The sequence below is a fragment of the Pteronotus mesoamericanus genome, unplaced genomic scaffold (genome assembly GCF_021234165.1).
Source record: "Pteronotus mesoamericanus isolate MK-2021 breed Mesoamerican mustached bat unplaced genomic scaffold, CSHL_Meso_final contig_1108, whole genome shotgun sequence".
In the NCBI taxonomy this organism is placed as follows: domain Eukaryota; kingdom Metazoa; phylum Chordata; class Mammalia; order Chiroptera; family Mormoopidae; genus Pteronotus; species Pteronotus mesoamericanus.
Window position 1 is genome coordinate 155630 of NW_026555016.1, and position 63490 is coordinate 219119.

A 63490-nucleotide genomic window follows, 5' to 3' on the forward strand; every position below is an offset into this window, starting at 1 on the left:
TAATGTGTTCTGGATCTAGTTTTAATTGTATATTTCTTAAAATACAATGTAAGGATGACTGATCCAGTGATCTTGAACCTATTGATTAAACTGATCTCAACAAATACTAGTCATTATTTTGGTGGAGATATTCACAAGCATTTATAGTCACTGATTTCTTGGAGTCGTTTCTTGTTATCTTCCTGATTTTACAATTCCCCTATTTAAAGGTACGGGAAAACTAACATCCTTTTCGAGAAATGGCGTGGAGAGAAGCCCTGTGGGGTATAAACACAAAAGCAGGCTTTTTGAAGTTGATGGCTTTAAGATTTATTTTGTTGCTAAGTTTTTGTCGTTTCTTTAATCAAAATTTGTGAGTTTTCCCTTAAAATCCCCACGCTACTTAGCTTTACCACCACCAGATACGTGCTCCCTACCCATTTCTGGCCCCGTTTACTGACTCCTCTGCAGTTTCAGCGTGGCAGGTCCCCCTCACCGACGCGAGTTGGAGCCCGTGGAGTCCAATGGCCCAGGGCGTTGAACCCGGGGTAGCTCGGGGTTCCGCTGAACCCGCGGGTTGCGGGTCCGAGCGGCCCACCCAAAGTCCAGGCCCTCCCGGGAGATCTGAGGCCTCTCCCAAAACATCCCGACAGAGCTTTCCCTTTGTGCATTCATTCAGCGAACATCTGTTCAATTTCAGGCGCTCTCAGTCCTCCGAACACCACTTCGGGCCTCACTTTGCAAAGGCACTGTACTCGCCTTGTTCATGACCCAGTGAAGCCGGGGAGAAGGAATCTCGGCCACTACTTAAGCAAGGACCACGTGGGATTTACCAAGTGCCGTCCCTCTGAGTTTCAAGCGGCTGGGAGCATCACGCCAGCTCCCTTTCCTCAATCCTTCACTGCCACCCAAGAAAGCGTTAATGGCAAAAGGGAACCACCGCCAAGCTCTGTTCTAGCCTCGGAGCCAGCCTTATGCCAAGTTCCTTCACCCCGCAGGAGAGGCTTCAGGCCGCAGGCGAGGAACTCCGGACCGAGGGCCGGGAGCGGTTTGGGAGCCAGGTCCCCGACACCCGCGAGCAGGAGGCTGCGGGACGACCCGACCTGGGCGGGGCGGCCCGGCGTCTCAGCGAGCTTTTCCAGCCTGTCGGGCGGCTCGGTCCGCCCGACCGCCCGGCTGAACTACAACTCCCAGCAGCGCTGCCGCCCGGACTTCCGGAAGCCAGAGCTGGGCGGGGAGGAAACCGCTGAGATCTGGCCAAGAAGCCGGGGGGTTCATTTAGCAAGAAAAAGGGGGGCGGGAAGGGCTGTGGGACTAACCTGTCAGTTCGCCACCATGAATGTGGTTTTTGCTGTGAAGCAATACGTTTCCAAAATGATAGAGGACAGCGGACCGGGTATGAAAGTACTTGTCATGGATAAAGAGACGGTGAGTTTGCTTTTGCTCAGCATTTGTGAGGGAACCCACTGTCCCTTACAATAGCTGGTCCCGTTCCACTGTAGGATTTAGTATTCAATTAAAGATTTTTAAGTGAGGGTCAGTTCTGTACGGGACTGAAAGGTTGTATGAAGCTTGGCCAGTAGATTTTCAGACTGAAGGGCTTTAACCACTGCCAGGGATTTTGTTCTCGTACCTGGGACAATTTCTTGGAATCAGACATCCTTTTCTAAGTGTTTCTGCCAAGAAATATGTGAGGCAGAGCACCTGGGAGACTTTGGGATGGTCCTGTTATTTCTACTCAGCATTGTGTTTTTAGAGTAAAGCTGTGGGGCTCAAGCTGAGATGACAGATTATTTATTATTAGTTGATCACAGAATTTTTAAAAAAACTCTTTAAGGAAATGGAAAAATTTGGCGGAGGGGGTGGGGTGGGGGATTATGGATTGTTCGCATTTAGAGAGAACATTCTGAGACATTACCTACATGTGTTGGATGCTCAGTAAATGTTATTACATGTTAGTATTTAAGATGCCCAGTTAAGTATTAATGAGTTGGGGTTTGTTTTTTTAAGTCTTAGGTATTGTTGCTTGTTTTTATTATTATGAACCATCATAATACTAGTAATCCTTTTTCTTTACAGACTGGTATAGTGAGTATGGTATACACACAATCGGAGATTCTTCAGAAGGAAGTGTACCTTTTTGAACGCATTGATTCTCCAAATCGGGAGATCATGAAACACCTGAAAGCAATTTGTTTTCTTCGACCAACGAAGGTACTACATAAACTGAACTGCCGCCTGTCCAGGCAAATACAGAACGCTATGATCTGAAAGCATTAAGAAGGCAAAATAAATTAATATTATCATCATTTGTGGCATCATAATTATCCTGGTTTATCAGAGTTATAACCTTCACTCTCCTCTTTCCCATATCTCAGTTCACTTCTTAGAGACCTTTTTTCCCTTCAAAATACCCTTTAGGTTCTCAACTATTTCCAAAGACACTAACTACCCTGACAGAAACCCACATCACTTTATTCCTGGATTAACCTCCTCACACTGAACACCATTGCCACTTAATCTTATGTACTTACATCAGTGTCTTTGAGTCTTTATCATTTCATTCACGTCTATGTTGTGAAACCTATAATGGCTCAATTTTACTTCCATGATTAAGCCTATGCTTAGCCTCGCCCTCAAAGCGCTCCCTTAGCCGGTCTGGTCTGACCTTCTGTATCCAGCCTCTGTGGTCCTGCCCCTGCTCCTCCACAGCAGCCAACAAGGCCTTTTCATCATTCCCCTGTATTCTCGTTCCTACCCTCTTATTTGTTTGTTCTTTTCCCCTAATTGAGATTCTTTAGCCTTCTGTCAGTTTTTGTCCAGCGTCTAAATCTTGCTTGAATCCTCCCTTAAAAATCCTTAAGTCCTTATTTCAGTCTTATTTTGTATACTCTCTTAATTTATATTCCTGTTCTTCAACTCCAATGCACTCTTTTACCACGCTTGTACATTATGTACTTTCCAAAATACAAATCTGATCATGTTACCCCTGCTTAGAATCCTTGAATGACTTCTTATTACTTTTATGATAAAGACAAAACTCTTTAATTGTGGCCTGCAAGGCTGTGTGTGATCTAGTCCCTATCATTTCAACAGCCTTATTTCAAACCATCCTCCCATTTTTGCTCTTAGCCATATTAATGTTTCATCCACTGTATTCCATCGTCCCACAGGACCTTTGCACAGGCTCTTTTCTCTGAAACTTTTTCACTGCAAGCAAATCCCTGACCTTGCTGACCAGGTCAAACCCTCCTATTACAAGCACTGATAGCACCATCTTCCTTCCCTATTGCTTATCATGGTTGAAATTTTATATGATTTGTGTGATTGATTAATATCTAACATACCAGCATCAAGTTCCATAAGAACAGAGATGGGTCTGTTTTTTCACAGTATTATGTCCCCAGTACCTGCCACATGGTGGACACTCAATAAACAGTTCCTGAATTAATGGATACATTAATTCTATTATAGTAGTTTCTGATTGTTTCACATTTGTAGCTCTTAGTCATGAAATTCTGGCCTGAGAGGGATCTCAGAGATCACATAGTGCATTTCCTAACTTGTTTATTAGAAAAGCTCTTTCACAGAAATATATGTGATTTATACATACACACACACATATATGTATACGTACATAAAAATGTTCTTAAAAACAATTTTTTCCTTAAGATACTATAAAATTAATTTTTAATCTATTTTAACCTAAATGACAATTTAAAAAATCTTTTCCCCATTTAACAAGCAATGTGCAATGCTTACATTATTTTTAATTCTGTAAGAAAATTATGTTTTTTAACGTTCAAAAATGATATATTGCGTAGTTTGGGGACCAACTTTACATTGAAATTTAACCCTGTGTTATAGTATCAAAAATAGATTAAGACCTGCGTTATGATCTTATATAACTGGAATTTATATGTTTTGACCATATATAAAAACCAACGGTTTTTACTTCTAAACTTCGTATTTGACTTTCAAATAATGTAATTATAGAAAGGTCTTAGCCTGTGTTTGCAAATACTTCACAAACATTGCAGTTGTGCAGGCTTAGGTTCCAATAAGTTAAAAACCAAAGTGGATATAATTAGCTATATTTTATCCTGACTATTGGGGTTTTTAATATTAAATTTATTGCAGTGTCATAGGGTCATATAGGTTTCAGGGGTACATTTTTATGATACAAGATCTGTATATTGTCTTGTGTGACTTGGTTTTTAAAAGGGCTAGACATATTTTGATATTCTATATAATAATTTTGATCAGATAATAAACATTTGTAGACAAGCAGCTTAAGGCAAATTGCAGAATTACCAATTTTATGTTGTATTTCAACACCTGTGTTCTTTATATATTTTTAATCTTTATTTAGATAACAGCACAGCTAGTTAATATTACATATGATTCTTGATCATTATATTTAATGTATTTCTTTTTCATCCCCAGACCTCACCCTCCCCAACAAACCCATACTTAAATCTAGACCTCAGCACATAGTAGTAGACTCTCAGTAAATATTTAAATAAACCAATGGATGATATTTATTACTTCTTCATTTAAGCAATTCTCATATTTTGTTTGTTTGTTCTTTTCTAGGAGAATGTGGACTACCTTATTCAGGAGCTCCGAAGACCCAAATACAGTATATATTTTATTTGTAAGTATGTTATTTTACTCATTCAATCATGTAATTATATGCTAACTAGTATGTTCTGTTGGGTACTTTGTATAATCAATAAGTTAGTTGAATCCTTCACTAGAAGAGTCCTTTCTTTTTAGTGTCCTTCCAAAGTTTTAAAAGTATTGCAGCCAACATTCTGTTTCAGAAAGCTAAATGTGGTTTCCATTCATCATTAATCACTTAGGTTAAAAAAAATTTATTTTAAAGATTTTATTTATTTATTTTTAGAGAGAAGGGAAGGTAGGAAGAAAGAAAGAAAGGGAGAGAAGCATCAATGTGTGGTTGTCTCTCACTCACCCCCAAACAGGGACCCAGCCCGCAACCCAGGCATGTGCCCTGACTGGGAATCAAACCAGCGATCCTTTGGTTTGCAGGCCAGCACTCAATCCACTGAGCCACACAAACCAGGGCAGTAAAAAATTTTTTTAACGATGCCTTTCAAAATTCTTTGTAAGGCAAAAGTTGTAAGTAGCCAAGTTTCACAAAGGGTATTCTTATTCCTGTTTTACACTTTTATGAACTGAAGCATAGAAGCTGATGTATTTACTTGGAGGGAAGATATACTTGAGTTTGTTGGAAAGGCAGAGATTTATGTTACCTACCAAGTAAAAACATTCCACTTTTCCACTTTATGTAGTACTTGAAAGTGCAAGTCATCAGACAGAAATCGTGCCTAACTTTGCTGGGGAGGGCGGGGTGGATAGGGGAGCAGAGGCCTGGAAATAAACTGGTTTTGTGGTTACTATACAATTACATGGTTTGTGTTTTTTTGTTTTGTTTTGTTTTTTAATGTAATGCATTCTGCTTTGGAAGTTACATCCGTTCTCCTCTAGGTGTCATTATTGATCTTTATAGGTTAGTATAGTTTATTTAGTACCATTTCCAAAACCAAGGACAAAACTTAATACTCAGTATGTACAGTATTTGAGAAGTTTTAAAGCTTATTTGAAGGCTTTGGAGTTTTAGAGTTTAGACTATAGTCTACAACATACATACTTTCTTCAGCATGTACTACAATTTAATAATGGTACCAAAAATTAACATTTGTAATGATTTTGTGTTTTATAAAGAACTTTCTTATATATTATTTCATTTGGCCTTTACAAGAACCCCTGAAGGTAAAATTAGACTATTTTATTAGTTTCAGTATTCCTAGTTTTGTTTTGGTTTGTTTGTTTATTTTGGCTAATAACCACAGGTTTTCTTTTTTCATTAAACATTTTATTTTGAAATAATTGTAGATTCACATATAGCTGTAAGAATAATACAGAGATCCCATATATCCTTTGCCCAGTTTCCCCCAGCGTAACATCTTATATAGCTATAGTACAGTTTCATATCCTGGATATTGACATTGATACAGTCAGGATACAAAACATTTCCATCTCCACAAGGATCCCTTGTATTGTCCATTTTTTTAGCCATATCCACTTCCCTTCATCCCAACCCTCTCATTAACCCCTGACAACTACAATCTCTTCTCCATTTCTGTAATTTTATCATTTCAAGAAAGTTATATAAATGGACTCATATACCATATGACCTTTTGGGATTTTTGGGGGGGTTTTTTTGTTTGTTTGTTTTTTTACTCAGCATAACTCTAGAGATTAATCCAAGTTGTTCCATCTATCAATAATTCACTCCTTTTTATTATTGAGTAGTATTCTGTGGTATAGATGTACCACACTTTGTTTAACTCTTTTAATTCTTGAAGGACATCTGAGTTGTTTCCAGTTTGGGCTACTACAGAAAAACTGTTAAAAACATTTGTGTGAACATAAGTTTTTGTTTCTCTCCAATACATATTGCCCAGGAGAGCAATTGCTGGATTATGTGGGAGTTGCATGTTTAATGCTTTAAGAAACTGCCAAATGTTTTCTAGAGTAACTATACCATTTTACGTTCCCACTAGCAATGTACAGGTGGTCCAGTTTCTTTGTAATCTCACAAACATTTGGTGTTGCCCCTATTTTTTATTTTAGCTATTCTGATAAGTGTGTAGTTAGTCCAGTATTTTTTAGTCTTATCACAAGCTAGGTATTTAGGAAAGTGTAGTTACTTATGTATTCAGTGGTTGGTAGGTAGGTGGGAAGAGAGAGAGAAAGAGAGGGAGACTGATTCAGTCTCTGTGATTGTATATAGTAATTTTATTTATTACAATACAAACTTTCAGCACAATTTATTTTAGCATTAAACTTGCCTTCCATTCGTAATCTTTTTTTTTTTTTATTCCTCACCCAAAGATATTTTGTTTTGTTATTGATTTGAGAGAGAGAAACATTGATCAGTTGCCACCCATATACACTCCAGCATCCCAGTGGGGGATCAAACCCACAACCTTAAGGGATGACACTCCAAAACACTGAGCCACCCAGCCAGGATTCATATCAATTTTTTATATTTTTTTAAAATATTTTTATTTCTGCTGAGTATCTTGTATTATAGGCTCCTTTCAAATAGTATATAAAAGTAGACAGAATAGTATAATAAAGTCCAATGTACCCATCACCCAAATTCAGCAATTACTGTACTATGGCCAATCTTGTTTTAGCCATACTCCCACCTACTTCCCCACCAATATTATTTTGAAGAACATCTAAGATATCATATGATTTTATCCATAGAACTTCAGTATGAATCTCTAAAAGATGAGGGCTCATTTTTATTTTATTTTTTTTAATGTTTTTGCTCATTTTTTTTGTTTCTGCTCTTATTTTAATTATTTCTTTTTTTTAATTTTAATTTATTTTTTCAAATACATTTGTCTCTGCCTACCCCCCACCACTTTCCCTTGCCCCCTCCCTCCTCCCCTCCCTCAGCTCTTCCCCTTTGGTTTTGTCCATGAGTCCTTGCTATATGTTCCTTGACTTTCCCCTTCCCTTCCTTTTCCCCGCCCCCACTTCCTTCTTGTCTCTGTTGATTTCTTTTCCTTTCAGTGTTGCTAGTCTTATTTTCCTTGCATCTTTGTATTGTTGGTTAGGTTCCACTTATAGGTGAGATCATATGGTATTTGTCTGGCTTATTTCGCTTAGCATAATGCTCTCCAGTTCCATCCATGCTGTCACGAAGTTTAGTAGTTCTTTTTTTCTTTCTGCTGCATAGTATTCCATTGTGCATATGTACCATAACTTTTTGATCCAATCATCTACTGATGGGCATTTAGGTTGCTTCCAACACTTGGCTATTGTAAATTGTGCTGCTATGAACATTGGGGTGCATAGGTTCTTTTGTATTGGCGTTTTGGTGTTCTTAGGGTATAGTCCCAGCAGGGGAATCACTGGATCAAAAGGCAGTTCCATTTTCAGCTTTTTGAGGAAATTCCACACTGCTTTCCACAGTGGCTGCACCAGTCTGCATTCCCACCAACAGCGTACTAGGGTTCCCTTTTCTCCACAGCCTCGCCAGCACCTGTTGTTTGTTGATCTGTTTATGATGGCCATTCTGACCGGTGTGAGGTGGTACCTCATGGTGGTTTTGATCTGCATTTCTCTGATGGCTAGTGATGCCAAGCATCCTTTCAAATGCCTCTGGGCCCTCTGTATTTCCTCCTTGGAAAAGCATCTGCCCAGGTCCTTTGCCCATTTTTTGATTGGCTCGTTTGTCTTCTTGGAGTGGAGTCGAGTGAGTTCTTTGTATATCTTGGAGATCAAACCTCTATCTGATGTATCATTAGCGAATATATTTTCCCATATGGTTGGCTCCCTTTTCATTTTGCTGATGTTTTCTTTTGCCGTGCAGAAGCTTCTTATTTTGATGAGGTCCCACTTGTTTATTCTTTCCTTTACGTTCCTTGCTTTAGGAGACATATCAGTGAAAAAATTGCTGCGTGGGATATCTGAGAGTTTCCTGCCAATGTTCTCCTCTAGGACTTTTATGGTGTTGCGACTTCTATTTAAGTCTTTTATCCATCTTGAGTTTATTTTTGTGTATGGTGTCAGCTGATGATCCAATTTCAATTTTTTGCATGTAGCCGTCCAGCTCTCCCAACACCATTTGTTGAAGAGGCTACTATTGCTCCATTTTATGTTCTGCCCCCTTTGTCAAATATTAGATGCCCATAGAGACCTGGGCTTATTTCTGGGCTTTCTGTTCTGTTCCACTGGTCTATGGGTCTGTTCTTGTGCCAGTACCAGATTGTTTTGAGTATAGTGGCTTTGTAGTAGAGTTTGATGTCCGGTATTGTGATCCCTCCTACTTTGTTTTTCTTTCTCAAAATTGCTGAGGCTATTCGGGGTCATTTATGGTTCCATATAAATTTATGAAATGTCTGTTCTATTTCTGTGAAATATGTCATTGGTATCTTAATAGGGATTGCGTTGAATCTATAAATTGCTTTGGGTAGTATGGACATTTTGATGATATTAATTCTTCCAATCCATGAGCACGGTATATGCTTCCATTTATTTGTGTCTTCCTTAATTTCTTTTTTCAATGTTGTATAGTTTTCTGCATACAGGTCTTTTACGTCTTTGGTTAAATTTATGCCTAGGTACTTTATTTTTCTTCATGCTATATCGAATGGTATTTTTTTTCTGATTTCTTCTTCTTCTGTTGCATTGCTGGTGTACAAAAACGCCTTTGATTTCTGAATGTTGACTTTGTATCCTGCTGTTTTGCCAAATTCACTTATTAGGTTGAGGAGTTTTTTGGTAGAGTCTACAGGGTTCTCTATGTACACTATCATGTGATCTGCAAATAATGATAGCTTTACTTCCTCCTTTCCTATTTGGATGCCTTTTATCTCTTCATTTTTAAAAATACTATTATTACACCCAAATCATAAAAAATAATTCCTATTTTAAAATACTCATTCAGTGTTCAAATTCTCTGTCTTCCCCCTCCCCCCACATGTTTTAATCAGGATCATAGTAAGGTCCACACATTGCTATTGGTTGATAGATTGTTTAAGTTTCTTTACTCTTCTCTTGGTTATCTCTTCTGTGCAATTTATTGAAGAAACCACAAAGTTCTGTTAAAGTTTCCTACAGCCTGGATCTTACTGATTGAATCCCCATGAAGTAGTTTAACATGTTCTTTGCAATTTAAAATGTTTTTCTGTCTTCCAGTTTCTATAAATTGGTCCCTGAATACAGAGGCTTAATTAGATTCAGATGTGATTTCTTTTTGGCAGAATACTTCATAGGCAGTGTTGTGTGCTTCTATTGATGATCTCTTATTGTGATACTGGCAGTGGTTGATGTTCAATGCCTAGGTCCTTCCATTGATTCATTAGGGGTTGAAAAAAGGTTTTAATTCTATCATTATCATTCCTTCTTTATTTTTTAGCTGGGATAGTTCTATAAAGAGAAATTTCCCTTCATCTACTATTTGGTTATCTGAAAGTACAGTTTGTGCATAAAAGGATAAAAGCTTAGTTCTTTCCCTTTGCTATTTTCAGTATAAGATTTGATTCCCTAGGATCCTCCAATGCCTACAGTTGTGGTCCTTTTTTAAAAAGTATTATTATGAATTTATGAATTTAACCGTATTTGTGCTACTCATTCCAGCTTGGAGGTGTTCAACTTTGATATACACTACAATGTATATTAAACTCCCCTGAGTCATTAGGCCTTAACTGCCAGGTCCACTAATGTCTAATTGCAGCAAAGATGATCTCCTTTAGTCAACAACAACTCATGTGTCTGTTTCAGATTTCAGTAATGTGATCAGCAAGAGTGATGTGAAGTCATTAGCTGAAGCTGATGAACAGGAAGCTGTGGCTGAGGTTCAGGTAAACATATTGGTCCTGTAACTTATTTCTTATATTGGCCCTTTTTAAAGATACGAGTCTAAAAACAGGGAAGGTGCTGCCTCGGAAGAATGGAAGCTATTCATCAGACATAATAAGTGCACATTGCACCGGACTATACTCATATCTAGAAAGTTTGGAAGAGACATCGACTGGATGGGGACAGAATTAAAGGAGTCCATGAGAATAAGGAAATTGGACTGGTACTGGATTCTACTAGATTGGTAGGAAGTTTCACAGGGTTGGGGACAGAGTCAGATATGTCCTGTGATAGTTTTATGAGCTACCCTATAAGAATGTGCATCTATAGAACTATGTCTGATTGGGAGAGAACAGGAAGCAAAGGGTGTGAATGAGGTTTGTTAAAGTTGTGTTTGTAGTTACCTTGCTTTGGGAATAACAAGCAGACATTGTCATTAGGTTAAAACTTGGAAACTCCTAAATAGTTATTCTGTATGCCATATAATACACCACTTTAGAATGTATCGTGTTACCCTTTACTTCTTAAACAGGTTAGTGTTCTCAAATTCATTCATCACAAACGTTTGAATATGCTTATCGCCTGATTGAAGAATGTTTTCTTCAGGACTGCAAATAAATAAATGCTGGCTATTCAGAAGGATGTTCTAGATGAAAAATGAATAAAAAGGAATTACCTATTTTGAATCATATTCTCCCTAATGAGAGTATGCTGAAAAACAAAGTTCTTTTTCATTTGAGTGTAACATTGTATAACCTGTAGCAGTGTTTTATTTTCCCTAATTGATAAGTGTACATAGAGGTCTCCAGAAACATAATACATATACTTCTACAACTTTTGTTTTATGTTTTTTTAAGATTTATTATTAGTCCTACTGTTTTATAATCATTTTATTCCCCCACATTAACTTTTGTTCATTGATCAGTTTTTTGTATCTTTTACACATGCGTATCCTCAAATTTGACTATTTCACACAGTATTATATCACGTATAAAAATACCACTGCATGATATGGTTGCAGTTTACCGAGTGACTAACTGATCTTGGTGCTTTGTTTGCAGGAATTTTATGGTGATTACATTGCTGTGAATCCACATTTGTTTTCCCTCAATATTTTGGGTTGCTGCCAGGTATGGAAGGAAAGGATATTTTTAAAGCTTATTTATCAGGTGAGAGTTAATTCAGCAAGCAAGAAAAAATTTAAATATTTTCTCTGAATATTTAAAAAGGGTCGAAATTGGGATCCAGCCCAGCTATCCAGAACAACTCAAGGACTGACAGCTGTCCTTTTATCCTTGAAGAAATGTCCCATGATTCGCTACCAGCTTTCATCAGAGGCAGCAAAGAGGCTTGCGGAATGTGTTAAGGTACAGCATTCCCTATCACTCAAAACATCAGGATCATTCACTTTCTTATCATATTTCAGAAACTAAAGGAATATTTAATCAACAACCAAGGAGATGATGTATGAGGGTTATTGGCAAAGAGGTAGGTCTTCGTAATTCAACACCAAAAGCAACAAATTAAAGTGAAAATCCTTAGGTTAGGTTTAACCCAAGAAACATTTCCAAGCTATATAACTTCTTTTGATTCAGTCAAATCACTTGTAAAACAGTTTCAAATCCTATCCTCTTAAACACAATGCTACTAAACTTTGTCGAGCTTTTGAATCCTTTTATGGAAGGTCTGTGAAGGGGCAAAGAAGTTTGGTTAAATGTGGGTTTTATGTATTAATTTCCTATTTGTATCATCTCTATTTGCAACTAATTGATTGACCAAACCACCTTTCTCTCTCACCCACAGCAAGTGATAACTAAAGAATATGAACTGTTTGAATTCCGGCGGACTGAGGTTCCTCCATTGCTACTTATTTTAGATCGCTGCGATGACGCCATCACCCCACTGCTAAACCAGGTGCAAAACCCTTTGTTAGAATAACAGAAGGATGATTTCCAGTGCTATTCATGAAAATGCAGATGTGGAAATGAACAGCGTGGTCCATTTATTTGCCTTCTTGTTTTTGGTTATTCTTCTTTTTGCCTTGTGTTTCCTGGTATTTTAGTATCACTATTCTTCCAGCCGCAGTAATCTTTGACTGTTTCCTCTGCTTCATCCTTCCTGTCCCTTTCTACTGCCATCCCCATCCCTAATCAGGGCAACTTCTAGGTTCTGTAGATTCTACTTTAAAAGTGTCTGTTCTTTTCCATTCTCCTGCCATTACCTCGGTGTAGACCCTAATCACCTGTGGAAATACTGTAATAGTCATCTACTTGATCCCCACTTTCCACTTCTTCTCACTCTAATGTATTTCACAAGGACAATGTTGTTACATTAATTTTCCCAAAGCACAGTTCTGATCCTGCTTACTCCTGGCTTAAAAATCTTCATTGGCTCTGGCCAGGTGGTTCAGTTGGTTGGAGCATTGTCCCATACACCCAAAGGTTGCAGGTTCAGTCCCCTGTCAAGGTGCGTTTGGGAGGCAACCGATCAATATTTTTCTCTAACATCTGTGTGTCTCTCTATTTCTCTCTCTCTCTCTCTCTCACCCACACACATATACTTTCTCTCTCTAAAAAACTAATAAACATATCCTCAGTTGAGGATTTAAAAAAAAAAGACCTTCATTGGTTGCCATTTGCCTACTGAGTTATAAATACAGACTCCTGACCTTGACGTCCAAGAGCCTTCACAATATGGGCCCAATCTTGTATAAACCTACAGCTCGTAAATGTGCACATACGGCACATGGTTTCCTGCAATCATTATATTCATGTTGTAGCCTCTGTCTAAACCCTGGAATGTTTGGAACACCTTCTCTTCCCAATTTCACCTACCAAAATTCTACTTTAAAATCACTCAAAACATCTTGAAGCCGTTTTTATTTGTGTTAGACATGTTCTTTTTGTCCCTAAAATTACCGGGGAACTTTGTGTCTTAATGTATTGTGCTGCATTTGCCATAGTAAACCTTTGTTTTCACACTTTCCTAGTTTACACATTCCTTCAAAGCAGACTGTGTCATACCAGTGTTTGTTCTTTTATTTATTTTCTTAAATATTTTATTTATTTATTTTTAGAGAGATGGGAATGGAGGGAGAAAGGGAGAGAGGGAGAGAAAATGTGTGGTTGCCTCTCGAGTGCCCCCTACTGGGAACCTGGTCCACAATCCAGGCATGTGCCCTGATTGGCAATCAAAACAGCAAACCCTTTGGTTTGCAAGCCAGCACTCAATCCACTGAGCCACACCAACCAGGGCTCTTTTATTATTTTTTTAAAAGCATTTAAAAGCATTTTTTTTAGATTTTATTTATTTATTTTTAGAGAGAGGGGAAGGGAGGGAGAAAGAGAGGGAGAGAAACATCAGTGGATGATTGCCTTTCACGCACCCCCAACTGGGGACCTGGCCTGCAACCCAGGCATGTGCCCTGACTGGAAATCGAACTAGCGACCCTTTGGTTCTCAGGCTGGCACTCAATCCACTGAGCCACACTAGCCAGGGCTGTTCTTTTATTTTTATTTTACTGATTTTTAGAGAAAGGGAGAAACATTGATTTGCTGTTTCACTTATTTATGCATTCATCAGTTGATTCTTGTATGTGCCCTGACTGGGGATCAAATCTGAAACCTTGACATATTGGGATGACACTCTAACCAACTGAGCTACCCAACCAGGGCTCCCAGTGTTTGTTCTTCTGCAAATAGAAGCACAGAGCATTGCTTTATTAACATTGACTTTAAATTGGTAGGGAAAGGCACAGTCTGTATTTCAGTTCCTTCCCAGCTTACAATAATATTAATGCTGGGAAAATCTGTGGCTGTGGAATGTAATTTCTCTATGGTACGATAGATTTCTATTCCTAAAATTCAAAGTAATATTTGTTCACTAAAGAAATTTTGATATGATTGCCTATAATTCTGTTTCCCAAAGAAAAGCAACCATTCATTCAACAAATTTCATGAAGGACCTTTTATGTGCCAGATATGGCATTAAACCCTGAAAAGGTTAAAAGATACAGTCTCTGCTCTCAAGGAACTGATGGTCCAATGGGGAGAGCAGCGAACAGATAATTTAATTATAGAATAAGTGCTGATGGCAGAAGCATGTGCAGCATGCCGTCTGTGGAAGCATAAAACATTTTGTTGTGCTTCTTTAAATTCCCCTAATGAAACTTGCTGTTTCAAGGATTCATTTGGAAAACATTTTAGGAAATAAAACATCTTTTATACTTCAAGTTATTTTTTAATAAATCTAGATTTTTTTTAAAAGATGAAGTATACATATATAAATACTGCTAGCACTAGATTCTAAGTACTTTGCTGGAAAATACTTAGTTTTGTCCAACGGGCCTATGATTAAAAGCAGTCATTCTCCATAAATGGTGAGAAAGCAATATTTGTGGTTTGTCCTTTCCAGTTTTACCAAATAAGTTCACATTAGTAAGACTGGACACCAATCCTTCTTCACAATTCATATTAAATAAAAATATAAAGCCTCTGAATATGTGTTTTCATCAACTCACAAGGCTTTTTCTGATAATATTAGTGTTCCCAGGTTAAATATAGCACGACTTAGATCTGCAAGAACACACTTCTCAGGCTGCAGAAAACCACAGAAGCGAACAGGAAATGGTACAGCTTGTAACTGCAGTACCAATATAGCCCTATCTGTGAAGCCAAAAATATACCCTTAATTCACAGACCAAAATTGGAGCTAATGATAGATCTAATTTGTTTTCTTTTTATCAGGAATATTAATCCTGCTGCCCCTCTTCCAAAAGTGTGAAATATAAAAGTATTTTGACTTGGATGTTTAACCAATTAAAATGACAACCTTATTGCTTAGTATAGTACAAAGTATTAATAAAAATTGAACTAATAGAGGATCTCTAAAGAAGACTAGTTACTAAGAATGTTATTTTTGTTTTTCTGAAAATTTACTATTTCCACATTTTGTCGGTTGCTAAAATTTTTGTCATAATTCTTTATTTAGTGGACGTATCAGGCCATGGTCCATGAACTTCTTGGCATAAACAACAATCGGATTGATCTCTCCAGAGTGCCAGGGATCAGTAAAGACTTAAGGGAGGTGGTCCTGTCTGCTGAAAACGACGAATTCTATGCTAATGTAAGTGGTTTTAAATTTTTTAAATTGATTTTAGCTGTCTATGTGTAAAAGGTCAATATTGACTTGTGAGGCTTAATGTGGAAGGATGACAGAGGTATCATGTGGATAAGATGCATCTCAAGGGAAGGCAGAAGACTTGGATTCTGACCTGATTTAACAATATTTTTGTCATAGAAATCACATACTTGGTTTTCTTCTTTTAAAATTAGAACCCAGTTTAGTTACTTCCCTCCCTTCTGTAGCCCCTTGTGAGAATAATAATGGTATTCATCGCCAGTATCCTGACCAATGTCCAGATTTGGTAATTATAATGGAATTTTCTTGCCCTTTAATTCTAACTGTATTCAGAATTCTTTTTCACTTCTTTTAAATTGTCTAAAAGTCAACTAGTTGATAGAACTGTGTTCCCAACTTCCGTTTTCACAGAATATGTACCTGAATTTTGCAGAAATTGGTAGCAATATAAAGAATCTCATGGAAGACTTTCAGAAGAAAAAACCAAAAGAACAGCAAAAACTAGAATCAATAGCAGACATGAAGGTAAATTGAACATGTACATGGATGACTAACATGCAAGTGTCGGTGCTATTTATATGTAAGCAATATTTCTGGAATATTCTGATTTCTACCTTAATTCCTTTTCTTTGGCTTGAGGTATTTTCCATAATATTTCTCCTTGGGAAAAATATAATAAAAAATTCATAATAAGCCATAAGCTTCTTTCCATTCTTCAGTCACATTTGGATTATTAAAGGACTCAATGTACCAGCTCCTCTCTTCCTAGGCATAACAAAATGCCATGGGATTGAAAGCTGTAGATGCCTTTTTCTGAGCAAAAGAACAATCCCTGCTTTTCTTTTCTCTTCACACATGCCTATCCTTGGTCAGGAAATAACAGAGCTCCCAATTGATGTTTTTCCCATGGCAGGCCTTTGTTGAGAATTACCCACAGTTCAAGAAAATGTCTGGGACTGTATCAAAGCATGTGACAGTGGTCGGAGAGCTGTCGCGGTTGGTCGGTGAGCGGAATCTGCTGGAAGTTTCGGAGGTTGAACAAGAACTAGCCTGTCAAAATGACCATTCTAGTGCTCTCCAGGTATCTATTCAGTCCAGTTTGATGCACACCTACTACATGTAAGGCACTATGCCAGGCAGAGCAAGAGCTACAAAGGCAAGTAATCCTTCTTCACCAGTCTGGAATTTACAGTCTAACAAGGAGTTGAGGCGAGAACACAATTTAATGTTAAGATGGATACATGATAAGAGCGACAGAAGAATAATGGGCAATCCCCAAGGGTTAAGGCAATTAATGGAGTATTTAGGAGGGCAGCCTGGCTTACTAGAAAGGATACTAGACTAAAATCAGGTGATAGGGAATTTTGTGTTTGGTTTGCCACCTCCTCCTGGCTTTGTGACCTGGAGCCATTGGCTTAAGCTCTGAGTTTGTTTCCTCATTTGAAAAATAGATATAGTGATATTTATCTCACAGGTTGTTAGGAAGATTTTAAAGGATATCATATATATTAAAACCCATTATCTAAGCTTTTTGCTACTGAACATCTGTTTTTCATTCCACAAACACGTGAATACCCACTGCATGTGCATGGTGCTATGAGGATCTAAACATAAAAAGACCAGTAAGATACCATGCTTTCTCTCAGAGAGCTCACATGATAGTGGGGGAGAAAGAAATTCAAACCAGGATTTATAATGCCATGTAATATGTGCTGTTCTAGAGGTATTTCCAAAGGGATATAGAAACACTTAGAAAGGACAACAGTTTTCCTTAAGGTTGAGGCTTCTTGGAGCTTCTTAGAGAAGATGACATTAGGTGTGGCTCTGGACAAATAAATGAGTAGAAGTGCACTAACCAGAGAAAAGGGGGGAAATTCTCAGCAGAGAGAATGCAAACATGGAGGTGTAAAAAATAAATAACTAAATAAGGAAACAGAGAATAATGCAGTGTAGCTAGTGCAGGGTACAAGATGAGAATTGATCTTAGACAAGCCAGAAAGACATATTGGGGCCAGGTTATGGCTTTGAAAGGAGGGTGGGCTTTAATCTTAAAATGAGGGGAATAGGCCTGGCCAGTGTGGCTTGGTTGTTTGGAGTGTCGTCCTATAAACCAAAAGGCCGTGGGTTCAATTCCTGGTCATGGCTCAAGCGTAGGTTGTAGGTTCGGTCCCCAGTTGGTGGCGTGCATGGGTGGCAATTGATCTATGCTTCACTCTCATATCAGTGTTTCTCTTCCCCTCCCCTCCCTTCCTCTGTCTCTAAAGTCAATAAGCATGTCCTTGCATGAGGATAAAAAAATGATGGGAGCCAGCAGAGAACTTTAGAAGGAAAGTGGCATAATCAGACCTGGCCTCAAGAAATTTACAGTATAGTTGAAGAGACAAGACTGAATCACAAGAAACTGTTAAACAGTGTTTTAACATAAAATTTAATTAAGTCAAAGTTGTGATACTGAGTATAAGATTTGAGGTTATTAGGAATAGTTTCTGACGGAAGATGCCATTAAGATAGACCATAAAGAATGAAGAGAGTCCAGAGGGGGGTTTCAGCCAGGGATAGCAGCAAAAGCAAAGACGCAGAAGGACGCAGAAAATAACAAACAGTTTGACCTGTTGAGAATGGGTGTGGAAGAGAATAAGGAGATAACATTGAACTGGTAAACAGGAACCAGTTTATGAAGACGCTTGTAAGAGGTATTTGTACTTGCTGAGAAAAGCAAAGAGATCCAGTGTAGGGTCTTATGTAAAAAGTTGATATGTTGAAAGCAGTATTTTAGGAAATTTAATCTAGTTGGGGTACTTTGGTCATGAAAAAACTGAAGTTAGAGAGACAGTAGATTCATAGCAATAGCAGTAAAAAATGTACAACAAAGGAGAAAATGAGAGGCATTTCAAAGGGAGCAAACAATGATTTAGTGACAGGTTGGATATAAGGATAATAGGACAGGACAAATCAGAGGTAATTCCAAGGTTCCTGGGAAATGACAACATGATATCACTGCCAACAGGGAGTAAGAGTTCTTTGGGAGATAGTCATTTCTAAGCCACTGAGTATAAGAAGCACATTTCCATGTTGATGAGGACCCAATATTCTACAACTTAGCTTTTTCTTTCCCTGCTGCAATTTTACTTTATAAAACACAGCCAGCATGGTAAAATGAAAACCACAGGCTTTGGAGCCAGACTATCCTGGTTTATAGCAGTCTCTACATACCAAAGTTTCTTTGGGAAAATGACTTACTTTGCCAGGCCTCAGGGATAATGATTTCAAACTTTTAGACTGAGGACTCAATAAAATATGTAAAATTATTCATATATGATAGGTACTTTGTAAATGTTGGTTCCCTTCCTCTAAGCATAAAATTTTAAACACATGGTACAATCAGAAGAAAGAAATGCACCCACTGGTGGTTGCTCTGGTTATGCCAAGGTCTTTACTGGTATCTATAGTTGTTGGTTTTTAATCTTTTTAAATGTTTATCAAAATCTCTGAAAACACCATGATTCTGAAAATCATAAAGATGCTATTAGCTTTATATTTATGGAAATTATCTTTGTCATCCCTTTTAATTTTATCCCTGTGCTCTTAAATCTTCACAAAAACCAGGCTGCCTTTACTATTTTTTATTTGTCTTAAATTCTGATTCTTAAATAGATTAGTTCTTGGTGAAAGAGATATATAGTTAAAGCTGAGTCTGTTACTAGTGTCACATGCATCCTTACAGTTCTTCTGCGTGTGTGCAAGGCTGTTTGAGTGTCTCTCTCTCTTTTTAAATTCAAATGATAGCATACTCTACACATATTTCTGCATTTACTTCCTGACGTAACCATGTATCCCAGAGATGGTTTCAGATCAAAACCCTAAAGACTCAGTCTTTTTAATCACTAAATAGTATTCCTTTGTAAAGATGTATCACAATCTATTTAACTTGACCAACTTACTTTAACAACACTACTAAAGACAGTTTATAGAAACAAACTAATAGAAATATTTGTATAAAACCTTTTTTTCTCAATAAAACAAGTTTTGTTCTCTTACTAAGTAAAAACAAAATTTTGTCTTATACATAAATTTAAATTTCCTTCTGTTTATCATTTTATTTTCCCTTTAAAACAATAGAATCAAACTTAATCACTAGCCAGTTTTAATATCTTTATTTGTATCTCTCTACCATGTGGTAAACGGTTGGAAAAAATTACTCTAATTCTTTGCCTGAAATCTTTTTTTTGGGGGGGGGAGGAGTTGGAATCTCTTTAAAAGAAAGATAGTATTTTTAAAATATGAATGAATTCCATTTGTGATCCACTTTATATTTTTAAATTATATTTTCAAGGTTTTCTTGCCCGTGATATTAGGGTTTTACAGTGAGCAGTTGATTTGTACTCCCTCATCATAGAGGATTTCTTTGGCAACATGATTTAAATAGTGTATAAAAGGAACTTTTGTTAGATAGTGAGTAGATGCCAGGCGCCTGACCCCCAGATGGGTTATAGCATTCCTTGGCTTGACCTTAGATGAGAATACGTCATGAAGCAATGAATTGAGGTTTTTTGAGTAGATGTGGGGTTTGCTTTATTGAATACTAACTATAACATGATGAGGGGAAAAAAAGGTCATATATTGACAAAAATTAACCTATAAATTGCTGCCACTTCTAATCAGTTATTCTAGAGACTAACAAAAATTTGATTTAGAAAGAATTTTACTAGAACTGAACTGCCACGTACTACCACTGAAACACATCCATAACCTCAGAAAAGACTCATTTGATTAGTAATGAAGGTTTTTTCCATACCATGGAGAAAAACATCTTCAGAAAGTAAACAGTTCCCTACCCCACCCCCGTATTGTCGTGCCACAACTTTTTATTTGGAAGTAGGAACTAGTTTATTTCATGTCCTTCTTTCCTGACTTTGGGTAAAAGATCTCAAGTCAATCTCTTAATGGAACAGTGGTTAAGAGCTTGGACCTTTGATGGCTTAGATTTGAAAATGATTCTTTTTTTTTTTTTTATCCTCACCCAAGGACACTTTTTCATTGCTTTTAGAGAGAGAGGAAAGGAGAGAGAGAAGCATCGATGCACATCAATGCGAGAGAGAAGCATCTGTTGGTTGCCTCCCATGTGAGGCTGGCCCCGGGACGGTAGCACCCGGACTGGACTAGGAAAGAGCCCTCAGCCCAGGCATGTGCCCTGACTGGGAATCAAACCTGCAACCCTTTGGTTTTGGGACAATGCTCCAACCAATGAGCCACACTGAAAATGATTCATAACCACTTAAACCTTATTCTTTTTGTCTGTAAAATGAGGGAAAATAACAGTACTTCAAAGATTTTTTGAGGGTACAATGAGCTAACACTTCTTATGGTGGCCGGTATAACATTCAACAAGTATTAACTATCACTATTATCAGTATTACTATTTGATGGTACATTCTATTTTTTTATGGCATCCAGGTACATTCTATTTTTAGTTCAGTCATAACCTCGGATGTCTCCCTGATTTCAGAAGGCTTTTTGTTGTAGTTTTGTTTTGCATTGCTTTTCATTAAAAGCATAAGGAAATTGTTTGGAACACATAAAACTGACAATTTTACTTTCATCAGTTAAGAGTAAAAACAATCCTTTTCTCTCTAAACCAATGTTTAACCAGTATTTCAGAAAGCGTGTTGACCAGAAAATCTACAGCAAAGCTCAATTTTATGTTGACCTGACTATTTGTCAGTCAGTGGAATTGGGTTCTGCCTACTTTCTATCATTTTTCCTAGATAAGCTCTGTATAGTCCCCAAATAGTGTTCTCTCAAACTGTTAGACTAGGTTCATTTTTTTTTTTATCATGTCAGCATGTTGAAGGCTTCCGCCAACTCCATCTTGCTGTTCTAATCTGTTCAATGAATAATGCGATTCACTGACTGTTTTACTACATTGATGTGATAGTAGAAAACAGTTCTTTAGCTGAAATTAAAGCAAAAAATGGAGCAATCCTTATTTGCTGACATCATCTGTAATTTGTACAATGGTTTCAAATGTGGTATGTTGTCATTTTTTCCTGTAGTGCTTCATTATAGTTTTGATAGAAGAAATCAGAAAAGTAGTCATCCTAAAACAATGGAAGAATCTCTAAATATCAGAAAGGAATTGTTTTTTGTCATTTAAGTGACTGTTAACTCTTTTCTGAAACTTGACCTTCAAAGATAGTGTTTTTGCTTTTCCTATTCCTTCACTTGGCCTACATCAATGTTAGAATTTGGTGAAAGATTTCTGACTCTTATCTCCTTAAGCAGACAATTGTTTTGTTTTGTTCTGTACTTTACCACTGTTAAGATAACAGTATGTCTCTTGATAGTCTCAAGGCATACGGAAATTTTAATAAGAGAAACCAACAAGTTTATTATAAAATTCAGTCATATTTCCAACGTATAAATGCCACCATGTAGCAAGTACATACCTGCTTGTGTAATTAGAAATCTCTCAGATTCTTTCTTTCCTCATCCCTCATTAGTACCCTGGAATCTCAATGTAATGCATGCCGCTGTGAGTAAAGGTAATGAGTCAAGTAGCCATGAGGGAAACACATAGTTCAAAAGTAAGTCAAAGAATAACATGGGATCCAGGCAGACAAAAATGCCTTACTTCTTCAAGGACTTGCATAGCTGAAAAAAAAGAAAGAACTCAGCTTGTACCTACAGGCTTCTTTCCATGATGAAATAGATAAGCCTAGTGAGAACATTACCTCGGCAATGGGTTGGGTTCTAAGGGCTCAAAAGTAAGCAAAGTAGTTTACTCAAAGTAATCTTAGATCAGCTCTGGGCCAGATCCTCGAGGGAGAGCTAAGAGTCCAGCCAGGGACTCTAAATACCACTATCAAATCTCAGGGAATAGAAGTGCATTCTTTAGTGGGAAACAGAGCCAAGTCAAGATCCAAGTGAGTGTAATTAGGAAGGAGGAAGGGTAAAAGCTAATTGCTGCAAATAGTCTGGACTATCCCCATACCAGTTTTGTGGGTATATGGTTACTTGAGTATCTCAGATTTGTTTAGAAGTACAGAGACAGGTCAGCCAGAAATTGAGTACATTTAAGGTAAAAAGAGTGACTGCAAGGGCAGAAAATGTAACATTGTGCCTATAAGAAAAGTGACAATAGATATCCTAGATAGCTGTTTCAAACTTAGGCCAGGGTAATTGAAATACATATGATATTGTGTATTTTACTTGATAATAATTTATACCCTGAAATTTCATATTATAATAAAAACTACTGAAACATTTCAACAGATGTTCTAAATAGGCTATATTCAATGACTGCTCTGTGGAAAAGGTACCACAAAATGAAAAAAAAAAGTAAGGAATTTCTTACTGCAGGGTTTAAATCTACAGAAGAGAAATTTCTTCCATTTTTTTGATCCCTTAAGAACCATGGTAGTGAAATGTTCACTCAGAGAAGCAACCATAGGAACGCTTCTCAGAGAACTTTCCACTTGAGAGTTGTCTGGGAGGTTCCTGGGGGAGGTCTTACACACTGGACCTGATTGTTGTGAAATATGAAGAGGGTAACATATGTGAAAGCATCTTGTAAGCACCATATAGATGCTAGTTGTTACATCCTCAGAACCCAGAGGCCTCCAAGGCTCTTGCCAGTCTTTCAACCGAACACATTTCTTTCTCTGATTTCCAAATTCCTATTAATAGTGTCTCCTCCTTGAGTCTTTCAGACCAATTCTAACATTCTTTAGAGCATTTTACAGATGTTATCTCTTTCATGAAGTTTTTCTTGATTCTTCAAGACATACTCCACTTTGTGTCCCCTTCCCCGCATTGCACTGATTTTCAGTTCTTTATTTTTGTTTTATTTCTTGCATACATGTCTCTGTTCTAATGCCACATATGTGTTCCTATAAACCTCACATTCTGCAAAACCATGCACTAAAAATAGCAAGGGTTATGGGAAAACTGGGTTATAAGCAGATCACTTGAAGTCTATATAACTAAAAAAAAGAAAAAAATATAACTTTGTAAGCAGAGCCCAATAAAAATAATAACAACCCTTATAAAAATACTAGCACTCTTAAATCTCCACTGACATTTGTACCTAGAAACATAGTCAGTCCATCCATTAGGGCCTTATTCACGGGGCTCATGTTTTCTTCAAAATACGTCTCAAAAACATTGTCTCTCATAGAGGCTATTTATTCCTTAACATATTGGTAAAACTTCCTCTTTAAAGAGGAAGCTTGTCCCCGGTTTCTTTGAAATATTAGCATGCTGGAAAAATTATGTATAAACCAATATGTGTTCTATGTTAAACTGACACCATTTCCATATTTACGAGTCTCATTGAGCTACAGACACATGCTTTGTAGCAGAATGGGCTATGCTTTTTTTTATCCCCTGCACCTCATTATCTATGAACTCACTGAGGACAGAAACTCTTTGTAACTCATCTCTGTCCCCTCTGGTGCCTGACATAGTGTCTTATGCTCAGAGGGGGCTCAAGAACTCTTTGTTGGCTTGAATTAATTTGTTCTACATAATAAATATAAATCCACATTTATCTCTAATGTGAGGATTGACAAGACCTAGCCATGATTTTGTCTAGCTTTCTCTGCTGTCAGTACCTGCCCTCTTGAGATCATAAGTATTCAATTTAAAGGTTACATACCATTTACGCATTCATATCCCTGTAAACGATGTTGAGACATATTGTTACAGTTGATGATTTTTGGAGATTAAACCCAGTTCTCCTTTGTAAAATGCTACCAATTTGTCTCCATTTCACTGATCAGTCACTAAGAGAAAACAGGATTTTGCAAGTCAACTGGTCAGTTCTGTTGTGTGCTGTTGTGATCGAAGTGGTAGAAACAGTATATGTTGTTCCTTGTTTCAGCAAGGAAATCGCAACCTTTCCGACATGAGACCTTGGACCATCTCATCAAAGGAAAGAAAAGAACTATTCACAATTAATTCCTGTTTGTCCTAAAGCAATTACCATGGGAATTTATTTCCTTATTTAATTCTTATCTTAGGCAAAAGGCATCCAGTTTTCTGTAGTTGAGTTGCTAAATCTATGCCCTGCACATTGGCAAAAGTAGTAATCTTAGTCATGAACTCAGATGTATCGCTGCCATTCAATAATGATCAGACCTGAGATGTTACACAGCACTGCTCAGGTGAAGGGGGGATAAATATCAGCTCTCACTCTCTTTCTTCAGAATGTAAAGAGGCTCCTGCAGAACCCCAGAGTGACGGAGTTTGACGCCGCCCGCCTGGTCATGCTCTATGCCCTGCATTATGAGCGGCACAGCAGCAACAGCCTCCCAGGACTAATGATGGACCTCAGGAATAAAGGCGTTTCTGAGAAATATCGAAAGGTAACCAAATTGATACGTTAATCCCACCACACAGGAACCAACTTTATTTTTATAGATTCACTCTGGCAAATGATGTCATACTGTTGTATTCACAAAAATGTTTAATTCTGCTCTCTCATGTGTCTTCATTTCCTTAATGAAGTTATTTTCTTATGAAATGAGTTTCCTGATCCCCAAGCAATAAGAGATTGTTTCCCTCTCTGTTTTTTATAGCTCGTGTCTGCAGTTGTTGAATATGGTGGTAAACGGGTCAGAGGAAGTGACCTCTTCAGCCCCAAAGATGCTGTGGCTATTACCAAGCAGTTCCTCAAAGGACTGAAGGTATGGCATCTCTGCTGTCCTGCATGAACAACAGTTGAAACCCCTGAGGCTGAGAGTGAATGATTATGATCAAAGTAACTCCCAGATTGCTGCTGATTTAGTGAAATTAAAGCAGATGTCCTCCTGAAAGCCTTTTAAAAATGCATCCTCTATTGGAGCAGCATCAGCGCTGGGCCAAATAGCTGAGCAGAGAATAGCGAGATGTTTCCAGGAAATGCCCAAGAGTAAAAAGACAGCTCTGTTAGCCATCACTATTTAACTCCATTTGTTTATAATTTAACATTTGTTAGGTAGTTTTTCTTTGAAGGAAAGTAAAAATGAAGCAGTTTTTAGATCTTTTAAAAATACTGACCTATTTTCTGAAAATTATGAAAATTAGTTCTAATCGGCTAGCCCTTCTTATGTTGCCTAAAATTTTTCCATTTTCCTGAATATGTCGAGTCTCCTTTTCTACATGATTCTTTCCTTTTATTTTTTCTACCTATCATATAACATTTTCACGAAAAGATGAGAGTCAGTGAATAGATGATAAAGGATTTAGCAATTCCATTTTTAAAATTCCTTTATATAGCGAGCCTTAAATTACAGAATGTTATTATGAGATTTCCAATTGATTAATATAATTTTTAAATTATTTAGCCATAAAATTCTCCTAAAATTCCTATTTGAACCTATCTCATGAAATCTCTATCGAGTACATGTCCTTTTCTGATAGAAGTATCAGAAACCGTTATATTGCCAGTTTCCTAAAAATGACATAAGACCTATTTTCCCTTGTCTTAGGGAATAGAAAATGTATATACTCAGCATCAACCTTTCCTACATGAGACCTTGGACCATCTCATCAAAGGAAAGCTTAAAGAAAACCTGTACCCTTATGTAGGCCCCAGCACACTCAGAGACAGGTAAGATATAAAGATATTAATAATAAAAACCAGAAACACTAAGAAAATAGAAAACTTAGAGTAATGTAAGGGACTACATTCCTGACTATGTTGTTCTACTCCTCCTTCCCCTGTTGTTTCAGTTCTAAGATTCTTTTGGTTTTACATGTGTCAAGCTTAGATATAATTCACCTGCTAAACCTGAAACATTACTTATTTTGGAACAAAGAAACAGGTGTTTGGAACAACCCAATTACTTACATTCTGTCCTTTAGTATCAGACCAGTTTGCTTATGCCATTTAAGGTTCAGTTAGTTCCATGGCATCTAACATTTGGAGTTTCAAACGTTAAAGCCAAAAATAGATTTGCTGCCTGATTGCCAGGCAGAGCAGGTTGTTACTATTTTAGGTAAGGGCTAGACTTTGCCAAATGTGGCCAGCATACAAACTGAGACCTAATTAACAAAGGCCATTTGTTACACAGAAGAAAAGGATGGCTTTCTTTTGGGGTATTAACTGAAGGAAGCAATTAATTTTCATTTTAATCCAGTGGTCCATTAGTTTTAATAAAAACAAAACTTGTCCAGAATAACTTACTTAGGCCACCCTGATATTTAAATATATACAAACTCTACCTAGTTTTAAATTATATTTTTGTGTAATTTTTTATTGGAATCACATGTTATAAAGAACCTAATATATGTAGCTGGATCCTATTGGATGAATTAATGTAAGAATTGTTAGTCTTGGTATAATACTTCTATAATTTCAGCTAATCATAATCTAAGAGCCTTGGAGAATAGTGTTTTATAAATAAAATTAATTTCTGAAAGGAGAAAAATGTTTTGAGATACCTAGATGACTATTTTATATATTTTTTTCACTTTATTCCTTCTTTAAAAAAAACTCTATAATTTGATAACAGAACAGAAAAAAAAAATCTTTTAAAAAATCCAGGGTTGCGAGGCAGAACATCTGGGGTTAAATTCAGAGAGTACACTCATTCAGATAAAGTGTTTAAGGACCTTGGCATCAAGGTTCAGAGTCAACTTAGTGGGAAGAATCAAAACCAGTCCAAAAAACTTCGTAACTCCATTAAATAACTTTCTGATTACTGTGATAAAAGAAAAACATTAATTTCATTATGAATTTTATATAACAATTACTGAACCAAAAAATAGCTATCAGTGCTAAAGGGACACCAGAGACCACTAGAAGAGTCCGTTGCGTGTGATTAATTCATAACAGGAACCTTTCTAGTCTGGGCGTTTCATTTTTCCAAACAAAGCTCAAATGCACATTTGTTGTCAGCATGTGTTAACATTTGTCACTATTACATAAATACATATATAGTTAATAATTCAATTGCTTCATCCTTTTATATAACAAATATTTATTGAGTGCCTTCAATATGGCAAGAATTGTTGCAGATGCTGGTGAAATAGCAGTGACAGGAAAGACCGGTACCTGCCTTCAAGGAACTTACATGACGGAGACAGACAATAAACTAGGAAGTAAATAAAGAATATAATTTGAATGAGATATTGAGGAAATAAATAGGGTAATAAGTTACAAAGTAACTTTGTAGAGGTGGGGAAGGCTATTTTAGATGGAGAGAACCTCTCTGAGGAAGTGATAGTTAAGATGAGTTTTGAATTATAAGAGAAAAACAAGTACATGACGCGGATGGTGAGAGGGAGCACAGAGCAAGGGCTTTCAAGAAGGAGAGAACCTGGCAAGTTCATGGAACAGGAAGAGCCCAGTGTGGTCAGAGCATAGTGAGTAAGGAGGAAATAAGAATTTGAAAATAGTAAGTATGGGCTGGGTCACATAGGCCTTAGTAAAGAAGTTTGTTTTAATGTCATAGGAAGCCATTGAAGAGCTTTAAGCATGTAAGTGACATGAACTGAATTATGTACTAAAAGATTACCTTGTGGGGAGAATGGATTATTGAAGGCAAAGATAGAAGCAGGGAGACTACTTAGGAGGCGGCTGCAATGGTCCAGGTAAGAAATGGAAGTGGTTTGGATAAGGAGGCTGGGAGAGAAGGTAGAATCAATAGACTCATTTAATGGAGTAGATTGAGGGGCAAAAGTTAAGAGAGAAGACATGAATAACTCTCAGGTTTTGGGGGGAAATCAAGAGTTCTGTTGTTAAGTTGCAGATGTCTATTAGATAACCAGGTGGAAATGTTAGATACTAAATTGGGAGTCAACAAGATTTGGGTGATATTTAAAGCCATGGCACTAGATAAGATCACTTAGGAAGAAAGCATAGAAGAGAAAAGGAGAGTGCTCAGGACCAAGCATTGAATAGATGATGTGGAGCCAGAAATGGAGACTGAGGAGGAGAGAGAGAGGTGGGAGGAAAGCCGGGAGAGTAAGGACCCAGGAGCAAGCAAGTGGTAACCTGAGTCCAGTCTTCTGACAGGTAAATAAGGTGACAACCAGGAAGAATCCCTCTGAGTTGGCAGCCTGAAGGTCTTATGTTGACCTGTTCTTCCCCAGTTTCAGTGCAGTTGGAAACCAAATTAGAGACAGTTAAAGGATACCAGATAAAATTGAGATACCAGATATGTGTGACACTTTTTAAGAAGTCTTTCATGAAGGGCTTAGAGAAATGGAATGATAGCTAGAAGAGATTGTGGGCTCAAAGGAAAGAGATTCAAGAGCATACATGTAATCTGAGAATTATCCTAAAGGAGGAACAGGTAATGTGGAAGAGAAGTGTTTAGAGCACCCAGAGCGCAGCAGAAGTTCCTTTGAGAGGAGCAGAGCTACCGCTTTTATTTTAAGTTTTGACGGTGAGCACATGGGGGCCACCTGATTGTTCTATATTTCCCAGTAAAATATGTCCAGTTAGCAGCTAAGGTGGTGGGGGAAAAGAGAAAACATGAAATTGTCATCTTATAGGCTAGAAATCAAATTTACCAGGGAAATGTAAGTAGGACTTAGAGGAAAGATTGAGGGCCCATTTCAAATTTGTGGTCATTAATTTAATGCACAACCCACAGCCTAGTTGCATGGTTTTCTCCAGCAACTTTTAGCTGTGCTAGATTCAATGAGGATACGGCTGATCAGTGGGATTCAACCGGGATTTGGGGAAATGAAACTGGAGGAGGGTATTTGGAAGTGAAAGGAGTACGGGGAGGGCTTGCTGAGGTCCAAGAATTTAGTGCAGTAGCAGCGTCAGTGTAAGTGAATCAGTTAAAGTAGTTACTGGAAAAGAGATCTTGAATTAAAGATTTCATAGTGCAGATTTACGTGTAATAAAAAAGTTTGTTATAATCACGGCAGTTATGAAGGATGGAAGAACAAACCAGTGTGGTTGAGGAGAGCAGGCTATGAGACGGGTAATCCACATCGACGGTAAAGTCGCTGAAAATCTTGGAAGGACGGGAGTGAGGAGAACAGTAAGCCAGAGCTGAAGCCTCCAGGGAGTGAGGTACTTGACCAGGAAAGGAGGCCAAGCGAAAACAGTGCAACTTCATCCTGAGCTTCTAAGGTCACGGAAATGCTGAAGAAGGCAGGGAAAGGCTGGCGAGCGAGGGCGGGGCCACGCCTCCCGGGCCTGCCCAGCGCGAGGAAGAGGCCTGCGGAGCAGTTCCGCCTCTAAAGCTTTGCTGCGTGGGTACACTTGTACAGGTACACGAGGAAACAAAGGTGTTTACTGGAACATCATTTGTAATAGTGAAAAATGGAAAGAAGCAATAAACCCATCAATAGAGGACCGGTTGCCTAAATTACAGTACAGTACTGTGCATTCTCGTTAAAAAAAGGCATGTAACTCTCGTGGGGTGATATCAAAATTTTGTAATATAAAACTTTGTAAGAAAAGCAAGATACGATAATATGCCTTTTGTGTAAAAAACTGTATATAATCATAAATATGACTTTGTGTATATAAATAAGTCTCTGCTTGACTATACATATATACCTAATATATGTATATAACATGTGCATGCATATGTATGCTTATGTATTCAGTAAATAGTTCTGAAGAAATAAACAAGAAATTGTTAATAGTGGTTACTTCTGGCTATTGAGATAGTAGTTGTATACACAACTATCCTTCCTATTAAGTATTGTAATCTTGAAGTAACAACTATGGTAATATTTGGATTTTTCACAAAATTCAGCTCAGTGCTTTACAAATAGTTACTCAGTAGATATTTGTCAAATGTATTATGTAGGCATCAATAACAGTTAATATGACAAGATTTACAGTCGGAAAATTTAAACTAGAGAACAACCTTGGTTGATGTTACCAGAAAGTTGAGATTGTTGCAGTTTGCCGGTAACCCTGCGCCGCACCTGGGCTCTGCCGCCGCTTGGCCCCACGGCGGGCTCCGGCCGCTGCCTTCGCTCCAGACGCCGCATTGAGAAGGGTCATTAATTTTAGTCATCTTTATGACAGTTTAAGGCTTGGTTTTATTACTGTTGTAATACTAGAAAGTATCAAAGGAGATAGGACAAGAACACAATTTAGCAAAACCGGAGCACTTCTAGAAATGTTTCAGCCCTTAGCCATTAAATTAGTGGTTAACCTGTTTGGCTGTGCATCTGTAGCCACAGACTGGGTTTGAGCTTTCCCCTGCAGATGGGGCTCCTACACGCCCTATTTATCAGGTTCGTGTTTTTTTTTCTCACTCCAGAATTGCTGCTTGACCCTGATAAAAACAAGCAACTTAAACATTTGGTAAGAAAATGGAACTATCTGGTCATACATTTCAGAATCAGTTAATTCAAATAGAAGTACTGTACTTTTTCACATTTACACAGGTTTAGTAGAATTGTGTTACAGCAGCTCATTTTGTTTCTGTAAAAGCAGCAGTGCTTTTTTATTGGCCCTTTTTCTATATTCAGTGCTCATAAAGTCTTTACGATCTGTAAATATATTCAAAAATTTGAATTCTAGTCCTAAGTGTGATAGGGGATAAATGGTGATGGAAGGAGATTTGACCTGGGATGGTGAACACACAATACAGATGATATGTTATAGAACTGTGTACCCAAAACCTATATAATTTCATTAACTAATGTCACCCCAATAAATTCAAATTTAAAAAGTTTAAATTTTTCTGTTTAACTTGTCCATGTATAGAAGAAATAGTTTCCAGAAAGATGAAAAAATTTTACTTTTTTAATAAAATAAGGTTGGCTGGGTTGTAAAGGTGTCCTTGCATATCTATATACAGCATGAACTGGCCGCTGTTTTCCAGTGTTGGCTATCTGCATTAATTAATGCTTCTGGTTGCTATGGTGAAGTACAGAGCACAGGAAAATGTGTACAAAGACTTCAACTTGCGCATTCCACTTAGCTTCACCCATCATAAAAATGTTTTGCTGTATATTTTGCCATTGACCTCATCAGAACATCTGCTTTTACAATTAATCGGGGAAAGGAAGGAAAAGAGTAAATGTCAGGGATTTTTAAAATATTTGTCATCGATGTTCTTCCTTAAGCCAGCTTGATTAAGTAGTAGGAGGCAGAGGAAAACATTTATTAATGTTTTCATAGCCACATGTGACATAGTTAATTTGTTAGGTACACAGTTGAGTCAAGCCCTAAGAGCCTATCCCTAAAGCCAAGTTTTGTCCTTACATTAAGATAATTTGCACGCAGTTACTGACTGTAACGATTTCTTCCCTCTCTAGTCATACAAAAATACTCTGGCACCCTGAAATTATCAGCCTAAAGGATAGTGTTCTCTAGCTCTGCCAGAAACCCACTTGAGTTTATTCCTTCCCAGTTCTCGCCTTTTCCATAAGAGCCAGATGTACTCCCAAGGCAGGTGACAGCAGCTATGGAGAAGCAACGTCATTTTCCAGGATGATCCTTAGTAGTCTGTTCATCTGCTTTTTAAATAATTGACTTATCAGATCAAGAGCTCAAAATAAAAGTGTTAGTGTCTGCTTCCTCTCATCAGTCACTGCCTCCCTGGCAGGGAAGAATCTTCCCTCCCTCCTTCTTAATGAACTAATCTGTGCAGTTCAGGAGTAACTACTCGAGATAAACTTCATAACAGGTCTCAGGCCACAGTTGTCCTTTGACGTAAAGAACATTGCATATGGAGTCTTTCTGTAAAAAAATACTCATTTTCTGAAAATATAATTTCATTTCAGTTTTGAGGATTTTATTATTTCTGAGCACTGTAACTGCTTTTTCTCCCCTGTTTCCACCTAGGCTGATCCCCGAGTAGTAACAACATAAACCAAAGTATTGGTAGAATGTCCTCTATCTCCTTGATGACACATTCTTATAAAATTGGATTTTTTTCCCCCACAGAACTCATTCTTTACATCCTTTAATGAATTTCAAACCAATTAAGACTGTTTTTGAGAAGCCATTAATTATCTCAGATCATTGGTACATCTAAAACCAATATAGTGAAAAGAATTAAAAATTTACTTCCTTAGAAATGTAGTGTTAAAAGGAAATTGTGTATATCAATGAGGGTAATACTATAATAAAAGTTACAGGATCTTGTTAGTTTTTAAAATTACAGTCAACTCTAGCTTATTCAATCCCCTTTCTTATGAAATATGTCCCTCTACATCTTTACAAGAACTAAACTAGAGTATTAGCTGTTCATATTTCTCTCTGTCTTCTCTAGAAATATTAGTAAGAATTGAGACAATTCATATCAATTGGAGAAAAAGAAGAGAGTGTGTATTTTGCCTGAATATTCAGTTCCGGAATAACTGAGAGTTCATCATATTTGGTAGAAAAATATTACTATCATAATCATACAACTCTTCCTAAGCAGATGACCTTTCACAGGAAGAAAAAAGTTGACCAGTAACTGGAGGCAAAGACTTGAAGGGAAAAGCCGTGATAGTGTAGAAAATTTTAGTTATTCTTGGACAGTAGTGGTAATGCTTTCCTGTAAGTTTATGAAGAACCTTGAGTGTGTAAAGCACCAGATTAATATTGGATTAGTAACTTAGATTTAAAGCTCATATCTACCTCTTTGTGCTACTAAAGGAAATCACACTAACTATAGACCAGAAAAATATAATTGTGATAGATAGATAGATAGATAGATAGATAGATAGATAGATAATATCTCTGAAAGGAAACTGGGGTACAAGAAGACTGAGGTGAGAGGGAAACTTACTTTTTTGGGCAGTATACTCTTTTGTATTTTATACCATGTGCAAACATTTATTTAGTCAAAAACAGTATATTTTAAAATAAAAAATAATTGTAGCATATAAAATATTGTGTAATTCTTAAAGCATTGTGGTGCTAAATACCATATTTTCCTGGGTATAATGCGCACCTTTTTGCCCCTATTTTTGAGGGGAAAATAAGGGTGCACATTATACATGGGTAGTACCTAAAATACCTTGTATCTTTTCATGTGCTTTGTAATTATTTCTTACATAAAATTTCTTGTACCATAATATGTTCAAAAATAAATGCTAAAATTCCTTTATAATACAAAAAAGCACCTAAATATAAATAAATAATTGGATTAAAAATGAAAACAAAAGATTTTTTTTCCCCAAAGTTTGAGCTAAAAATGTGGGTGCGCATTATTCATGGGAGCACATTACGCGCGATAAAATACTGTACATTGTTTCAGGTGGGTAGTCTTGAATGAAGCTTATTTTGTCTTTAGGGAAAAAAAGTGAATTTAGTGTTTCAGAGGCATGATTTTAAGTTCCAGGTTCACATAGAAATGTCATAATTGACTCTGATTAATTGCAAAATACCATCTCTTCTGCCCTGAGAGCCTTTCATTGGATATATGCAATTCAGAGATCATCTGAACATTTTTAAGACAGAATATCTGATTCTGTTTCCAAGAAGTCCAAAAAGAACAAATACTCTTTCAGTTAATTCCTTCAAGGTTTTTAAAAAAGAGACAGAGAGACAAACAGAAAAGAAATGTAAACAAACATGATTTATACATAAGCATGTATATCCTCTAATTAAAGCTATTTCTATTTAGTTTTGTGCTATAACCTCCAAAATGGATACCTCTGCTTGATGTAGTTTTAAATAATGTCCAGTAAGTGATTTAACAAAATTAATTGCCTGTTAAGGTTACATAAGTATATCTTCTTTTGATGGCATGAAAGAAGAAAAACAAAACAAGACAAACTAACAGTTTTGAAAATAATATGATCGCCTTCTTGTTGATGCCTACAGAAGGAGCTAATAGGAGGACCTGTCATTTTTGTTATGAAACCATTTTGATAAAGACTGAAACACAGTGGAACTACACAATACTACCCAAATGAGGCTGGTGACTGAGCTGATGTGTCAGCATGGCGGGTATCAAAATGACACTCATGGGTTTTTTTGTTTCTTTGTTGCCATGGTTTCTTTTTCCCGGTTTATCAAAGAATTCAGGAACAAAGATTTTAAAAAGAGGTAGTGTTCCTAGAGACATCATTAATTTCTGTGTCCTGTTCTTTTTTTACACTCAAAATACTAAGTGTTTCCAGTTCCCATGTTATGGGACATCCAAATATACCAGTACTTTCCAAAAAATGTTTAAGTCCTTGGACAGAGGCCATTGTAATGACACTGTACTAAATATTTGACAAAGGTCTTACACATGAAAAGAGATGTGTAGTACAAGCATAAATCACTGCTATATTGATATGTCACAGTGAAGTACTCTGCAGCCTCTTGAATATAAAAGAAGATTTCTACATTTGGTTCCAGCAAACACTATTATGCTATTCTGAAATCCACAGCACAGAAATTATAAGACATCCGCTCATAAACTGAAAGCAAATCACTATTCAGCATTTCTTGCTCTGTTTCCTGCCAATTTCAGATCATTAAAACTTTTTTAAACCTTTTATTCTATTTTGCTTTAATTTTGCTTCCTCCTCCAAAAAAGGATTCAGAAATTAAAACCGTGTTTATAATAACAACAACAAATGTTTGCCTTTTTCTGCCTTGTCCTATGATATTAAATGTCTTCATTATTGCAGACCCCAGGATATCATTGTGTTTGTAATTGGAGGAGCCACCTATGAAGAAGCTCTAACGGTGTACAACCTGAACCGCACCACTCCTGGGGTGAGGGTTGTCCTGGGAGGAACCACAGTGCACAACACGAGAAGGTAAGGGAAAGCATTCCGTCCCACAGCTCTGCCCCCTCTCCCAGGCAGTAAAGTGCAAATTCCTTTTCTGCAGGAAAAGTAAGGGCCATGCTGACCACGCTGCTGAAGACCAAAATATATCAGTCCGTAGAACAACTTTGAATTTCTTTGAGATGAAAGATCTATACTCCATGAGGTTCATAAATTACTTGATTAGGTCAAAAACCTGAAGAGTAAGAACCTGCCTGCACTTGTGAACAAGTCACATTTCCTTCCTCTGTTCAGAGAAGGAGAAATCTAATTGCCGTATACTGGCACTTTGATAATACCCAAACATAATGGCGTTAAATTCTGTGAGTTTTTCCTATTTTGTTGATTAATTACATCATCCAATAAGTATTTAGAAAGAAGAACACAAAGGTGAATAAGCTCAATATCCCATCTCAATTAAGTCATTGTCTATTAAGAAAGAAAGAACATTAAAAAATAAGTACCTAGAGAGACAGGTAAAAGAGCACAGACTCTCAGAGTGGCTAAAAGAAACGAGCAACATTTCATGGAGAAGATGGGTTAGAAGGTGAGCCTTGGGTAGAACACAGAGAGCATATTCTAGGCAGAGGTGAGCACGTGAACAAGTCACAGAGAGCTGTGGGCAGCATCCACAGACAAAGGACCCCAGACAGTCGCGTCTGTTACTCATTCTGCTTCTGTAGTTGGTTGTGAGGTGACTATGTCCTATTCTGTTGGAAGAATGACCTTTCAGTTGTAAAGCCAAAGACATTTAGTATCTTCTGGTTTCTTAAGGTATTATTGTACCATTTTTATAAGAGGAGTATTTTTTTTTTAATTGTGTGGTAAAAATTTTGACAAATTACCTTCTGAAGCAGCCACAACTTAGATAGATAATGCAAAATTGAAGGTGATATTTTTGTTTTTTAAAAAGATCCAAAATAAGGTATGAATTTGTCATGCTGTTAAATTGAAATTGGTAACAAATGTATGTATCCCTTTCCAGTTTACCTTTTTGAATTTTAGAAAAATAGAAAATGTTATATTATTATACAGGGCCTGGCACAAATAACACCCCTTTTATACAAAATCTTTTATTACAAAATCACAAGCATGAAATTCTGTAACATAACAATATCACACTCAAGCATATCATATGACATTTTAGGTGAAATGTTCAAATTAAAACTATAAATTATTACACCCCATGTTATTACCTTACCAACCACATTCAAGCAGGCCTTACTTCTGCCGGACCCTGTATTTTAAAATGATTTCTAAATATGAGCAGCAAGGCTGACTATAATTTCAGTTTTTAATTTTCTTTTGTTTTTAATGTTTTTTCAATTGATTTTCTTTAGAGAATGACAGGGAGAGAGAGAGAAAGAAACATTGATTTGTTGTTCCACTTATTTATGCATTTATTGGTTGTTTTTTGTATGTACCCTGACTAGAAATCAAACCCGCAACCTGGGAATATTGGGATGACGCTCTAACCAATTGACCTACCCGGCCTGGGCCAGTTTTTAATTTTCTAAGGACAGACTTGATCAACTGGAGACCCTGCAACAGGATTTCCCAAATTGTAGTGTTAGGATTTGAACTGTACCAGAGGCCTTTATGTGCTACACATAATTTGTATAAGGTTTTATATGTGCAAATTGGGTACATAAACAGTCCTCCATTTTTCTAGGGGAATGCAATAAATGTAGCATTGTGAATAAATATAACTTTTACAATAATAAAAAAAGACAGCAAGCAGTCAACTAGTTGGAATGTGCTCAATAAGTGAAAAGGTCGATTGTGACAACAGTGTGGCAGTTACCAGAGGGACAAGGAGGTAGGGGAAGGTAGAACAGGGTAAAGGGGTTCAACTATGTGCCAATGGAGGGAGACTTGACTGGGTCGTGAACACATAATGCAGTATACAGATGATACATTATAGAATTGTACACTTGAAATCTATATAATCTTATTATCCAGTGTCACCCCAATGAAATTAATTTTTTAAAAATTTAAGGTTAAATTGAATGTCATAATTGTGGGAGACCTTGAATTCCAGGCTGAGGAATTTCTACTGTTTTCTGTAGAAAATGAGGAATTGTTGAAAGTTTAAGCAGTAAAATTAAAAGAGGATCACAGGCTCCTGTAATCTAACTACCATTACATTTTGATCCTTTCGGCCTTTTCCTAAGCCTGTGTAAACATCTACGTGAGTGCATGAGCAGAAAGGGATCTCACTGCACCTTCTGTTTGATAACATGCATTTTATAGTCTATGATGCAAACATCTTTTAGTATTAAATATGTAATCTTCATTCTTTAAATATTAATTGAAGGGTAAGATTGCCTGGGTTTGAATCCTGACTTCCCCCTCTTACTATTTTTGTGAACTTAGGCGAATTACTTAACCTCTTTTTTTTTTAAACATGCAACTATTACTTGCTTATATTACTATGCTTAAGTTACATGGAAAGAACAACCAAGCAGCTCTGTCAGAATCTGCACCAACTGCTTGGTGACAAATGGCTAGGAAAGGTGACGTCTTTGGGTCAAGGCTGACAAGGAAGATGGGCTCTGGTGCTATGGTTCATCTCCAACAGTGACCTGGCACAACAGCCAGCACAGGTCATACTAACACTGAGCCTTTACGGCTGGTCACAAATTGGGATGGCTTCTGGAACTAGCAAATCAAGTAGAATAACTGGGTTTAAAACAAAGTTATTTAAAATGAAGCCCAAAGAAGTTTAAAGTATGTTTTTCTCTATACACTATTGGATGGAAAATAAAAAAATTCAGGAAGAAACGTATATAAAGGATAAGCAGACATTTCGATGAAATATCACAAAGTCAATATCTCTATATAACCATCACCCAAATCAAGTAATATTGTACAACATTACCAGCAGGCCCAGAAGTCTCCCTTATGACTCATGCCCCTTTCTTGTCACAAGTGACTGCAATTATTTCTGTCACCATAGATTCACCTGTCCTTAGAATTTACTTGTTGAATGAATGAAGAAATAGAAGTTAAAATTAACTTCTACCTTTCTCACAAATAATACAAAAATCTTAGAATGACCCTTAAAGGATTTCTAATCACCTTCCTCCCAACTTCCAAGCTATCATTATTCAGCATTTTGGGTCCACCTTGTTTTATAATTCCCAAATTAATCATTATTATTTTCAATAGTCAATTTGCTCTTTCTCTCCTTCTTTTTCATGTGACCCTTTTTTATGATCCAATTTTCTTCTTACTAATGAACATTCTTTGGTAGTTCTTTAAATGACTGGTCAACTTGTTTTTTTGTCTAAAATATCTTAGTTCAGCTAAGTATAGAATTCCAGGTTGATAGCTTTTTCTTAGCACTTAAAAATCAGAAGACAATGGAATACTATTTTCAATTAATGCTTTTAAGAAGTCTATTCTCAATATAATTGTTTTTCATTTGTAGTCAATATTATCTTCTCTGATTCTTACTAAGATTTTGTGTTTACATGTATTTATTCCAATGTATCTTTTTTATTTACTTTTATTTGTTTTTTTAATTTATAAATCGTGTTTATTCTACTACAGTTGTCTCAATTTTTCCCCCTTTACCCCCTCTACCCATCCAACCCCCACCTCCTGCTCCCACAGTTAGTTCCCACTCTGTTGTCCATGTCCGTGGGTCATTCATACAAGTTCTTTGTCTAGCCCCTTCCCCTTCTTTCCACCATTGTCCTCTTTCCCCATATAAATGTGGATTTATTTTTATTTATGCTACTTGGTAGGAAAATTCATATCTGGCATAATTTCTAGAAATTTTCCAGTCATTATTTCTTTGAATATTGATTTCCATTTCCCCTGTCTTCTCCTTCTGGACTTCCTATAAGTTATATGTTAGACCTTCCTTCATCTATTGTTTGTGTATCTTAACCTCTCATTTATATTATCCATCAGTTATCTGTCTATGCTGCCTTCTATGTAATTTTTTCAGATCAATATTCCAGTCCAACAATTCTCTCTTCAGCTATGTCTAATATGTGTTTAATTTGTCCATTCAGTTTTTAATTTTAAAGATTATATTTACATGTGTTCTATAATTTTGGATTATGGGTTATCTTAAACAAGGTTTTATCTATGGGACTCATTAGGGACCTAAGTTGAAGATGTCTCTCTCTTGCATAGTCTTCCTTTCATTTAGGCCAGGTACCCAGAAAGTATCATTAGTTTGGAATTATTTTTTAATATTAATTTTTATCCTAAAGGGATCAAGTTTCCTTGTTATTTCCCTGTTCAGATAGAAGATTTTTGGCTTTCTAGTCTACCTTTTCAAGGAGGGCCTTTACCTTATGTAGGAGTCTCAATTCTAATTCCGTTTCTTGCTGAGGCCTAAGCCTCCTGACCCTCTCAGGCTGGTAAATATAGTGCCCTTGTTTATGAACATCGGCACATACCTACTGGGTAGTCACATGCTTATGCATATCATGCTTATGCTTATCAACCTGAGTTTTGGTTCCCTTTTTGATGCCTCTTGGAGATTTCTCTTACTTTCTTAAGAGGTTAGCTATTCATTTAAAAGGATGTTTGTCATTTTTTTATCCAGCATTCCATGTGTTTTATTGCAAGAGAATTTTGGCCTACTGTAGTCTGCCTTTTCTCCAGAAATGGAAGTGTCCGTGTGGTTATCAGATTGGGAGAGGAAAAAATGGTACTGACATTCTGTGAGCTTTACTCTCATTTGAAAACTATTAGCTGATATTATTTTGAAGGGTAGCCCTGTATCCCAAAATGTCAAACTGAGGTTTTTGTACCTAACTCAGTAGTCAGTGGGGTGCCATTGAATATTTTTGGGCACAGGAGTAACATAACACTATCACAACCATTTTATTCAGGTTTCTCCCTTTGCTCTCGCTGCTGCTAATAAAAAGTATTTTCACAGTTGATACTTATTGAGTATCTACTATGTGCTAAGCACTCACTGTACTAAGTACTCTACATATGTTAAATAACTTTAATTCTCATTTACGGTATGTGCTACTCTATATGGAAACTGAGGCACAGAGACGTTAAATAATTTGCCCAAGTAAACATGGCTGATAAGAGATAGAGCCAAAACTTGAAGCCAGAGTCCGTGCTTTCAATCACAGGCATTTCCCTCATAAGTTTTACTTAAATGCCCGACGGTGTAGTGCTCTCTAAATAATGTTTAATAATTTAGGGTTCAAAAGGTTTTCTTTATTACTTTATTATATTCCTTATTATATAGAATTTTATTTTCTTAATCTTAATGAATTCTCTCACAGATGTATGTATAATTACATATATGTTTTTAAATAGGCTTTAATATCAGAATTCAAAAAGACTAGTGGCCCTTAAATAATCCTTCTGAGAGTTAATGATTCCCACTGAGTATTTGCAGCCGCATGGCCAGTGCCTAAGAACTGTAGCATCTTCTCTTTAACTTGAGATATTGGAAGTTTCAACATTTGAATCTCAATTTTAAAAATATGGTGAAGCCCTGGCAGGGTAGCTCAGTTGGTTGGAGCATTGTCCCATACACCAAGAAGTTGCAGGGTTTATTCTTGGTCAGGGCACATACCTAGGTTGAGGGTTCAGTTCCTGGCCAGGATGCATTTGGGAGGCAGCTGATCAATGTTCCTCACTTCAATTTTTCTCTCTCTCTCCCCCACCTTCCCCTCTGCCCCTCTCTCTCTAAAATACAATAAACGTATCCTCAGGTGAGGATTAGTAAAACATTTTTAAATATGTTGGATTTAGGTGGAAAAATAGCAAAGATTTTTATATATTTCTTTGTAATGTAGTCACCTTACAAACAAAAAATGCATACATTTTTAGATGTGTTTGGCTTATTTATAGTACTGTGAATAAAACAGCATCTTGCTATTTAGAAAATGAAAATAAACCTAAACATCTAGGTTTTTCCTTAAACTAATGTACCAGTTCCTGAGAAAAGTCTTTTATGTAAAATTCAGAAAGTACAGCTGTTTTACAAAATCATTAGACTAGATTCTTCTAACTAGCCAACTTTGGTATTTCTTTGTCTTTTATTGTCAATAAGATCTTGAATGAATTGTTCACTGGCCCCTGACCAATGAAACTTTTAGGAAGAAGGAGTTGCCTTCTTGGAAAATTTGATGTTTGCAATATATAAATGATTCAACACAAGGTTTTTGTAATTTACTTTCATAAATATATTGTCTACAGCCAATAAGTAAGTAATGAAATTAATCACTGTCAGTAAAAATATTGTGGAATTTGCATTTCAGAGATCATTTATTTTAAAGGCTTAAGTATAATTAGAAACAACATAGTTTCAGCTTTTAGTGGAAATGCTCAGTTGGGCTACCTTGGGTATGAGTATATTGAATAAGTTCACGACTCTTAATACGTATTGAAATCCTAGATTCTCGGTAAGTAGAAAAATTAAAAATTTTTACAAATCAGTTTTATACCTGGATAAAATAGGGCTGCTGTGAGCTAGCAGTAAAAACCTCCTATCGGGGAGAAAAAGTGGAGTGATTTGTTTCTGTGAATTGTAAGTATTTATTTTTTTTTTGGGAGGAATTTATTTGCACAATTTCCTATGTAACGCATGGGTTGTTTCTTAAGGGACAGTCCCAAAGAATAAATGACAGAAACTCAGCCTCGACCTCAAGAGCTCTGCCTCACAGAAGTGTTATTATTTTGAGAAACTGTGGCCAGCAGGAAACAGAGTATACTTCTAGATGTGCTAGGATGAGCTTCCTCTCTTAATGCTTGCAGTCGTGTAAATATGGTATGGGATTTGGATTAGTGTATATTCCAGTAAGCAGAAAAGAAAGAAAATCTGGTAGCTGGGGAAGTAATGCACTGATGTAGAAGCTACTATCCTTCCAGAGGGGGAAATGCCTATTTGCAGGATATTTCTGGGATACAGGTCACTTGATTTCCCTGTACTCTTAAATAAAAACTGGGATCACCATAGATTTATTCTGCAGTCAAATCTCAGCACCACCACTTACTAGTTTATGAATTGAGGCAAATACTTGATGGTCAAATTAGTCTCCTGCATACTAGAAAATTACAGGAACTCTTACCTCTCAGGTAGCAGTTTTAACCACCTTCATCCTGGGATATCTTTTATTTCTAAGGTCTAGTACATTGACATGGCCTTTTCTGTAAACTGAAACAGAATTGTAGCTGTAGACAAAACCAAAAAGTAAAGAATACAAAATTCTCCCTGGCCGGTGTGGCTCAGTGGATTGAGTGCTGGCCTGCGAACCAAAAGGTCGCCGGTTTGATTCCCAGTCTAGGGCACGTGCCTGGGTTGTGGGCCAGGTCCCCAGTAGGGGGTGTGCAAAAGGCAACCACACATTGATGTTTCTCTTCCTCTCTTTCTCCCTCCCTTCCCCTCTGTCTAAAAATAAATAAAATCTTTTAAAAAATTATCTCCTTCCTCCCTGGTGTATTTCCAAAAATGAACGTTATTTTTGGTGAGAGAATAGGGCCTGCGTATAAGGTTCATCTTAAGCCAGAACATACCTGAAGACATATATTCCTTAAATTTTTAAAAGGAAATATATACAGGTGATTATGAAATTCAACTTACCATTCAGTTATAATTTAAGCCGCTCTTTTTTAATGCCTTTGTTCTTTAAAATAGGTCTTTTATGAAGCTCTTTCTCAGTGATTCTAGCACCGGTCACAGTGAAGCCGAGTTCTATAGGCCTTCTGCAGTTAGATGGTTTGTGCCTACAGGGGGGGCCTGCTCTGATTAGGTGTCATTGTGATCATCCTCGTTTAGATGTAAACACTATTTAAAATGAAAGGTAGGGGGGTAGAGGCGGAAGAGGGTATGGGGGTGATAAATGGTAATGTAAAAGATACAGTAAAAAATAAAAATGAAAAATAAAATGGAAGGTGCATAGTTGCTACTAAGACACCAAGGAATATTGCAGAAGCTATGATACTATCTCCTTAGCAACATTCTCAATAAAATTGCCTTCTGAGTAAAGACAGGCAGTCAATATTTTTGTCTCTCTCCATAGCCATATAAAGTTTAATATGAATTTTTTATTGCTTTCCCTTCTCCTTTTGTACATAATACAAAGAAATAAAAGATAGTGATTACAGGGACCTCTTTAAGGCATAACTTCCGTGCTTTTCTGAAGGCAGAGAAATTGTCCTGAAAAAGGATCTGGGTAATGGCTTGATTCCATAGCGCCTGCCCTGAGCAGTCAGTCCATTTGTCTCTGGGGTCCCTGCAGGGTTGCCGTGTGCGAACTGTCCTCTCCGGTCTCAGTGTTTGCACTTCTTATGGAGTCACTTTCCTCACCACTTACTGCTTTCCTCGTCACTTGTCTCCTTAGTCACACTGGCCTAATATATCCTAAATGAAGGAGAAATAAGTCAGACTTCAATTTCTAGGAATTACATATGACATGAGTTCTGTAGCACCACAACTATTTTCACCAACATCTGTGTGGAAGAGTCGGAAGTCATATTGCCTAGTTATGAGTTCTAGAATAGATAACTAAATACTTACTGAACAAGGGAAAGCATCATAAAGTCAATCGTTCACTCATTCATTCCTCAAATATTTACTGAGTATTGGGATACCTCTGAATAAAACAAAGATCCAAACCCTTGCGAAGCTTACAAAATATCTATAGAGGGAGACAGAAATAAACAATAAACTTAATAAATAAGTAAATGTGATATTAAATAAGAAGGTAATAACACCATGGGAGAAAAAAGCAGAGCAGGGTAATGGGAAATGGGTACTGCATGGAGCCAGTGAAGGTGAGTCACACCACCCACTATCGTGCTGGGAACGGCCACATTAAAAAGAGATTGGAGCCCTGGCTGGAGTGGCTCAGTGGATCAAGCGCTGGCCTGAGAAACAAAGGAGCGCCGGTTCAATTCCCAGTCAGGGCACATGCCTGGGTTGTGGGCCACGTCCCCAGTACGGGGCACGCAAGAGGCACCCACACATTGATGTTTCTCTCCCTCCTTTCCCCTCTCTAAAAATAAAATAAAAATAATATCTTTTTAAAAAATGTTTTAAAAAGAGAGATTTCCGCAAACAACTGAAGGAAATGAGGGAGTGGGCCAAACCAATGGGGGAAAGAACATCCCAGGCACAGCAGAGCTGTGTCCTAAGGCAGGTTCATGCAGTGTGTCCAAGGAGCCTGGAGAGCTGGGGGGGTGAGCCAGAGGACACGTCAGGGGAGACCCAGTCAGAGGTACCTGCGGCCTGGGCATGGAGGGCCTGAGAGACTTTGTGAGGACAGAGTTTTCACAGTGAGTTAGAAAGCATTGTAGGATTTGGGTCTTTTTTAAATAGCTTTATTGAGATATAATTCATATATCATACAATTTGCCTCTTGAAAGTATACAATTCAGTGGTTTTTAGTGTATCCACAGAAGTGTGCACCCATCACCACCATCAATTTTAGAACATTTTCATCACCTCAGAAAGAATCCTCCTCCCCCAACCCAGCCCTAAGCAACCACTAATCTACTCTACTTTCTGCCTCTGTAGATTTCCCCGTTCTAAACATTTCATGTAAATGGAATCAAATAACGTATAGTCTTCTGTGAGTATCTTCTTTAACTTAGTAAAATGCTTTCATGGTTCATCCATGTTGTAGCCTATATTAATACTTAATTGTTTTTTTGTATGCCTATACCATCTGTCAGTGATGGACATTTGAGTTTTTCCACATTTTGGCTGTTATGAATAATGCTGCTGTAAACATTTGTGTACAAGTTTTTGTGTGTATTGTAGAGTTTTGAGAAGAACCATGACAACTGACTTATATTTTAGCAGGATCACCCTGGCTATCAAAGCTAATATGAATTATTATTATTTACAATGACAAAATGAACCTGTGCCATTGTGGAAAAAGCAAGAGTCTAGATGTATTTAAATAAACCCCACCCATTATTATTCACCTACTGGAGACTGAGCAGCTCCTCCGATTGTGTTTCTGATGCATATGATCCTACCTTGCAAATAAATGAGCATCTTGGTTTGGGTTTTGAGCTAGCTTGCCTATCACTTCACAAGTTAATCAATATTAAAGAGTCCCAGTCCCTGCTGGCACCAATTGACATGTTAAGTTAGCCGTGTGAGCCGAGAGGCCAAGCAACAGAGCCACAGGGATGGCATTGCCCCGCCAGCGGGAGAAACCCCTCCGCCGTCTCGGACTTCAGGATCGAAGCGGAGAGGAGAAGGGAGGCGGGGAGGGTGTCAGCCGGCCGCGGCAGCGGCGCTGTCGCTGCCCGAGCCCCGCCTGCTACAGGGACCACAGCAGTCAGGTCTTCGGTGCTGTCAGTGCAGCGCTTCCTTAGACTTTTGTCAAGGAGGGTGCATCCTGCTAGAAGGTGGCTCCACATAACAGTCCTTAATCATTAATCTAAGCCTGTGCATTCATTAATGGTTCCATTTTTCAGTTATTTTCTTAGTAGCCGAGGCAAATGAAGGAAAAGAAGCTTCCCCTCAGGTAATTCATGCTTATTTAATGAAAAAATCAAATATGAAAGTAAAAATCATTCATAGTATCACAACTCAAAGTTAACCACTGTTACTATTTTGGCGTATTTCCTCCTAATATTTTTTCTTTACCTAAAGGTTTTGGAGTTTTTTCCATTTGTTTTGACGTAATTAGAATCACATTATCTATACGGTTTTGTACCTTGTTTTTCTCACTTTTAATTATATTGAGAACATTTTCCCATACAGTTAATAATTATTTAAAACAATCTTAACATCGATATAATTTCAATTTTAAGGATGTGCCTTTAACCATTACTATTGGACACATTATTTACAATTTTTGTTTGATATAAATAATGCTGCAGCAGATATCTTGTATATTGATAAACCCTTGTCCAATCTGATTATTCCCTTCAGATAAAATGTGCAGTGAGGCAGTCTCAAATATTGCTAGTAGAAGTATAAATTGGTGTAATAACTCTTCTGAAAAGCAATTTGACACTATGTATTCAAAGATATGGGTTGGCTTCATGGCTCATATTGCTGTTGAGGTTTTCTTAGTGTCCTGATTTTTAAGAAGTCCTGGCTCAGGTGATAAGGTGAAAACATCTTATATCTTGATTGAGGAAGTGGTTAAATGACTGTAAACATTTGTCAAAATCATCAAGCACTATACTTAAAATTGGTAAATTTTATTGTCTACTCTATCTCAATAAAAATTTTCAAAAAGTACTATAGTACCAAACTGATACTTTTTCCTTAACATAGTCAGAAAGATAAAAAGACAGTTTAAGAGTCATTTCTCACTGTGTAATTCAGTGTTGTTTAATGCCATGCCCTAGAACCACCTGCTATTAGCTGGCATTACAAGTTGCGTGCTTTGAGAAACACTGACCCATAGCATTTCCTAAGAGGGGGGTTATGGTGATAACTAAGAACTAAAATTTATGTAGCACATACTGTGTGCTAGACACTTTTTTAATACTGTATACTTGTGCTATCCAGTTAGGTAGCCACTGCCCACATGTAGCTATTCAGCACCTGAAACGTGGCTAGCCTAATTTGAAGTGTGCTACAAGTATAAATGTGTGCTGGATTTCAAAGACATAGTACCCCCAAAAGTGTAAAATATCTCATTATTAATTTTTAAGTTGACATTTTTTGGATCTATGGGGTAGTTAATATACTATTAAAATTAACTTTATATATTTTTATCTTTTTTAATGATTATTAAAATAATTAAAATTATATAGCAGCTCATGTATGTGGCTTGTTTTACATTTTTATTGGGTAGTGCTGCTTTCCCCATTCAATTTGTTTAATTTTCATAACAAGGTAGATATTTTTATTATTATCATCAACCTCATTTTTCAGGTGAGGAAATTGAGGTATAGAGAAGTACCTTGCCCAAAGTTATAGAGGTTATAGAGCTAAAAAATGGTAAAGCTGAAGTTGAACTCTGACAATTAATCTCCAGTCTCTGGGCACCTAAGCATTCAGTTGAAATAATATTTTAGGAAGATTTATCTAGCTCTGATTTTTTTTTTGTAAATGTCAATTTATTAAGGTAGGCAAAATATGTTTTCTTCAAATGGCCAGTATGTGAAGCTTCCTGTCTGCTGTAAATCAAAGCAGCAGGGAAAAAATGGTACAAAAGTGAGGAATCATTTAGTTTTAAGATTTTTGCCAAACATAGTTAAGAATGAGATTTACAACAGTATTGCTATTTGAATAAAAATTAACTTGATTAAACTGGTGGCAACTATTAGTCTCATCACTACCTGAGGTGATGCCTAAACGTTGACAATAATAGAATTCAGACAAAACCAGTCAGTAACATTAATGCTTTTTTAAAAAGTACAGTTTAGAACTTAGAGAACAGTTGGTATTTTGAATTTCTCTAAATACACTTGAAGCTGCGAAGGGGCTGAATGATACTATCAACAGGTACTTACAGATTTCTACCTAAACAGGTAACACTAGAAACTTGGACCTTCTCCTGTAACCACGAGTTGGTACGATCTCTGAATTATTTACAGAAAAATTAGGATCCTGTGACAGAATTTGCATTTCTAAGGGAGAGGAATCCAGAGGAGGCTCTTCTTCACTTCTGGGTATTTCAGGATCAGCCTTGAAACTGTTGGAACCGTCACCATCTTTGTAGAGATTTTGGGGGCGTTTACTTTCCTCCTGTCACGGAGTGTACCGCCTATCGCTGGCAGGCACGTCCTGAGTGCTGATTATGTGTAAGGCTCTGTGCAAGGTGCTAGAAGGAGACGTGGTCTATAGCTTTAAGGATCTTGATGTCTAATGGGGAAATTGGCATATAAGTGAATAACTCTAATAAGAGGCTTTTTAAAAATTTTGAATTTAATCCACAATTCAAATATCATGTCCCCTGATTCTAATTTATTTGTGCACAGACATATATTTTTTAACTAAAAATAGTTTTTCATTACAAAATCAATGCATAATCCTTGCAGGAAGTACAGCTAAGGAAAAAAGAAGATAAAAATATCCATGCTGTTGTCATCCTGCAATAGGAAATGTCAACATCTTGATATATTATAGCCTCTTAGACCTTTTTCTATTAATGTATACACTTTTTATATTAATGTAAAAAAAGTATTTATTTACTTTTAGAGAAAGGGGAAGGGAGGAAGAAAAAGAGGGAGAGAAACATCAATGTGTGAGAGATACATCAGTCCGGTTGCCTCTCACACGCCCCCAAATGGAGACCTGGCCTGCAGCCCAGGCAAGCGCCCTGACTGGGGGTTGAAGTATTCAGTTCGAAGGCCGGCACTCAATCCGCTGGGCCACACCACCTAGGGCCACATATATGTTTAAATAAAAGGGAATATACTATCCATGTTCTTTCAGTGAAAATACTTATATATGTCATTTTTTTAAAGATTTTTATTTATTTATTTTTAGAGAAGGGAAAGGAGGGAGAAAGAGAGGAAGAGAAACATCAATGTGTGGTTGCATCTCACGGGCCCCTCACTGGGGACCTGGCCTGCAACCCAGGCATGTTCCCTACACTGGGAATCGAACTGGCATTATATATGTCATTTTTAATAACTGAATAGCATTCTATTGTCTGATTGTGCCATAGTTTATTTAACCAATCCTCAGTTTTCACTCAACAAATACTTACTGAGCACCTACTGTATTCCAGGAGCCATCTTGAGATTAGATATACAGTGGTAAACAAAACAAAAACTGTTTGATATTCATTGTTTATAATTTTTCACTCTTATAAACAGTGCTGTAAGAAACATCATTTTATATACATGCACTTTATACACTCGTTCAATTGTTCAGTTGTTTTCCTGTCCCATTGTTTACTTGGGATAATAATAATTGAGCATATATTGTAGTCCAAACAATGTGTTGACTTCATTACATATATTACCTCATTTAATCTCCATGATCCCAGAGGTGACATTGTTGTGATCTCAATTTTTAAATGAGAAACTGGAACTAAGTAATTTGCCTTAAGTCATATAGCAAGGAATTCAAGCTCCAGTTTGGATGATCCCAGATTCCAGGCACCACCCACAGTGTTGAGATGAAATGCCTGCGATATTAAGATGCTAAATGACCAATTTGCTAGCCAGAAAAGTTTAACCATTTTATCCCTTCACACCATGACCTTGAATACTTACATGTAAGGGGGGGGCGGGGGAGGGAGGCTGGGTGGGGATGGGGAAAGGGAGAGAAAGTGGGAACAACTGTAACAGCATAAACAATTTTTTTTAAAAAAAGCAGATTGAAGACTAAAAGAAAGCCCTAAATTTAAATATCAATTTATATGGAAAAAGTTGGTTTAAAAAGTTCACTTTAACTCAAATTCAGAGGAAAAAAAGAAAATATAAACAGTGTGCACCCAAAAGAGACTGATCAATGAGAGAGACAGAAATGAAGAGAGTCAGAGAGGTGGATGCCGTCTGGCTTCAAAGCAGCCTCAGCGCCCGGCTCTCCCTAGGCGCTTATCTCCCTAGTTCAGTTCGGGGACAGACCCCCAGCCCAGCCGGCACGGCATCCAAACGCTTTTTTGTTTTGCTTAAGCCAGTTCCAATGGGCTTCTCTTTCCTGCAGCTGGAACATTGTTTTAGGAAAATGGTCTCATCTCTTACAATTTGTAGGATATGCTTTTTTTGTGTAGTATGTGAGACCCAGTAGAGCATTTGCGTATTTGTTTAAGGATTTGTCGGGTTAAACAATGAAACTTTTTAAATGGAAGGAAAAGCTCAAAAATGCTGTTCAGTGACACATAAGTGACTCATTCACATCATTTCCTACGTTATCTACATTCCTATTTTTTTATGACTACAAAAAATGTTCTACAGATTTTTAATAGTTGTCAACGTGATGCCACTGGGATTATTAAGTAGCGAAGTATCGAGTTGAGGAGCGTCAGCACAGCCCTGAGTCGCCCTTCCTCCGCCAGAATGGCGTCACCTCCCCCTGCGGAGCGGCGCGTCCGCCAGGACCCAGGTTCTTACACTCGGGTTAGCGTTAGCGCTTCTGGCCTAGATTGGGCTCTGTTATCTATAAATCCCCCCTGGTACCCTTTGGTCTTTTAAGGGGCGGTGTCGTATAGCAGTTAAAAGCATGGACTCCAGTGCTTTTAACTGGGATTTTTTAAATCCCAGTTTTGCCACGTATCCACTTGCGTGACCGTAGACAAGTGACAGTCATACCTCGGTACTCGTGGACCTCAGGAACCATCAAACCTGGTATTCACATTTTGAGGAGAGGAAATGCTTCATTAATTGTCGCTTGCTCTCCGAGGTGCCACTGTATTAACTTTTCTGTGCCTCAGTTTTCTCAACTGTAAAATGGAGGTAATGATAGCTTCTTCATATCATTATTGTGATGATTGGATGACTCAATATATATAAAGTGCTTAGAGGAGAACCAGGCACAGGGTAAGCACCCAGTGTTGCTGCCGCCACCATTACTATTACACTTGGGGGAAATAAAGTAAAAAAAGACTGGATATTCCTTATCGCCTCCTGTGTCATCACAAATACTTCTAAATCACTTACTTTGAAAACTCACTTTCACATAATTCAAGAGCAGAATATATCAGTATCTCAAGTAAGAATGTGTTGGGGCAGTGATAAAATTTACTGTGAAGGTAGCCAGTTGCCAGATGACTTTTGTGGTCTATGAGGGGAAAAAATTTTAGTAGCTCAATTTTCATTTGTGCTCCCTTAAAATTTCCCCTTTGAGGTCCCCAGAGTCAGGGCCTCTATAATTCACAGACTTGCATAGAGTCATCAGCATCCAGGCCTCTACAGTTAGGTTATTTGAGGCTTGCTTGCTTGTATTTTTTTTTTACGGTCATCACCATTTCTATTTCTCTTGATACGGTTGCTCTGACAAATTGACATAGTCTCAAATGCTCCCGTTGGGGAGAAAGTACTTCTGTAGCTCTTTTTATTGTCAGACGATAACCTCTTTCAGACCTCTGTGTAACCAATAGTACCTGCACTTCTATACCTGAGGAACAAATCTTTTGCCCTGTGGACCATGAAGGTAATCCTTTCCGCTCACGTGATGCTCCGGTGACTGATATATGCACGGTGCTGGATACATTGCAGAATCCCACTGGTTGCTTTTTTTGTCCTGTTTCTTCTCAGTGGGAGAAGAAATAGGGCAAAGGGCTGTATTTATTTGCTTTGTTTTGCTTTGTTTTTTGTTTTTTCATGAACCAGGCACCCAGTACTAAGGTGGGAACTGGGAAGGAGCAGCTGTATTTTGTAATAGGCAGTTAAAGTTCATTGTAAGAAAGTGTCATAGGATAAAATAACCTCAGTGAAATTGGTTATAATCAAGGAACTATTTCGTATCTTAATTTAGTGTTTCCCAAGGCCTGTTCCACAGAAAATTTGTTAGGAAAACACTACATCCTTCTTCTGTAATGGGAAAAATCACAATTCCCATTAGCATAATAAAGATTCCAAGAAACTCCAGAGTAAAGAAACCCATTCAGCTTTTTTTCTGTATTGTATTTTAATATATTTATAAAAGAATATATGTAACATATGTTAGACAGCATAATAATATAAGCAACAGTCTAGAATCCTTCACCTAACCCAAGAACTAGAATATTGCCAACAACATGGATCTACTTGTGGGTTTCTCTCTTATTAACATCAGTTATCTCCCTACAACAGGCAACCACTATCCTAAATTTTGTGCTTAGTTTCCTTGCCTTAATGGGGGAGGGGCGGTGCATATTTTTATCACTTATTTATGTATTTCTAGACAGTGTATTGTTTAGTTTTGCCTATTTTTGAGCTTCATAAAAATAGTGTCCTTTTTCTCACTCAACACCACTTCTAAGTTTCACCCATATCGTTCATGTAACCTTGTTCATTCATTTTCAGGGCCGTGTAACATTTCCATTTTGTGAACATACTACAGCTTACTTCCCTATTCACCTGTCTATAGACATTTGAGTTGCTGGGTTTTTGTTTTGTTTCCTATTACTATTGCTTCTATCGAAGAGCAGCAAGAAGAAATGTGAGCGAAGGATATTGACAAAATGTTATGATTCTATTGTTTGGGAGCAAGAGGGAAGATATTTATTGAGTAGCTGCTTTATACAAGTTATAATTCAAGGGAGTGATGAAATACAAAGAGAATAAGATGTCCCTCTCTTTGATGATCTAATGGTCCAGTTGGAGAATCAAACCAATGTGTACTTCTCAAATTAGGATATCGTTAGTCCCAGATACTCACAAAAGCACAAAATGAACATGATACATCTTTTGGAGTGTCAGTTTTCATATAATTGGGGGGTATTATCAGGGGTAGAATGAAATAGTTTAACTGATAAATACCTTAAAATACAAGGTCCAGGAGAAGTAAGGCCTGCTTGAGTGTGATTGGTAGGGTAATAGTACGGATGTACTGATTTATAGTTTTAATTTGAACATTTCACCTAAAATGTCATATGGTGTGCTTGAGTGTGCTGTTGTTATGTTACAGAATTACATGCTTATGATTTTGTAATAAAAAGGTGTTATTTGTGCTGGACCATGTATGTTTATCTCAAAATGTAAAAGATTCCTTTATGAAAAATAAAATCATGCATCTTTAAAACAAAATACCAGACTGCAAAGAATGATGTAAGCTGTAAACCAACTTGGACTATACCCTCAAGACTAATGAATTCTCTCTCTTTTGTTGTTAGGGGGTTTTAGGTGCAAAAATTTGAGAAGTGTTACTGTATGTAAGTTAAATAAAATGTGTCCTAAATAGAAACAATTAATTCTGGCCGAGTAATCAGGAAATTCTTCACAGAGGAGATAGCATCTGAGCCAGACCTTAAAGAAGAATAAGTTAGATTTCCATTGAAAGAAACAGCTGTCAGGACTGAGGAAACAACATAGTTAAGGACAGGAGGGAAAAATAGTGCAGCATATTTGAGAAATAATAAGTCTTTTATGGGTACAGTAGACATCACTGAGGAGCAGGATGATCCCTGGGTATGAGATTCCTACTGTTGTCAGACATAGATGTTGAATGCCAGCCTTTTTCCTTGTTCCTGATAAAATTGCTGTTGGATATTTAAGGAAAGCTTAGCATGATAGGTGACACTTAAGCTGGGGTCTTAACTTCTTTACAAAATATGAACCTGATTCATGTATTTATTTGGCAAATACTTAATTAACACCTAGTCTATACTAAGGATATATAGGCCAAGAAGATATTACTCAAGATATACACTAACTGGAAAGAGAAGCCGTTAGGACAACAGCTCCCACTTCCGCTACCGCCCTCTGGCTCCGTCCTGCCACAGTGGGTGGTGGCTCCCAGCTAAGCCAGCCCTTCCCCTCGGACACCACATCCCACCCCCTCCCCTTCCAGTGTGTCGCTCCAAACCTCTACTCCTCCTTGCTCCTGAACTGGTTTTTCCCTCTCTGTCGGATTATTCACACAAGCACAGAAACATGCTGTTTCTCCCCCATCTTTAAAAACCCTGTATCAACTTCCTCTTTCAGGTTCTGTGCCATTTCTCGGTTCTCTTTTATAACAAAATTCTTCAAGAATTGTGATACTCCTTGTCTTTAATTCCTCTCCTTACTAGTCTCTTAAACCTGCATTCCTCTCAAACCTCACCTCTTGTCTTATTAAGCCACTCTCTTCAGGCTTTCACCCGCACCGGTCCCCAGAATTGTTCTTGATGTGGTTCCCCAGGGCTCCATGTGGCTAAGCCCAGAGTCAGCTTTTAGCTTGCATTCTATTTGGCCTCTCAAGCATTTGACACAGTTGATCAGTCCCTTCGTTTTGATTGTTTTTTTTAAAGATTTTTTTAAATTTATTTTTAGAGGGGAAGAGAGGGAGAAACAGAGGGAGAGGAACATCAGTGTATGAGAGAAACACTGATCAGTTGCCTCTTGTACACCCTCAAGTGGGGACCTGGCCCACAACCCAGGCACGTGCCCTGACTGGGAATCGAACCAGCAATCTTTCAGTTCACAGGCCAGTACTCAATCCACTGAGCCACACTGAGCCAGCCAGGGCATAGTCCCTTCATTCTGAAACACTTTTATCACTTAGCTTCCAGAAACTATACTTTGCTGGTCCTCCAACCTCATGGCCATTCCTTTTCTGTCTCTTGCTCATTTCTCCTATTTTTAGAATCCTGGGCTATTCTCTTCACACTCCCCTCCATCTCTTTCCTTAACATCTCTAATTTCATCTCTGACTACCCAGTACCTTACTCACTTCACTGCCTTCTTTCCGTCCCTGAACACACCAGGCCTTGCCTTTGCTCTTCGCCCAGACTGTGCTCTGTGGCGTCACTCAGCTCTTGACTCAGGTGGCAGTTCCTCTGTGAGGCCTTCCCTGACCACTAGACTTTAAAATCTCACACCACCACCACTTTCAAACCTCCTTCAAACCTCCCTTATTTGTTTCCATAGCATTGCCTTCATCTAACGTACTCCGGGCAGCCAGTGTAGCATGGTGGAGAGGAGAACAAACCAATGTTACAGAATTGTACGCTTGAAACGTAGGTAATCTTACTAACCAATGTCACCCCAATCAATTTAATAATTTTTTTCCTTTTTGTGAAATTTATTGGGGTGGCACTGGTTACCAAAATTATACAGGTTTTAGGTGCACAATTCCACAACACATCCTCTGTACACTGTAGTGTGTGTTTGCCACCCCAAATCAAGTCTTTATCCATCACCATTTACCCTCTCTATACCCTGTTCCACCGCCCCCAACACCTGCCTAGTAAATTTTTTTTGAAAAAGAACTAAGTCTGAGGCCAGATTGTCTGGGTTAGTATCCCAACTCTCACTTTCAAGATGTAAGACCTTGATTTCTCTGTGCCTCAGTTTCTTCATAAAGTGGAGTAGTTTCTATCTCATTAGAACCGTACCTCATATATAATAAGTGATATGTGTTCACCATTATTATTGTTATGTTATTATTGTATTTTAATTATTTTGTTTATTTTCCTTCCTCCCCCATTGGAATATAAATTACATGAGGACAGATTTTTTTTTTTTTTTACTTATTAGTATATTCTCAGCTTCTAGAACACTGGCACATAGTAGGCACTTAATAAACAATTGTTGATCAACTTGTTATCTCTGGAAAAAGAATGGGGAGAGGAGGAATTAAGATTTGATCTCTAAGGGTACTATTTTAAAGTTGTTACAAAAAGAATGTATCCCGGTAGTGCTGTGCCCTGGAAAAACTCTCAGGCTTATGTGAAAAATGGATGTGCAGACGAATGAATTCCTTCGGGCAGCGATAAGGTAGAGTTGAGTTTTAAAAGATGCAGAGTTTCGCTACATAAAGTGCAAGAGGTGGCAGCCTTCTAGGCAGAGAGAGTAGTTTCATGCAAAAGCAGAGGGCACGAAACACAGTAGTGGCTCGGAAAACCGGAAGCCGTGGTAATTGGGAGTGTCCGGTATGAAAAGTTTTATCCGGCCCGTCTCTCACCATTACCATATCCCAGCATCTCTAGCTCAGTATTTGGCTGTAATTAGAAGCCTTACTACTCCATTAAAGGAACTATCTTGGAGGGTTTTTCTCATTATTTTCTCTAAAATCCTTTTCTATTTTCCTGCCCCCCTAGAAATTCCACTCTTTTTTTTTACTTTGTAACCCTCTTCACATTTGAGTCTAGATTCCTTTGGTATCTTTGGTATAAGAAGAAGATCACATGTGATTTCTATCTGTGGAGTATAGTGAAAAAAGAGGAAGAGACAGACAGATGAGCTGTTTCCTGCTGTTACAGCTTTGTTTAGGAACACAGTTGTTCTGCTCAATTACTTTAGTAATTAAAATTTTAAATCCTGTGTCGGTCTCTACTCCCTTACAAAGACTTCAAAGTGTTGTTTTTCCGTGTGGGATGCAAGACTTTTTTGAGGTTGACTTTTAAAAATCAGGGCTTCTGTCTGCCCACCTTCCTCCTTTGCTCCGCGTGGGGAAGCGCCCTCCATGGCAGTGCAAACCAGGGCGCGCCGTGGCGTCAGCCCCTGCGTTAGCGCCTGGCGCCGCTCCATTCTGCCAGGTCTCATCGAGCTGTGACTGTGTGTCTGCCTCTGGGTGAGAGTCCCTTAAAGGAACGCAGCACAAGTGTCCATTCGACCATCTAGCTCCAGTGCCTACTTCGTAGCAGATGCTCAGTAAACACTTGTTATGAACTGAATTGAATTGGATTATAGCGCCAACAGAGAAGGGGATTTTTGAGTTTCCTTTTTAAGTGAGACTGATTTAAAGCAACCCTAGAAAAGAAAAATCATTTTTTATTGTTGTTTTTAAACATGGTCTAAATCTGGGGTACAGAAGCCAATATGTTCATCGCCCGTAATTGTTAAGCATTCTGCCATGAGTCATCAAAGGCCCCAAATAGATACCTTTTTAAAAGCCACAATGGCCCTAGGAAACAAAATTAGGCTTGGAAAATATAAATAGTGTTTTCCCTGCAGTCAAGGATGTGGGGTCTTGCTGATACACAGAGGATAATTATTAAGTATAATTTCAGGGAAGTTACTCTTTTCCTTCACCATGTAGCAGAGCCTGAAGTGAAGCAAAGGTCACCTAATAGATTTCTAGTGTTTCCCAACACATATGTTTCATTCTTCCTAAAAGTCATTTTCTGACCTCCAAGAGGCCAGGCTAGATTTGCTGCTATTCCTTTCCCTCTACCTCACCATTTTCTCTTCTTTTGCAAAGGAGTTTAAACTTTAAATCCTCTAAGTTCAGAATCTTCTAGATCTAAAACTACGAAACAGTGGTAATAACAAGGTACCTGCTCATTCCTCCAACCTCTGTCTGCTGTAGATCTGTCTCCTGAGAGCAAGTCCAACATACTTAAACACACTGCCCAAAACTCCTACCACAGAGATGGTTCTTTCACCAGTGGGTAGCTATGCTAGTTAATTCATTTAGTCAGCATTCCTTTATTGAGCACCCACTAGGTGTCAGCCTCTGTGCTAAGCCCTGGAGATCCAAGCAGAACAAGCCTTAGTTCCACCCTAAAGGGCAACAGTCCCACTGTGTTTTGGCAACAGTAACACGTAGAGCACCTGGTCCATAGTAATACAATGTCGAAGTAGTACTAGGGCCAAGTGATAGTCATCGTGATGGGCATGACTAGTTCAACGTGAAGGAGTCTAGGAGAGCTTCACAGAAAAGGTGACTTTTAATCCTCCGCTTTAAAGAATAAAAAGGATTTCACCCAAAAAGGATAGTCTATCATTTCAGACATGGGGCATAACAAGAGCAAAAGCATAAAGGTGTGAAAGCTCACACGTGTTTAGGGAGCAATGAGAGGCTGGGCATGGGTGGCACATAAGCTGCAGGGAGGGAAGTGGAGCCAGACAAGCGAGAGACGGTTTTGTGTGGTGCAGAAGGGCACGGCTTCTAGAACCTGGGTTTGAATCCCAGCTAAGCAATTTAGCTGTTGTGACCTTGGCGAGTCACTTCACTTCTCTATAGCTTGGTTTCTTAATTGTTTAAATGGGAGTAACAGCATCTATTTCATGCATATATACACACATGTGTGTCTTAAAATGGCTCTCAGAACAAAGTAAATACAAGCATTAGTTATTATGCCACATTATGAATGGCCTCGATTGTAAGAATGGCTGCGATTATAGACTGTACATTAGTCTATAAGCAAAAAAAGTTTTAAAGCAGAAGCAGGAAAATTATGCAATAGGACATAGCCTGCGTTTTAGAAAATTAACTCTGGTGCCACTTGGGAGAGTGGGTTGAATAGAGAAGAGACTGGAAGCGCAATATAAGTTCTGAGGCAGTTAAGAGAATATGGGTAGCTTTGGTGGCTGTGAAGCTGAGGAGATCCCGGGCGGCCAGGCCAAGGACATGGGATCTTACTGTCCTCCCTCCCCTCTGAACTTCCCCCAAAGGCCCTCAATAAAATGGATTGGGCCAAAAAATAATAATGGTAAGTGGTGCTGTCATAACATGGTTCTGAGTTAATACAGTAGCCTCGCCTGTAAACATTCTGAGTCCCTAACTAGATATTTCAAACTTGAAATGTTACTCTTAACAGATCTTACGAGTTTAATGCTAACGAACCCAGTGAGCACCTGGGAAAGAGCCCAGAGAGCTCTCCCTCTGGTCCGGATGCTCAGTGCTGAACGGAGGCTTCGGTCCCACACCCCAGTATCAGACCAGTGCTTCCTGCACGCTGGTCATGCCTTTCCATCTAGTCAGATGTCTTGAGCAAGGTATTCTGTTTTGGAAGATGCTTTTTACCTTTTCCTTTGAGTAACCTCCAAACTACTGATTAGTTTCCTAGAGGAAGTTCTGTCTTCTGGACTACACAGCCGAAGCAAGGAGAGCTCTCAGGTTCCATCAAGGTCAGCAAGCAGAAGGTGAACCGGTGGCAGAGAGGCAAGGAGAACGGCGTGGCGCTCCCACTGACCAGAAGTGCTGGAGGAGAAGAGCCTTGGGTTTTGTGCTCATCCTTGGAACCCCTCTGCAGGTAGCCTGCTGGTCCCTGAACCGTTGGCACAAACACCAAGACTTCTGGTGATGAGTTGAGAATAAATCTAAGCTCATCCCAAACCCACTTTTCTCGTGGTTTCTTTACCAAATAAATAAATGTATCCCTTGTATTTAATAGCACAATCTCTTCTGTTTCTGATGAATTTTGTTGGGATCTTACTTGACAAAAGGGTTGTGAGAGCTTAGAGGAGTTTTAAGAAGCAATCATTTGATGTATATGCTACACATTCTCTCTCCTCTTGACCCCTTTTACTTTGTATTAACCACATTCCTGCACAGGTCATTTCTGAAAACTCATCATGTTTCTGTAGAGCCATCTAAAAATTGCATTTTTCTGTGGCGCTGAGAAACCATGTATGACCACAATAAAAATCTACTTTGTGAAAAGATACAAGTGATTTGTTTTTGCTTGGGGTTAGTAACTATTGATGGGAATTCATGAGGTGAGGCATGAGCTGGCTGTAACCCAAACATGGAGAAGGCATCGCCTCTACCCTAAGGATATTTGAAGTGAATCAAGGCAATAATAAATTCTGGTGTCAGTTTCACTTCTCTTGAAAACAGTGGAAATTGATGATGTCACTAATGCCAGGAAACGGTGGCATCCTCAAGCCATAGCAAAACACCACAGTGCGATCCCTTCCTGGTGAGTCTTTCCAATTTTATTTATTTATTTATTTATTTATTTATTTATTTATTTTTTTGGCCTTTCTGTTATGTTGATAAACACTCTCAAGCATTAGCTAACCAAGGCTCAAATCTGTATACAGTTATGTGGCTTTGGGAATGTCATTTAGTCTCTTTGTGGCTCAGTTTCCTCATATATAAAACAAGAGTAATAAAGTACCTTCCTCACAGGATTGAAAGGATTAAATGAGATCAGATAGTACATACAAAGCACTTAGAACACCAAAGCACTCAATGAAATTAACTAATAGTAGTTAATACGGTGGATTCCTCCTCCGGGTTGGGGATACAAAAGCACCGCGCAAAATGATTGGGTTCCTGTCAACCCACCCCCTGCATTAATTAGCAGTTTCTTTACCTTAAGCTCAGTGAAACCCTACCGGGATGTCTGACCTTTTGGTATCTCTGGGCCACACTGGAAGAAGAGTTGTCTTGGGCCACACATTGAGTATATTGAGACATGTAATAACGAAAAAAATCTCATAACGTTTTAAGTAAACTTACAGTTTCGTGTTGGGCCGCATTCGCAGCCACCCTGGGCTGCGCGTGGCCCATGGATCGGCTGGGTTGGATGCCTCTGTTCTGGGCTTTCATCCATGTTATAGCGAAGAGCTAAGCTCTAGGTTGTTTTCTTTTTGTTGTGGTCAATACAAGTACTTTTAAAAAATGCTTTAATTTTTTAATAATGATAAAAAAGTGAGACCTAGGGAGGCAGTATTTTGAATGCAACATTTATAAGTTACATTCTTTTCAGATAGATAGAAACCTCCCTCCTCCAAGCAGGATTACCTGCCCTGCCCTTCCTCTTGGCAAAATAACTCTGGAATAAGAACAGAAACTTTTATCATTCTCCTCACTCTTCGCCTGCTTCCATTATCCCTATTCAACTAACAATAACAAGGAGTCTAAGAAATGAGTCTTACCCTCAGATATTTGATACCAGAAGTAGGCATTTCTTTGTATAAGGATCAAGGACTCACATTTTTATTTAAGATTCACCAAGCTAATTACATTGTTACTGGCCCTTTAGTTTTCCCTTTAAAAACATCATTTTAACTAAGGTCCCATATGATTTTAATGACCTGTTTTCCATAGATTGAAATGCCCTAGTCAAAATCTCTCTGTCTCATTCATTCTACAAAAGCTACGGTACTTGTTTTTAGCTAAAAAAATGTTTGGATACTAGGTCCTGTCCAGTAAACTTGCAGGCAGCAATTCACAGGCCCTTCTCCCTCACTTACGTGAAGTTACTTATAAAATAGTCAATTGAAGAATAGAGCTACTGGGCAGGCTGCGTGAACAGCCAAAGGAAGAATCCTTTTCTTAGAAGTGTCTCAAGGTGAAAATGTGGACCACATTTGTGGTTTGAGGAATGGAACGGTCTTGGCTTTCTCTGGTATCTGTCAAATGAAGGAGGGGCCTCTCTCTTTTCCAAGGTCCCCTTACCTCCCAATTCAATAATATTCCTCTTAACCTTCTTTCATTTACCATGCAAATTAATTCCTCTATATTGGACCAGTATAGAAATTTGTCCTTTCAAAATGCTCTTATATATTATTTCTTTAAATGTTTATTTAGTGCTACCTTGTGAGGTATGTAAAAACAAATAAGGGCATGCAAATCAACTGACTTGCCCAAGTTTAGGCAAAGGGTGGGGGGAATGGGGGACTTCTGTAATAGCGTCAACAATTAAAAAATAAATAAAGCTACTTACTGGCAGTTGTGTCTTATCCTTGGTGATGCAGTTAGGGATATAACCTCCCAGTATCTTATCTTCGCTGATGGGAAACTGGTTTGAGTTATTTCTGTGGTTTGTGTGTGTGGTAGTATCAAGCTCAGTGATGAGACAGTGATATGAATATATGTAAAGAAACCCATAAAGTTCTTACTCTGAGATTTCTCACTTAAAAATTGGTCTTTGGGAAACAGTGGCAATTCAGAGATTCACCCAGTTAGAGAGAAGTCAGCTTGAGAAGAGTATGGAGAAGAGTATGGAGTACAAAGTATGGAAAGAAGGGTGAGTAACAGGGCAAAGGGACGCACCCTGAAGGAGGGTAGGGGCCGGAAGATGAGGTAGCGCAGCAATGCAGGTTAATGAAAGAGCGCGAGGGAGCGAGGGAGAGAGGGAGCGAGAACAGATTTATGTAACATCTTAAGGAGCAGATAGGCAGGGAAGGTTCTCCAGCCCACATGCATCTGTTCTGGAATCTGAAAATTACTTTGGAGGCTTGGATATTTTAGCAGGCCTTCTCTCCCTCTGATGTTCCACAAAGCTCCAGCTTCTGCTTTATGCAGCATACTAGTACGTCACAGACAGGAGGTACTCCAATATTTGTTGGCTAACAGGAGGGCAACGGGGGAAGATGGGGCAAGTCATGAATTACTCTTTTTCCCCATAAATCAGAACCTATCGAAACTGTAAATCCACACCACTCCTCTCTGCCTGGCCAGCAAGCCCTCAAAAGACAATGCAGGTTCATTTTCTCATCTGCTCATTGGGGTGTTTTGCTTCCTTGCTTATGAAGATATCCTGGATTTCCTCATTCTTTTAAAATCGCTTTATAAACAGAGAGGGTGGGAAAGAGATGGTGGGAAAGGGAGAGGATGGTGGGAAGGAAAGGGAGGAGGAGGAGCGCGTGTGCAAGGTGCTTAAACGAGAGGCTGGAATCAGAAAACCTGGCTTCTACTCCATTCAGCCAGTAACTTGCTGTGTAAACTTGGGCAAGTCAGTTGATCTGCATGCCCTTATTTGTTTTTACATACCTCACAAGGTAGCACTAAATAAACATTTAAAGAAATAATATATGAGCATTTTGAAAGGACAAATTTCTATACTGGTCCAATATAGAGGAATTAATTTGCATGGTAAATGAAAGGAGGTTAAGAGGAACATTATTGAATTGGGAGGTAAGGGGACCTTGGAAAAGAGAGAGGCCCCTCCTTCATTTGACAGATACCAGAGAAAGCCAAGACCGTCCCATTCCTCAAACCACAAATGTGGCCCACATTTTCACCTTGAGACACTTCTAGGAAAAGGATTCTTCCTTTTTCTCTTGGCCCTCCATGCCAGGGATTTTTATTTGTTTTGTGGTTATTCTGTGCCTACTATATGCCAGGCAATGTGTTGGTTAGCTTATTATTATTTAATAATTAGCCCTAAGGGGGCAATACTTATATTTTCAAAGGACTTTCACAGGTCATCTCATATATCGCCCTGACTTTCCTTGTGGACGGAACTGGCAGCTCACCCCTCACTATTTAATATCGGAGGAACTGAGGCTTAAAGAAATTCAAGGACTTGACCTAAGGCCACTGAGCAGCGATGAAACCGGTATCCAAACCTAGCTTTCCTGATTCCCTTCCTCCCATTAAACACGTGCGGGGAAAACAATGAAGTTACTAAGCTGCTGGTCTGCAGGCTCTGAGGCAGAGCTGACGAAGGAGGGGTCCCCAGTCCCAGCATCCTATGGGCGTTGCGTCCTTCCCTCCAGTGGACTTGATGAGGTGGACAGGATGGGATTTTTCCACGTCGGTCCACCAGGAAGAGACACCTAGGTAGAGTTAAAGCCACTTGGGGTAACGATCATGCTTTGGAGACAGAGTTCTATCCCTGCCAGCACTTACAGTGTGTGTCTGCAAAGCGCTCGGCCGTTCTGAGTCTCACTCCTCTCTGTGCAATGGGGCTCATTGACAACACACTGAGGGTTATTCTCCCAGATAACGGGCTCGGGTAAGGCCTGAAGCTTCGTCAACTGAAAGAAGGGTGTATTAATATTAACTCTCTCCCATCGCGTGCCCCTAAACACGGATATCCTCTGAAGTATAAAACTTTTCCCCACCATCTGACCTGCCCAGGCCGCTATCTCTACCACCTGGGGAGTGGGGGATCCAGACGCCCGTCCTAGGTGACGCGCCTGCCCAACTCAGGCGCTTGTTTTTGTTTTCGATTACGAGGGAGACGATCTGGATCTGGGTTATCCCCGGTCTTCATACACCTCTGTGTCTCTATTATTCACTGCGTCCGCCGCCGCCGTCTCCCCCGCCAGGTCCGCCCGGGCCGTCTCCTCTGGCCCCACCTCTCGCTCTCCAGTCTGAGCCTGGGTCTCCGGCTGGGTTTGGGTC

At 38.2% G+C, this 63490-nt stretch overlaps 1 protein-coding gene across 1 annotated transcript; it reads left to right on the forward strand.

The window, feature by feature from the left end:
- Positions 1-1220: 1220 nt before the first annotated feature.
- On the forward strand, positions 1221-59075 carry VPS45 (vacuolar protein sorting 45 homolog). Its single transcript, XM_054575207.1, has 15 exons — positions 1221-1407; positions 2059-2193; positions 4576-4636; positions 10312-10391; positions 11451-11519; positions 11619-11756; positions 12193-12303; positions 15379-15513; positions 15940-16053; positions 16442-16609; positions 24735-24893; positions 25107-25214; positions 25998-26119; positions 35056-35187; positions 58465-59075. Exons 1-15 carry the CDS (start codon positions 1315-1317, stop codon positions 58550-58552), a joined length of 1713 nt encoding a protein of 570 aa, XP_054431182.1. The 5' UTR covers positions 1221-1314; the 3' UTR covers positions 58553-59075.
- The last annotated feature ends 4415 nt before the right edge of the window (positions 59076-63490 follow it).

What these genes read in the sequence shown, in the direction of transcription:
- VPS45 (XM_054575207.1), top strand. Translation starts at nt 1,315, where the DNA reads ATGAATGTGGTTTTTGCTGTGAAGCAATACGTTTCCAAAATGATAGAG. An exon ending in TCACCCCACTGCTAAACCAG is followed by an intron (nt 12,304 to 15,378) that starts GTGCAAAACCCT and finishes TTCTTTATTTAG; the next exon opens with TGGACGTATCAGGCCATGGT. An exon ending in CCCAGCACACTCAGAGACAG is followed by an intron (nt 26,120 to 35,055) that starts GTAAGATATAAA and finishes TCATTATTGCAG; the next exon opens with ACCCCAGGATATCATTGTGT.